This window comes from Typha latifolia, chromosome 1 (assembly GCF_019914945.1).
Source record: "Typha latifolia isolate L0001 chromosome 1, TyphaL0001v2, whole genome shotgun sequence".
In the NCBI taxonomy this organism is placed as follows: domain Eukaryota; kingdom Viridiplantae; phylum Streptophyta; class Magnoliopsida; order Poales; family Typhaceae; genus Typha; species Typha latifolia.
The window spans coordinates 12,376,780-12,448,868 of NC_133086.1; the positions used below are offsets into that span (position 1 = coordinate 12,376,780).

At 38.8% G+C, this 72,089-nt stretch overlaps 2 protein-coding genes across 2 annotated transcripts; one reads left to right on the top strand and one right to left on the bottom strand.

Moving 5' to 3' along the window:
• Positions 1–13,209: 13,209 nt before the first annotated feature.
• LOC140787239 (probable polygalacturonase At1g80170) lies at positions 13,210–18,560 on the top strand. The gene is made up of 9 exons (XM_073136089.1): positions 13,210–13,664; positions 14,072–14,200; positions 14,330–14,500; positions 14,623–14,643; positions 15,571–15,778; positions 16,757–16,838; positions 17,066–17,174; positions 17,333–17,449; positions 17,992–18,560. Exons 1-9 carry the CDS (start codon positions 13,395–13,397, stop codon positions 18,283–18,285), a joined length of 1,401 nt encoding a protein of 466 aa, XP_072992190.1. The 5' UTR covers positions 13,210–13,394; the 3' UTR covers positions 18,286–18,560.
• Positions 18,561–29,037: 10,477 nt separating this feature from the next.
• Positions 29,038–30,553, bottom strand: LOC140797508 (putative pentatricopeptide repeat-containing protein At1g74400). Its single transcript, XM_073150991.1, has one exon. The coding sequence runs from the start codon at positions 30,477–30,479 to the stop codon at positions 29,052–29,054; it is 1,428 nt and encodes a 475-aa protein (XP_073007092.1). The 5' UTR covers positions 30,480–30,553; the 3' UTR covers positions 29,038–29,051.
• Positions 30,554–72,089: the final 41,536 nt, after the last annotated feature.

A 72,089-nucleotide genomic window follows, 5' to 3' on the forward strand; every position in this document is an offset into this window, starting at 1 on the left:
ATCAGTCTCCAACTTCCATGTTGCCTCATCGAATAGCTTGCCAAGCCACTCAACTAGAATCTCCATCTCCAATCTGGTACCACGTCGTCGTCGGTGTCTAGCAAGTACTCTAACTGGCTCTACGATCTCTGTCTCCTCCAATGGCTCTGGTAGAGATGATCCAATGACCTCATGATCTCCAATCCGCTCCCTCAGCAATGAAACATGGAAGACAGGATGCACTCTCGACCTCTCTAGCAGCTCCAAATGATATGCAACCTGACCAATACACTCCAACACTCGAAACAGACCAAAGTAGCGATGAGCTAACTTTTGATTACGCATTGGACGGAAGGTCACCTATCGATACGGCTGTAATCACACAAACACCCAACTACCGATGTCGAACTCCTGCTCCCTATGGCTGCGATCATAAACTTGCTTCATGTGGTCTTGAGCAAGTTTAAGATGAGCATGCAATCTCCTCAATGTGGCATCTTTATCCATCAACGCTAAGTCCACCTCCGTCCGATCTGCCGATGCCACTGGATCAAAAGCGCATAACGTCAGAGCCGTGCGTCCATACACCACCTCAAATGGAGTCATGCCAATGCTGCTATAGTAGGCAGTGTTATAAGACCACTCTGCCCACGGTAAGAACTCCAACCGTCGTCTTGGCATCTCTTTAACAAAGCACCTCAAGTACTGCTTAATGCCTCGATTGACCACCTCGGTTTGGCCATCCGTCTATGGATGGTAGGCCAAACTGAAGTTCAACCGAGTCCCCTGTAATCTAAAAAACTCTATTCAAAAGTCGCTCATAAATACACGATCATGATCCAAGACAATCGTGCGTGGCATGCCATATAACCGAGCAGCATCTCTAACAAAACTTTCAGCCACCATAGTTATGATCTTTTCTTATTGCATTAGGTGTTTATTTTTATTAAAAAAAATATTTTGTAGGTCGCATTCGAACGCAAGTGGAGTCGCGTTCGAATGCCCTTGTGAACGCCCGCGTTCGAATGCCTTGTGAACGCCCGCGTTCGAATGCCTTGTGAACGCCTGTGTCGCGTTCGCAAATCCAGTGAAAGGGCTTTTTTTAGTGTATTCGAACGCGATTGGGCGCGTTCGAACGCAATCGACGGGAATCCTCTAGAATTAGGGTTTCATATTGTTTTAAGACTTATTAGCTAGCCTCTAGAAATATGTGGATGGCAACCAACTTCATTATGCTATTGGATTCTTAATTTCCTGCCTCCTATCTTCTCTCTAGACTCCTCCCTCTTCCATTTTCACCATCTTTCCACCTCTACCATTGGCAAGGTTTCTCCTCGCTTCTAATCTCCCTTGTCTGTCGAGTCACCTCTCTTCTTTGGGATCTCGACCACTTCGTTCTCTTCGTCTACTTCCCTTAATCACTTCCACAATCCACCCTCATCTTCATACCCATCCATAACCCTAACATCCACTTCACCCGTCACCACCACCATCACCCATGTTATTTTGTGTTTTCGTCCTTGCTACAATTCAAATTTTATGATTACTGGAGTTACAGATCCAACTAAATTGGTTTCATAATTTTTTGATTACCAGAGAATATCTGACGAATATTTTCCCACGGTTGCACGGACTGATTCTTACAATAAATTTAGATCTTAAGGAATTGTACCGTAGCCAATCTTTTGGTTCCAGAACCTAACAATATGGTATCAGAGCCTATCAAGTGGTATCAGAGCTTATCAAATTGGTATCAGAGCCTATCAATTGGTATCAAGAATCTTATAATTTGGTATTAGAACAGGCGAACCTCTGACCTCCATTAATGGTTGAAACAAGGAAGATGACATCAATGAGGAGACCTATGGAGAGCACACCGACAAGGGAGGGCTCAATGTACGATGATCCTAACCATGAGGCTGATTCCTTTGGAGCGACCACGGCAGGACTGAGTCAACCAACGTCTATGGGTTCGAATATGGATGAAATTAGGGGCATGTTCCAAACATTGTTGCATAGAGTTGACAACATGCAAAAGGATCACAATGAATTCAAGAAATATGTCGTGAATCGATTGGGTTCGTCATCTCCTTGATGACGAACGAAGTTTCAAGAAGGACCAGCGGTGGTACCCCATAGAACCGATACTGCACAGGTCCAGGTGTGTCAAATGAGTGTCAATGATCCCCTCCTATCTATGCCTTCACATCATCCCCCACCTCCGTTACAAAACCCAAGACCGATGGTGGTGGAACCCGAGAGGCGTGCGGCACCGGTGCGCTTCGCCGATGAGGAGGATTAGCACTTTGAAGATGAGGTTGATCCCTATAGAGATGGTGATGGACATGCTCGAGGATTTAGAGAAGGTGATCAACATGCACAAAGGTTTAGACCTGAACTAAGGATCTTTCGAGAACCTGACAATGCTATTCAAGGGAGAACCGCATATTTGGACTTTCTAAAATTCCTAGGCAGTGATCCAACAGATTGGGTATTTCAAGTTGAATAATATTTTGATTGTCAAGGAATAGCGGAAGATGCAAAAGCCCGGATGGCAAGCTTCCACCTCCAAGGAACGGCATTTCATTGGTATAGATCAGTTATTCGTGGTGGTGGATTTACCGGATGGGCTGATTTTTTTACGAGGATTACACATAGATTTGGGGCGGTGGCATATGAAGATTTTGCTACCACATTAAGCAAGATGGTTTAAAGGACTACCGTATTGGAGTACCAAGCTGCGTTTGAAAGAGATAGTAGTCGTTGTGAGCCACTGTGGCCTGAACGTACATTGATGAGTACATTTATTTTAGGGCTGCGAGAGGAGATACAAGCAGATGTTCATGCTCTATGTTCTACTACTCTTGAGAAGGCTTTTGATAAGGACGTGAGGATGGAACAAAAGCATAGGGCTTTAAGGATGGCAACAAAAAATAATTGGGGCAACTAAGATGGGCGGTTTGCACCTAGAATGCCGACTGAAAATTCTACGGTTTTAAAAATAGAGGCTATGACTACTAGACCACGAACACCTTTGAGACCTTCTTTCGATGTTAGAGGAGGCACAAGACGGGCCGTTCGAACTCTCACACCTGCCCAGGTGGAGGAGCGAAGAGCGAAGGGCCTTTGCTTTCGATGTGATGAGCATTTCACCCCCGGTCATCAATGTTCTAAACCAATTGGGAGTGTGATGCTTATCGATGGTCCTAAGGAGGATGATGAGATTGATGATGATGGAGAGTGTCCAGAGGAGACCCATGAGGAGGCCGTTGTGGAGGGCGTTGAGGAAGATATCCAAGCTAAAATAACGATGCATGCATATTCGGGTACTTCCACGCCGAGGACGTTACGAGTAGACGAACTCGTTAGAAAGCATTATATGCACATCCTCATCGATTTGGGGAGTACACACAATTTTCTAGACGAGAGGCTAGTGAGGAGATTAGGTTTCGATGCTGAACTGACTACGAGATTTGACGTTGTTATTGGAGAAGGCACGAAGCTTAGGGCGAAGAGCTTATGTCGCCGAGTCGGTATACGGGTGCAAGGACACGACATCATTGTGGACTTGTATCCGTTGGCGCTACGAGGAGCGGACATTGTCGTTGGTGCTCAGTGGTTATAGAGTTTGGGACCTGTCACATTTAATTTCCAAAGCATGTGGATGAAATATAAACAAGGAAACAAAGATGTGCGGCTTGATAGTGTTCGGACTTCACTGATTCCTGCGATGCAGCCTATGGTCGGGCTGCTTGGTGCGTATGATTTAGCCTATCTTCTTCAGTTAGGACTAGTAGGAGATGAGCTTCAAACGAGTTCAGATACTATAATTGAATTGACTAATTTATTAAATAACTTTTCTGGACTATTTGAGGAGCTGCAAGAGTTGCCGCGGAGGAGAGCTGCAAGAGTTCCGCACCCACCTCAACAGCCTCCTCGTGGGCCTCCTCTAGACACTCTCCATCATCAACAACCTCATCATCCTCCCCGAGACCATCGATGAGCATCACACTCCCGATCAGTTTGGAACACCGATAACCGAGGGTGAAATGCTCATCACATCGAAAGCAAAAGCCCTTCACTCTTCGCTCCTCCACTTGGGCAAGTGTGAGAGTTCGAACGGGGGGTCTTATGCCTCCTCTAACATCGAAAGAAGGTCTCAAAGATGGTCGTGGTCTAGTGCTCGCAGTCGCTGATTTTGAAATCGTAGAATTTCCAGCCGGCATTCTAGGTATAAACCGCCCATCTCGGTTGCCCTAATTGGTTTTCGCTGCCATCTTTAGAGCCCTATGCTTTTATTCCATCCTCACAGCCTTCTCAAAGGCCTCCGAAAGAGTAGTAGATATAGTCTCGAACATCCGCTTATATCTCATCTCGTAACCTTGAAATAAATGTACTCATCAATGTCTATTCGAGCCAAGGTAGCTCACAACGACTACTAACTCTTTCAAACTAAGCTTGCTACTCTGATACAGCCATCCTCTAAACCATCTTGCTTAATGTGGCAGCAAAATATTCATGTCGCTGTCCCAAATCTGCATGTAATACTCCTACAAAAGTCAGCTCATTCGATAAATCCACTACCACAAAGAACCGATTTATACCAATGCAATGCCGTTCCTTGGAGGTGAAACCTTGCCATTTGGACTTTTGCATCTTTCGCTATACCTTGACAATTAAAATATTGTTCAACTTGAAACACCCAATCCGTTGGATCACTGCCTTTGAATTTTAGGCAATCCAAGTCTGCGGTTTTTCCCCGAATAGCATTGTCGAGTTCGCGAAAGATCCTTGGTTCAGGTCTAAATATTTGTGCAAGTTGATCCCCTTCTCTAAATCTTTGAGCACGTCCATCACAATTTCCAAAGGGATCAACCTCATCCTCAAAGTGCTAATCCTCTTCATCGATGAAGTGCACCGATGACGTACGCCTCTCGGGTTCCACCACCACCGATCTTGGGTTTTGCAACAGAGGTGGAGAATGATGTGTAGGCATAGGTAAGAGAGGATCATTGATACTCATATGACGCACCTAGACTTGTGGGGTATCAGTTCGATGAGGTCCCACTACTGGTCCTTCTTGAAACTCTGATCGTCGTTGAGATGACGAATCAAATCGGTTCATGACAGATTCTTTGAAATCATTGTGATCCTTTTGAATTGAGTCAACTCTATGCATCAATGTATAGAACATGCCCCTAAGTTCATCTATATTTGTACTCATTGACGTTGGTTGACTCGGCCTTGCCGAGATCGCTCCAAAGGAATCGACCTCACGGTTAGGGTCATCGTGGATTGAATTGATACGATTCGGACTTTACCGACGTCGTCTCGAGCATGGATTCACTTTAGGCATGTTTTTATTTCATGTTTTAGTGTTTAATTTCCATTAAAATAAGTTTTCTGTAAGTCGCGTTCGAACGTGGGTGGAGTGAGTTCGAACGCGGTTTGTGAACGGGGTTATGAACGTGGTGAAGAGAATGTACTGTGCGTTCGAACGCACTGTGAACGCCTGCATCGCGTTCGCAAATACCGACAGGCGCATTCGATCACGCGTTCGAATGCCTGCGTCGCGTTCACAAATCCAGAAGAGCTAATTCGGTGCGTTCGAACGTGGTCGGGCGAGTTCGAACGCGGTCGGCGAAAATTGTGTTTTAGGGTTAATGTGAGTTGTTGGTTAGCCTATAAAAGGATGTGTAGGGCAACCAAGATTATTATTGATTATTGAGATTGAGTTTTGCCTTGCCTCCTTCGTCTTCTTCGCTCCCGTTCTCTCAATCCCCGGCGACGCCGCTTCTAACCTCCCTCGTCCGGCTAATCACCCTAGTCCCTTAGGGGTGACCCTCTTCTCCCCCTTCGTCCAATCTATCCAACACTTGCCCTAATCCTTCCATCAACCACAACCCTTCCACCATCACTTTTCACCGGTGCCACCCCATTAACGCCGGTCCTCCACCATCCACCATTACCTAGGATCTCGTGCCTCCATCCACGGATCCAAAACAGAGCATCCTGATGTTCGTCCACTAAACGAATGATATCTCGAGATCCCCAACTCCGATTCGCCTGAAACTTGATTTATTGGAAAGCTCTTTTCCGGGTCTAAAACAAATCAAAATTTCACGTCGATCCGACTTCGAAATATTTCGGGATCTTATTTCAAAGTTCCGTGCAAGATCTAGTCCAGATCTGAGAATTAGAAAAGATCGATCTTTAGCCCTAAAGGAGAGATCGTATCAAGCTGGTATCAGAGCTCCATAGCCAGAGGTGTGATCGTGTCAAGCTGGTATCAGAGCTCCATAGCTAGAGGTGTGATCGTATCAAGCTGGTATCAGAGCCACCGTTCCTCCTATATCTTCAGATATGTGGGGAACCAATGCAGAAGATCATACCATGGAGGAGCTTGAGTCAGAGTTCAAAGATCGCTTCACAAACTTCAAACCTTGAGGACAAGGTTGTGGAAGCGTGGTGGATTGATACGATTCGGACTTCACCGACGTCGTCTCGAGCGTGGATTCACTTTAGGCGTGTTTTTATTTTATGTTTTAGTGTTTAATTTCCATTAAAATAAGTTTTCTGTAAGTCGCGTTCGAACGGGGTTGTGAACGCGGTTTGTGAACGGGGTTGTGAACGTGGTGAAGAGAATGTACTGTGCGTTCAAACGCACTGTGAACGCCTGCATCGCGTTCGCAAATACCGACAGGCGCATTCGATCACGCGTTCGAACGCCTGCATCGCGTTCGCAAATCCAGAAGAGCTAATTCGATGCGTTTGAACGCGGTCGGGCGAGTTCGAATGCGGTCGGCGAAAATTGTGTTTTAGGGTTAATGTGAGTTGTTGGTTAGCCTATAAAAGGATGTGTAGGGCAACCAAGATTATTATTGATTATTGAGATTGAGTTTTGCCTTGCCTCCTTCGTCTTCTTCGCTCCCGTTCTCTCAATCCCCGGCGACGCCGCTTCTAACCTCCCTCGTCTGGCTAATCACCCTAGTCCCTTAGGGGTGGCCCTCTTCTCCCCCTTCGTCCAATCTATCCAACACTTGCCCTAATCCTTCCATCAACCACAACCCTTCCACCATCACTTTTCACCGGTGCCACCCTATTAACGCCGGTCCTCCACCATCCACCATTACCTAGGATCTCGTGCCTCCATCCACGGATCCAAAACAGAGCATCCTGATGTTTGTCTACTAAACGAATGATATCTCGAGATCCCCAACTCCGATTCGCCTAAAACTTGATTTGTTGGAAAGATCTTTTCCGGGCCTAAAATATATTAAAATTTCACGTCGATCTGACGGCGAAATATTTTGAGATCTTATTTCAAAGTTCCGTGCAAGATCTAGTCCAGATCTGAGAATTAGAAAAGATCGATCTTTAGCCCTAAAGGAGAGATCGTATCAAGCTGGTATCAGAGCTCCATAGCCAGAGGTGTGATCGTATCATGAATCTTTCCTTGTCGATGTGCTCTCCATAGGTCTCATTGTTGATGTCATCTTCCTTGTTTCAACATTCCAATAGTATAATGAATTTGGCTACCATCCACATATATATAGAGGCTAGCCAACAAAACCTAAAATAATAAGTAACCCTAATTCTAGAGGATTCCCGTCGATCGCGTTCGAATGCGCTCGATCGCGTTCGAACGCGCTCGATCGCGGTCGAACGCACAAAAGACGTTCTCTGTATGTGAGAACACGATGCAGGCATTCGAATGCGGGCGTTCGAACTCGCCTAACCACATTCGAACACATATGCATTCTCTGTATTTGCGAACCTGTTGCAGGCATTCGCAAGGGCATTCGAACACGACCCCACCTGCGTTCGAACGCGACTTACATAAATTTTATTTTAATAAAAATAAACAACTAATGCAGTAAGAAAAGATCCTAACTAAATGTATCATAATGTTATGTAAAAAAGTGTTTTAAAGGAGATAAAGATAAATATTAATTTTATAGGAATATACACATATATTATAAATTATAGAAGGTTGTATGCATGCACGAAAAAAATTAAAAATAAAATAATGTATTCTTTACATGTGGTACGGATTTGGCAAAAATTACGAAAGTCAAACTAATATCCCTAGCTAAGATAAGTGTTAGTGAAGGTGTTGGCGATGGTATAGGTGATGATGAATTTGATAATTGAGTGGGTGTATCTGGGGTTTAGAGGGAAAGAGGAGGGAAGAGTGGTAGGCCTTACGGGACTAGAGTGGTAGGACAATCGAAGGAGAGAGGATGGCAATGACCTTTGTGAGAACGAGAGACGAGAGATATAAGAAGAAGAAAAGCTAAATATTCATCAATGACCTAAACTTGGCCGCTCTCCATATATTTAGAGGCTAGAAACTCAATAAACATTCAAAATAAGCCTAATTGAAATAGCATAGGCATCATGCATTCGAACAGCCCGGAGAGGCATTCGAACCTATTGATGAGACTTGGTCTTGGTTTTGGGAATTCTAATGCCTCGCCAGGCTTTTTGAATGCACCAAAACATGATGCTCTTGGCCTGCAATGCGTATAAACAGCCCAAAGGGTGTTTGAATGCTCGAGCCCAAGGCAAGGTATTCCTCCAAAAATGGCTATGATAAACAAGTTCAACTTAGGAAACTCAATGTATCTCATGAGGTGATTTGATCATAACCATATCCTAACATCCGCTAAGGGTATCAACATTCATCCAGTCTAGGTATCCATCTAGCTGATAGAACTCACATGAGGATAACTCAACACATACGCTCTAGCGAACAATATGTGTTCAAATATCTGTTGCGCACATAGACCATGGACTTGGGACGTAAGGCCATAGGATTGCATCTCTCGAATATTCTCATACTTTTTATTAACTATTCAATCAATGAGATTTCATATTAAATAATAAATTATTTGTATTTATCTAGTATTATAACGAATCATGCATTTTAGAAATTTATGTGGTAAGAAAGTCAAAGGAAATATAATGTAGTCTCAAATCCCATATCTGTCACATGCTTACTCATACTAAATATTAACTTGACATAAAATATAGACAACATATTCATCTTAAATCATCTCTATATGTTATCTAACAAATAAATGGTAAAAGTATGCTCATCTGCAATTATCTTTTTATATATTGATACGATTCGGACTTCACCGACGTCGTCTCGAGCTTGGATTTACCTTAGGATAAGATTGAGTTTTAGGATAAGATTGAGTTTTAGGATAAGATTGTGTTTTAGGATAAGATTGTATTTTAGGATAAGATTGTGTTTTAGGATAAGATTGAGTTGTTGGTTAGCCTATAAAAGTATGTGTAGGGCAACCAAAATTAGAATTGAATATTGAGAATTGAGTTTGCCTTGCCTCCTTCGTCTTCTTCGCTCCCGTTCCCTCAATCTCCCCGGCGACGCCGCTTCTAATCTCCCTCGACAGGCCAATCACCCTAGTCCCTTAGGAGTGGCCCTCTTCTCCCCCTTCTTCCAATTTATCCATCGCTATCCCTAACCTTTCCATCATCCATAACCCGTCCACCATCACTTTTACACCGGTGCCACCCCATCAACACCGGCCCTCCACAATCCACCATTACCCAGGATTTCGTGCCTTCATCCACGGAATCCAAAAACAGAGTATCCTGACGTTCGTCTACTAAACGAATGATATCTCGAGATCCCCAACTCCGATTCGCCTGAAACTAGATCCGTTGGAAAGCTCTTTTCCGGGCCTACAACATATCAAAATTTCACAGTGATCCAACGGCGGGATATTTCGGGATCTTATCTTAAAGTTCCGTGCAAGATCGTAACAATCTGGTATCAGAGCCATAGCACCAAAAGAGGGTTCGTATCAAGCTGGTATCAGAGCCTATAGCCGAGGAAGGATCGTACCATATATGATCATGTAATCATACTAGAAGCCAAAACAAAATATATACATATAAATATATAATATATTCTAATATAGGAAGCAATCTATGGGGTAAGAGTTCTCACTGTCTAATTAGAAAATATAAATCACATTCTCCTATCCGTTAACGAAATGTCTACTTATTGCTAGCAAGGTCCAAGAGGTCTTAAATAAAGGGTTTGGGATTAATGATGGCAGCCCGACATGGATGATCTGAGATAGTTGGCACTGATAGAGAGAGACGGAGGAGAACACGAGAGAGATGATACACCTTGCTAGAGTCTTTTCTTATTGCATTAGTTATTTATTTTTATTAAATAAATTTTCTATAGGTCGCGTTCTAATGTGAAGGAGGCACGTTCGAACGCCTTTGCGAACGCCTACATCAGTTCGCAAAAATAGATAACACAAAAAATATGTTCGAACGCGATTAGATGCGTTTAAATGCCCGCGTGCGAATGCCTGCATCAGTTTGCATCCATAGAGAACATCTTTTGTGCATTTGAACATGGTTGGGCGTGTTCGAATGTGACCGACAGGAGTCTACTAGAATTATGGTTTTATTATTATTTTGGCTTGTTGGTTACCATCTATAAAGGTGTGGATGGCAGCCAAAATTATTATGCTTAATGAATATTGGTTTCTTCCCTCCTCTATCCTCTCTCTAGTCCCTCTTCCCTAATCTCCCTCCTCCCTCTTCACTATCAGCCACCTCTACCGTTGGCAAGGTCCTATCTATTTTCTAACCTCCCTCGTTTGTCGAGTCCTCCCTCCTTCTTGGGATCTCGACCACTTCTCCTTTGTCTTTACCCCTTAAACTACATCAACCATCCACCCTCATCTCATCATCCATAATCCTAACATCCACTCCACCCGTCACCACCACCTTCTTTCGTACTCTATCATGTTTTCATCTTAGTTTTAGTTCAAATTTGTGAAGGGAGTAAATACAAAAAAATCGTAGATTAGGAAGTTACGGATCGATTAAACTTGGTTTCATAATTTTCTGACTACGGGAGAATATTTGGTAAATATTTTTCTTTGGTTACGGGGACTACTTCCTATAATCAATTCAGATCTTGAAGGGATCGTCCCGTAACCTATCAAAAAATGAGATAGATAGAGAAAGAAAAGGAGAGAAAAGGAAGTCGGTGGGGGACTTGGGTTCTACGGTGGCGGTGGTGGTTGTGAGGCTCGCTTTGCCAAGTTGGCCCAGCTTGGTTGGCCGGGTCGATAGTTAGGGGCTCGTGGTGCCCTTAGTGCATACCACAATATATCTTGGCATGAGGCCACTATGGCCGGCAACATCATGCCTTGCAAATATTTTTTTAAGGTTGGGTTATTATAGGTTCTACGTTTGCAACTAGGGGCGCATGGTGCCTCGTAGCACACGCCACTGCATAGCTTAGTACAAGGTTGGCCACGTCGTGCCATGCAAATTTTTTTTAGGCTAGGTTATTACATATATACTTATCTTCATATGTGTAAAAACACACATACACAAATATATATATATATATATATATATATATACACACACACACACATAATAGTATATCTTTGGTATGAGCGTTAAGTGGCATGCCACTTATCTTGAGTGATTCAGCACATATTCTCTTAGGTATAGTGTGTACAATCCTTAGGGTATGTTTAGTTTGAGTTTAAGTCCTAAATGTGACTAGTTGACCCTATTTCTTGGTCATGATTTATGTACTATGAACTAAGCTAAGAAAATATGGTGTTTAATTGTGAACTAGTCTATAATATATTTACTATTTATGATGTGATGTGAAAATATAAAAATTATGTTAGTTTTAGAGGAATATAGATGATCTATAGAATTAATGGGCCAAAATACATTTTAACTTTGAAATTAAAATTTAAAAATATTATTTTTTATAAATAAAAGAACTTTTAAATTATATATTTGCGGGCTTACAAGCACCATGTAAGCTCGTAAGTGGGCTTACATATTATTATTATTCTTTTCTATAATTTTATTTTTCTAAAATAATAAGATTAATTTTTTTTAATAATAACATAAATTTACTATTTTTATTTTTCTTTTGTTTTTGGTTATAAGCCATTGTGTAAGGGCTATATTATTTTTTTATATTTTTCAAGAAGTTGTTCTTATAGCAAACTTTATTAAAAAAGAAAGTCACTTATTGCAGGCTTAAAAGCTAACAAGTCACTACTTTATAATTTATTATGGATTTAGTAAGTTTTAAAAAATATTGGAGGAAAATATATTTAGTTTGGAGAGAAATTAGAGATTGATGAGAGAAGTTAGATTTGAAATAAAGATGTAATTATTAATTTGGTGTGACATGAAAATATGAAAAATATTTATTTCTTTTACCGAAATTGAGTATGTGATCATACAAATAGTATCAAAATATTATTATTAAATTTATAAAATATAAATGAAAGTCAGTCATTTAAAACTCATTTTAAACCTATTAGTAAATTACGTTAACTAATAAATTTTAGTTTTTTTTACGGTCTGTAAGAATATTCTTTTCAGGTTTTTTTTAATTTCTGTGAGCCATGGTGAAAGAAGCTCTTTATAATAAATAAATAAATAAATAATATATATATATACTTTTTTGAAAGAGAGAGAGGAGAAAGTGCGCCGGGAGACACGAGAGAATATTAAAAGACACTAAATAAGTAGATTTAAGTCATGTCAAAAAAAATTATAATTTATTTCGGGAGTGAAATTAATTAAAAATAAAAAAAAGATTTAGTTACTGAGCCTGAGGGTCCTGATTAAATTCTGGGATCCTGAAGTCAAAACAGGGCAAGGATTTTAGTTAACTCCGGGTGAGCTTGCCCAATTTTCTTATAGGAGCTTGTTCACTAATAAGAAATTTATATAGACCTCATGTATGCCCTTTCACTCCTATGAGTGACACGGATGATCTGTCAGAAAGCTGCCAACATCCACTGGATTATGGTGGGCATACATGGAATGTTCAGTGTGGGGGCGGCGCTCACGTACGGAGACCAGGTCCTATAACCTGTCTGTCAGACTACAAACATATTAATTAATTCTACGAAAAGAGGATGCATTAATTAATTGCAATAATATTGCATGGTAGGACCATCTATATTCTTGGCCTGCGGCTCCCAGTCGTGGAGTTTTAATCTCTCTAGTACGTAAGCTTTAACTCTATTTGGTGGATGAGTAAAGCATAAACAAGCGGCAAAAGAGAAGGCAGCTGTCTCTATTCAATTTCCCTTATACTGCAAGAGTCCGAAAGAGACCACCACCACCACTCTCATACCGATGCCGCATTCTTCTTATTAACCCTTTCAAGCCAAGATACGTATCTGGAGAAACAGCAATCGAGATCATCCCTCCTTCAGTAACCTCCCACTCCTCGCATCCAATTCTCGAAGGTTTGGTTTCTTAATTTATAGCCGGGATCCTTTGCAGAATACCATAAGCCAACAACTTGGACCTCAGATAGACAATACGCAGTGAGTTCTGCAGCCAAAGAGAGGTCTAAAGATATGGAGATGAGCGTAACGTATCTTATCAAGCTTCTAGTGGTCTTGGTTATGTTGGCAAAACCAAAGTCCTATGTTTATGCCAGTGGCGACGATTACATCCGACAATTCTGGGATCAAGATGGAGAACAAGAGAAACAAGTAGCAGAAGAAGAGTGTGGGTGGGAAGAAGAACACCACCTCTCCTTGTGGGGAAGAGATAGGGCGGGAAGGATCCCGGTGAACGTGGATAGCTTCGGTGCAGTGGGTGATGGATTGGCAGACGATACCCATGTAAGCTTCGTTCGGCCCTTTTTTCTCCTTTCTGAGAGTGTGAGAGGAGAATAAGAATAATTAACATTCTGCCATGTCTATTCAAATAGGTATATGCCCGTTCAATTTTATTTTATTTATTTTTAGAGAGTTAGTAAGTACTTATGGTGTCCTAATTAAATTATAAAATCCTTACCGAAAGATAATTAAACTCTAGAACTGGATTGCTTAGTATATTCTTTTTCAAAAAAAAAAAATCCTAATTAATTTTATCAACATGGAGAAAGCTAAGCCAATGCTCATGCAACATGCATGCCAGAAGTAGTAAAAATAATTCACCCGGAAATGAGCAGCAATAAGAGGGCTTTGTTGACCGTTTTAATCTAGGCACACAGCTCAACTCTCCTTGTGCTTATTAATTCTTGTAGGCCTTCATAAGTGCTTGGAACATGGCATGCTCTTCTAAGAATGCAGTTTTCCTGGTGCCTGAAAACCGCCTTTATAAAGTCAATGCCACCAAGTTCAAAGGGCCATGTCAAAGCAGACTAATTATCCAGGTAATACTTGTTACTTTTCTCAGGTATATGATAGCTTTTTCTTTATTAAGGACATTAATTCTTAGAACAATAAATAAATATATATATGTGGGCCTTTTCAACTGAAGAAAGCATATTGGTTTGGAATAGGTGCAAGGAACCATTGTTGCTCCAGATGAGCCCAAAGACTGGGATCCCAAGAGCCCACGGGCATGGCTCACTTTCTCCAAGCTGACCGGGGTTAGAATGCAAGGAGGAGGGGTTATTGATGGTTCTGGAAGTAAATGGTGGGCCTCATCCTGCAAGATCAATAAGACTAATGTAATGCGACCTAATTCATCGACCCTATATCTAACATTCACTTCCTTCTATTTCGATGGATGATTTCATTTAATAGTTTTTAATCCCACCCTTTGTTTTTCCTTCATTTCTGTGATTTGCAGCCATGCAGAGGAGCTCCGACGGTAAATTCCACACGCTGTTATTATTACTTGGAAAGCCATATGGTAGAAAGCTTCATAACTGGCCTGCAATATATTTTATTTTTCTTTCTCTTTAACAGTTAGTTATACACGACTAGTGCCGGGAATGAGCCAAGACACAGACAGTGTTGGGAATGTTTCAAGACATCCCATTAATTATTTACTTAGAGAAATTATAATTTATCCCATGTGGTTTCAACTTACTCTAGGGTACTTCAAACTTAAGCAACTAACTTTGTTTTGATCTAACGGGGACATAAAAAAAATTAATCCTCCCCGTATCAATAGTCTGATTTATATATAGAGAGTTAATTTGATTATATTACTATTCATTCATGTAGGAAAGAAAATATTGGTGTTAATGAAATACCGTTAGTTTTAAAAGGAACAAGCAAAATGAGCTCAAGTAACACCATCAGGGTATCGTGCCTTTGAATCTACGTTAGGTTAGGGCTTTAATTGCGGTTCTAGTAAGCAATGAGTGAAATTTACATGTCATTAGCCTTGTTCAACATTGTGCAACTTCCTCGTCTTGCCTTTTGTGGTAGATGCCACTTACGTATATATGATGTACCTGTGAGTACCGTCAACTTCAATATGGAATCTGAATCTTGTGATCCTCATGGATACCGATACCAGCTTGACTGGCATGCAGCAATCATCGCTTTATTCAGTGGATGGTAAAGTGCAGGTTGCCTTTAGCTTAAGAGAACAGAAACAGTTTCCAATAAAGAAATGATATAGCTGAATGACGGTAGGATTTGAAAATCACTTCACACTTCTAGCCATTTAATTATGCTTCGAAGACATGATAAATTACCAGAAGAATACCTTGAGGCTTTCACTCAGTAGTATGTATATTAATTTATTGCAACACAACAAACAAGTCACCATTGTTCATGGTTGCAGGCACTCACCCTGGATTCATGCTCAGGGGTAAGAGTGAAGGACCTCACTATACAGAGTGCCCAACAGATGCATTTCACCATTTCTAGATCTGATGCCATAAGAGTGTCTGGTGTGCATATACGGTCTCCCAGAGATAGCCCCAACACAGATGGCATTCATATCAGCGACTCCACAAATGTGGCCATCCAGAACTGCCGAATAGGAACAGGTAACTTTTCCTGGAAGAAATTCTTTGTTTTGTTGGATAAAAAGTTGACATGAATTTAGCTAAATCCACTGTGTGTGTTCTCGACATGAAATATTGTTCAGGAGTAATAAGTGGTGACGACTTGTATCTCAGGGGTTGCTTCCAGAGTTTTTGACTATTTTTTCACATGTCTAACTCACCTGGATAATTAAATACGAGAGACTATGTGACTTTTGCCATGCTAACAAAATTGCTGAATGGATAGTGACTTACGTGAAAATTTCTCCTCCCAATACTTAGAAGTTTATTCAACAATTTTTAATTTTCCACATTAAATGGATGAATCAGAAGCAACTTATACTTGGAACTCACTATTAGGTACAACAGTTTTGTAGATGCAGCAAAACACACTAGTTTCGTATTTATGTTTTGAAGTGCTAGAAGCTTAAAAAAGCTTGGGAGGGCTAGTTTGGTGAAAAACTCTTGCTTTACTTTGAGTGTCTACTGATTAGGGTCATAAGTGCTGATAATTTTCACAAGCAAATATACTCTACAAGCCACAGTATTGCATGCAAAAAACATATCTTTGCTCAAATACAAATTTTTGCAAGTGGACTACCCCTTTACTTTCTCTTGCATTTCTTCATCCAAGTTCGGAACTAATAAGAAAACTAGACTGTAGATGATGATTTTAATAAAATGTGCTAGATATGATGTAATAGCAAGCTTGCAGCAAAATAGATTTTTCATCTGCACAATTTTGCTCGAGTGATAAAGCCAACAGAAATAAAATTTCAACTTTTCCGTAATAATTGTCTTATGCTATTAGACAAATACTGCTCTTGTTAGATGAAATTGGTGATCTTTAAACAAATATTGTTCACTTTCTTCTTTTTTAGTATTAATAGCACTAAATTGTTTCTAGATCCTTTACCATTCATGATTTGTTTCATCGATGAAACATGTATTCATTAATGAGTAATATGTCTTATGGAATAGGGGACGATTGTATCTCAATTGTGAATGGCAGCACCAATATCAAGATGAAGCACATTGACTGTGGGCCAGGGCATGGCATCAGGTAACTTTGTCTTGAATGTGCACGAACAAGGAACTAAATCAAGAAGAAAAGAAGTATAGAACCATATCAGCAGATAATTATAAAACCTGAAGGAATGCACCTGCACCCTACACCACTGGAAGTGCTTGTATTGACTCATTGTTTTTTTAGCTAGCATTCCTGAATACTAGCCCACCTCAGATTTCTTTTATTGCAATACAATGTCATTAAATTGAATTTGATTTCAGCATAGGGAGCCTTGGGAAGGACAATACAACTGTTGTAGTTACAGGTATTGTCTTGGATACAGCAACACTCACAGAAACTTCAAATGGTCTAAGAATCAAGACTTGGCAGGTATGCTTGATGCTCTATCCTTCCTAAAGAAAATAGATCTGAAAATAGACATTCCTGGTACCTATATATTGAAAAAGATAAGAAATTGTAAATGATTGACAAGAGATGAATTAAGCAACTTATGGAGGAAGTAAATTATCATCTGAATGTTTGAACAGGGAGGATCAGGCTATGTCAAATCAGTGCGTTTCGAGAACGTAAAGATGAATGATGTTGAGAACCCAATCATCATTGACCAATTTTACTGTGATTCACCAACTACTTGCAAGAACCAGGTATCTGTTTAACCATAAACTGGAAGATGAAAAACAACATCTTGTGGGAAAACATGACAAATACTGCTTGCTAAATACTGCTTGCTGAAAGATGAACATTGTCAAAAAGAAAACCTGCAAAAATTTAATTGAGTGATGTAAAAGAATCCAACCTAGCATGCTCAAAATAATTACATAAAAATTGGTGAAGTTTACAAATTTGGACTTGAAAGTATGAGCCAGCTATGCTTGCACCTAGACAACTTAAACTAACAAATAAGTGGAGCGATCATGGTTTAATGAAGCAAATGAAGGCATTCTTACTATACTTTAGGCAGCCTTACTATGCTTGTTAGATAACAAATAATACTGAAATGTAAGCAGCTTCTACATATCACCAGCTGCTTTGAAAAACTCACAATATCACTTAGTCAATAAAAAGGGTACAAGGAAAAGAATAATTTCAATCAGCTATGTCTCTTTGACTTAGACTAACCTTGCTTGTCAATGTTATGTATGAGTAAGCTAATTCTTGATGTTCATTGTATATGGCAATTCTCCAGACATCAGCAGTGAAGATAAGCCAAGTCATGTACCGGAACATAAGTGGGACCTCAAGAACTCCGAATGCCATGAAATTTGCTTGCAGTGATTCAGTCCCATGCAGCAACATTGTATTAAACAACATTAATCTTGAGAGAGAAAATGGCAATGCAGAAACTTTTTGCAATTGCGCCATGGGATTTGACTACGGATTCGTACAGCCTGCAGCAGATTGCCTGAGAAACAGCGCATGTGATGGGACCAAAAATGCGGGCCAAAAGCAAACTTATGAAATCATCCACACAGAGCTATGATTTTTAGATGTCAAAGTGCACATTTGGCTATCCAACAACAGTTGATTGATAATTGAAGATCATCATATATCAGTGAAGACAGATTCTCTGCATCTGTGAGTTATGGAAGATCTAAAAGGATTCAGTTGAAAGATTCCAAGCTATTTAAAACATTTCATACTAAACTAGCAATTGTTTGTGTCATAATAGATACTGTGTCGTGAATGGGAGTCCATGTAGTAATTAGCGTCAAAGATATTATTTATGATCTTATAAGGATCAACAGTCATTGTTTTCGTGCTTTGAAAGTCCACAATTTGATGACATCCTCAGTTACAGGTAAAAAATTATGTGTACATAAGAATTTATTATTAATACAAAGTAACGCTTGCTTTATAGTTATATGAATTTATGCAACAGTGATTCTTCAGAATTCAGATGTGCTGAAAATAGTTAAATACAGAGTATGAAAAGTATACCGAGCAAGGAAGCATGAAGCTTGGTATGCAACTATTAAGAAAAGGGCCTTATTCTGAAGGGATTTGATCATAGTTTTCAGTTTCGGTCGATCCTGAGTGGGATTGGCCAAAATGGATCGGGATCCAACGTTTCGGCCTCTATAGGTGGCTGCAGCAGACAACTACAGCAACTAGAGAGAGAGGGAAAGAGGAAGAGAGAGAGGGGGGGAATGAAGAGAGAGTAAGGGAAAGGAAAAGATAGAAAAAAGAGAGAGGGAGAGAGAGAGACGGGAAAAAGGAAGAGAGTGACGGAGGGGGAAAGATAAAAAAAAAGGATGAGAGAGAGAGAAAGATAGAAAAAAAAAAGTGTGAAAGAGAATGGATATTTTAGTCACAGTTAGAGGGATAGGAAAGAAGAGAGGGAGGAAAATAGATTTTTACTTTTTAGGCTTTATATGTGAGTAATTATTATTTTTTATTTTTTTATAATTTTTTTTAAACTTTTAGACATTTTTCAAAAATTTTAATAATATTTAGAATTTTATTTAATTAAAATAGTCCGATCCGATACAGTCAGTTGATACGGCCGATACGTATATTTTTTCTGGACAGCCGATCCCGATCCCGATACCGATTTTTGGAACCTTTGGATTTAATCTTCTCCTTTTCACCTTGCAATTTTATTGCAGAATGAAAAGAAATAGATCCAGATTGCAGTCTCAAGCCCGGACTCCTACAAAGAGAGATGGGAATATAAATTAGTCCTTTGAGAAATAACACAATGAGATTGGCATCTTCAATTTCAAAATGAGATTCTCGAGCTTTCTAATAAAAAATTACACTTTAAAGTGACCATATTGCTAGACAAGTTTACCATCCTCTAGTAGGATTTTAGTAGGTTTTTGCTCAACCTCCCGTTATCTTACCATCATTGCCAGCAGTTCCTTGATGTCTATCCATCATTTACTCCTAAGTGCGGCAAAGCTAGCCAAATGAATATATTATTCAGTTTTCTTCGCCTTGAGAAATGTGACCTGCAACTTTCTTGAATCATAATGATGAACATGGCAAAGTGCCTGTTAAAATCACTGTGAAATGACTTGAGACTTCCTCAGGATCCTATCACTCAGCTTTATCTAGTGTCAAGGATTATTTATTATTAGGTCAATTAAAGATCTAAATAATTAATTATACACACAGTTTAGCTACTCTATTTCTTTGCCAACTGTGCTCAATTCTATCCTGACTATTCCCTTTGTGACGAGAGTATAACTAGGCACTATAATTGATGTAGTCAATCCAAGATACTTTCACTCTTCTTTCTGCCTTTTTATAGTTTGGTTCTCCTTGTTAGCGTTTCTATTTGAGCATCTTACAATATGATAAGTTAAAGAACAGCAAAAAGCTGCAACCAAATTACGAAACCCAAGTAACAAAGCTAAAGCCTCACTGTGGGGTGTTCACATCCAGAATTTCGCTCATCCCTATTGGCACTTCAAGCAAGTTATTAGTCTTAATTTCAACATTATTAAGCCCAATAATTTATCACTTATCTATTATCTTTTTCAAATATTTTATTATAATTCATTACTCATTTTTCATCTCTCTCAAACATCTTATTATAATTTATCACTCTTCTCTCTCTACTCTCTCCTCTCTTATCGTATTTTCTTATTTTACACTAAATAAATAAAATTCAACTTAAACAGCATAAATATTAATAATTTAATATTTTATAAAAATAAACACATTTTGAAAAGTATTATTATTATTAAATATTAATTTTGTACACTTAAATATAAATATAATTATTTTAAAATTCTTAATAATATAGTATTTAATTGATATATCATTTTTTATAATTATCTTATTTAAAATAATTTTTATATATACTAATAACATCAAAATATAATATCAATATACTAATATTTTATCGACTTACATATTTACTCATAGATAAAATAATATATTTACTATTCAAACAATTTATTAACCTAATGAAATCTTTCTTTAAATATTAAAAGAAGAAATTTAAGGAAAAATTTAACATAATATTATCAATAATCTCATGTTTAAGCTAAAATAAAACATATGAAAGTGTACATATTTTAATATTATTAATAATCTCAATTTACAAAGATATATAAAATAAATATGTTCCATTTAAACAAATTTTATTATTTTTTGAGTATAAAATATAATAATATTTAAAATATTATAAAATACAATAATATTTAGAATATTTAGAATATTTTAAGAATATTTTATTTTATTTTAAAAAAGAGGTGTTCAAATATATGATTATATGAATTTTGTGTGTATAAATGAAATAAACCATATGATGCTAGAGAATGTGTTAAATATTGTGGAGAAATTACACTAGCACAACACAACTCTTTTTTCCAACTTTTTTTAAATGAATTTGTACGAAATTAAATACCTTTGCATACCTAGAGCATTTCAGCTACAACAAGCATTGTATACATATTACACTAGCACAGCGTATCTAGTGCCCAACCATTGCATACATATAGTTTTATATAAGTTTTGTCCTGCATTGCATGCATAGCGCCTTATATATGCAAAGCAAGTGTCCAAGCATTGCATTTATACAACATTACATAGTTTTACCGAGCATTGCATACATAGAGCTCTGTATATACAATGCAAATGCTCGAGTATTCCATACTCATTTGCCTAGCATTGCATATGTAGGACACCTTCTATGTATTGTATATTACCATCATTACTTGGCAACGATAATGCATTAGCTATCTATTAGCATACAATGGATATGTAGGCAACAACCATAGTAATGTACGCTGGTAGGTGCGTAAAGCATGATAATGTAATGATATTGCTTGGCAACAATATTGCATTACATACCTACCAGCGCACAATGTATATGTAGGCTCCCATCATAGTAATGCGCACTGAGATGGGTAAAGCATGATAATGCAATGTTTCATGCATACATTGCATACCTACAATATGTTGTCTTTTCTCTATCTATCACATCAATCTATTTTAAATCAAATCGAATGGTATTTTAATAATTTTTTCTATTTTTTCATTCACTTTATATTACATCAAAAATAATTATTACACCTTTATTTCAGAATATAAGTAAATATAACAATAGTTATTCATAAATAAAAATTTTATTTTAGTAATAACAAATTAGCTTTTGCTTATTCCTCTTTGTTCCACTATATTCTCGATGCGAACAAGGCCTTAGTGTGTCAGATGAATGGCTTGACTAAAAAGTCCGTAATATGAGAAATAGGAAAATTTTAAATGCCTTAGATGAAGCTAATAAAAAAATCATTAGATTCAAATATACTGATAGGGCTCTGATACCAATTGTTAAGCTCTAATATCAAATAATATCCTCTGATATCACTTTGATAAACTCTGATACCAAATGATAAGCTCTGATACTAAATTGATAGGATCTGAAACTAAAAGATCGGCTACAGAACAATTCTTTAAGATCTAAATTTATTGCAAAAAGCAGTCCACACAACCGTGGAAAAATATTTGTCTGATATTCTCCGGTAGTCAGAAAATTACGAATCCAATTCGGTTGGATCCGTAACTTCCTGATCTACAACTTTTGTATTTATGTCCTTCGCAGATTCGAACTGTAGCATGAACTAAGATACGGAATAACGTGAGTGATGGCGGTGGTGACGGGTGAAGTGGATGTTAGGGTTATGGATAGGTATGGAGATGAGGGTGGATTGTGAAAGTAATTAAGGAGCTATTATTGTACGTACATGTAAAGAACTCAAACGTGAAAATGGTATCATAATACAATATAATGACAATGCTGCAGTTGTCATTGATCAAGAAGGAAATCCAAATGAGTCTTTCGTTGGACGCCTTGCCACAGCCGGATAAATCAACATATTGCTGCTTCGTCATCATGCCCTTAATGATAGATTTTGAAAAATACTTTTTATGTCATTCCCATTTAGGTTTGATTCGGACGAAGGGAACGAAGTGGATTCCCGTCGATCGCATTTGAACGAGCCCGATCACGTTCAAACGCACTCAAAAAGCCTCTTCTCTGGATTTGCGAACGCGACATAGGCGTTCAAATGCGGGCGTTCATAAGGCGTTCACCAAGCGTTCATAAGAGCGTTTGAATGCGACTCCACCTGTGTTTGAACGCGACCTACAGAAATTTTATTTTAATGATAATAAACACCTAATGAAATAAGAAAAGATCATAACTAAGTGTATCATATATCATCAAAAATTGCGGGATCTCACTTTTAGATCACAGTCCCAACTAAAAGTTACTACTCTATCCGAAAACAGATATGAATCATATGATTCTTTTTCTTTATTAAAGATTAATTCACACTTTGTGACCATAAACTTAAACCATGAACCAATTGCAAATAAAACAACTAAAATCACATTCAGGATCTGACCATTAGTCTCCTTGAAAAGACTGGATATTATTCATATCAGAAAAAATAGAACCCAAAAATAAAGTGTTCCATCAGCACATAATCATCAAAAAGATTGTTCACTGGATAGAGAAGATAGGTGACACCTAACTTGCAAGACAGCATCCATATATATAACCAAGTATGAACAGAATAGAGGTAGAAACAGTTTAGCTCAAATCCAACCTTCTTGGAAAACAAATACCTACATATCTTAGAACACAACAAGATGTAATTCAAAGGAAGGGATTCAACTGTCACTGCAGCTCCACATGTCCTTGGCATACTGATTCAAGAATATGGATGATAACATTAGTTGATCAACACAAAGTAAATATTTCTTACAGTTCTTTCTCTACCTAGAGGTGCATCTCAGGTGCATGATGGAGGTTTTCCTTATGCATGATCAATGTAAAACTCCGTATAGGCAACATTACTTGTATGGTCACATGTATTCAGGCAAGCTAGCATTAACTACATTCCAATAAAAGGTCACCTATTTATCAAAGTTACCACCAAAGACTTATCTGTATCCCTCTTAAGAAGGTGATACAAATCAAATCAAATCGGATCACATCAAAAGGAGATTAGGCTCAATGGATTGAGTCTAATTATTTTATTTGATTATTTGGTTTAGTTAGAGTCTTAGTAAGTTAGGATTTTATTTAATTAGCTAAATTCAGCTTTGCACAATTTCAGAAAAATATTAGTATAATATTCTACACATGACTTAAATATTCATGACTTCTCCAGATTTGGAATCTATCTATGACAAAATGAAAGCTTAATCCGAGAGTTAATCGAAGAAGATAAGGAATACTGATTTAGTTGGTTTGTTAGGGTTTCATATTGTTTCAAGACTTGTTGACTAATCTCTATAAATATATGGATGGCAGCCAACTTCATTATGAAATTAGAATATTAATTTCTTGCCTCTCTATCATCTATCTATCCTAATCTCCCTCCTCCCTCTTCACCATTCTTCCACCTCTCTACTGTTGGAAAGGTTTCTCCTAACTTCTAATCTCCCTCGACTATCGAGCCATCCCTCTTCTTTGGGATCTCGACCACTTCATTCCCTTCGTCTACATCCTTTAACCACTTCCACAATCCACATTTATCTCCATACCCATACATAGCCGATTTTTTGGTTCCAGATCCTATTAATTTGGTATCAGAGCCTATCATTTGGTATCAGAGCTTAACAATTAGTATCAAAGCTTTAACAATTTGGTATCAGAGCAAGCTGATACGATCACGCCTCTGGCTATGAAGCTCTGATACCAGCTTGATACGATCTCTCCTTTGGGGCTAAAGATCAATCTCTTCCGATTCTCAGATCTGGACTGATCTTGCACGGAACTTTGAAATAAGATCCCGAAATATGCCGCCATTGGATTGATGTGAAATTTTGATATGTTGTAGCTCTAGAAAAGAGCTTTCCAAAAAATTAAGTTTTAGGCGAATCAGAGTTGTGGATCTCGAGATATCGTCCGTTTAGTGGATAAACATCATGATGCTCTGTTTTGGATTCGTGGATGGAGGCACAAGATCCTAGGTAATGATGGTTGGTGGAGGATGGGCGTTAATGTGGTGGCACCGGTGAAAAGTGATGGTGGAAGGGTTGTGGTTGATGGAAGGATTAGGGCAAGTGTGGGATAGATTGGACAAAGGGGGAGAAGAGGGCCACCCCTAAGGGACTAGGGTGATTAGCCGGACGAGGGAGGTTAGAAGCGGCGTCGCCGGGGATTGAGAGAACGGGAGCGAAGAAGACGAAGGAGGCAAGGCAAAACTCAATCTCAATAATCAATAATCAATTTGGTTGCCTACCACATCCTTTTATAGGCTAACCAACAACTCAAATTAACCCTAAAAACACAATTTTCGTCGATCGCGTTCGAACGCACAGTACATTCTCTTCACCACGTTCACAAACCGCATTCGAACTCACTCCACCCACGTTCGAATGCGACTTACAGAAAACTTATTTTAATGGAAATTAAACACTAAAACATGAAACAAAAACACTCCTAAAGTGAATCCATGCTCGAGACGACGTCAGTGAAGTCCGAATCGTATCACAAGCGAACCTCAGACCTCCATTAAAGGTTGAAACAAGGAAGATGACATCAACAAGGAGAGTTATGGAGAGCACACCGACAAGGGAGGACTCAATGCATGATGATCCTAACCGTGAGGCCGATTCTTTAGGAGCGATCACGGCAGGACCGAGTCAACCAACGTCCATGATTGCAAATATGGATAAACTTAGGGGCATGTTCCATAAATTAATGCATAGAGTTGACTGAATTCAAAAGGATCGCAATGATTTCAAGGAATATGTCAAGAACCGATTTGATTCGTTATCTCCTCGAACACGATCAGAGTTCCAAGAAGGACCAGCGGTGGGACCCCACCGAACTGATACCCCACAGGTCCAGGTGCATCATGCGAGTGTCAATGATCCTCTCTTACCTATGCCCATATATCATTCTCCACCTCCGTTGCAAAACCCAAGACCGGTGGTGGTGGAACCCGAGAGGCGTGCGGCACTGACGTGCTTCGTCGATGAGGAGGATTCGCACTTTGAGGATGAGGTTGATCTTTATGGAGATGGTGATGGATGTGCTCGAGGATTTAGAGAAGGTGATCAACATGCACAAATTTTTAGACCTGAACTAATGATCTTTCGCGAACCCAATAATGCTATTCGGGGGAGAACCGCATGCTTGGACTTTCCAAAATTCTAAGGCAGTGATCCAACAAATTGGGTGTTTCAAGTTGAACAATATTTTGATTGTCAAGATACAACGGAAGATGCAAAAGTCCAAATAGCAAGCTTCCACCTCCAAGGAATGGCATTGCATTGGTATAGATCGGTTATTCATGGTGATGGATTTATCAGATGGGCTAATTTTTGTAGGAGGATTACATGTAGATTTGGAACAGCGGCATATGAAGATTTTGCTGCCACATTAAGCAAGATGGTTCAGAGGACTACCGTATTGGAGTACCAAGCTGAGTTTAAAAGAGTTAGTAGTTGTTGTGAGCCACCGTGGTCCAAACATACATTGATGAGTACATTTATTTTAGGGCTGTGAGAGGAGATACAAGTGGATGGTCGTGCTCTATGTCCTACTACTCTTGAGGAGGCCTTTGAGAAGGCCGTGAGGATGGAACAAAAGCATCGGGCATTAAGGATGGCAACAAAAAATAATTGGGGCAACCGAGATAGGCGGTTTGCACCTATAACGCCGGTTGGAAATTCTGCGGTTTCAATAAAAGCAGCTGCGAGTACCTAGACCACGACCACCTTTGAGACATTCTTTCGATATTAGAGGAGGCACTAGACCCCCCGTTCGAACTCTCACACCTACCCAGGTGGAGGAGCGAAGAGCGAAAGGCCTTTGAGGAGGGTGTTGAGGAAGATATCTAAGCTGAAATATCGATGCATGCATATTTAGGTACTTCCACGGCGAGGACGTTACGGGTAGACAGACTCGTTAGAAAGCATTGTGTGCACATCCTCATCGATTCGGGGAGTACACACAACTTTTAGATGGACGGATGAAGCTACTACATCTTTTGAAAAATTGAAAATAGCAATAACGACGGCACCCATTTTAGCGCTACCGAACTTCTCCAAAGAGTTCATAGTGGAATATGATGCGTCAGGTGTTGGCATAGGAGCTGTACTAATGCAAGAAGGATGTCCCATTGCCTATCTTAGTAAGGCTTTATCACAAAAATCTCAGCAATTATCCACTTATAAGAGAGAGATGTTGGCAATTCTGTATGCAGTGACAAAGTGGAGGACTTATTTGATCGGTAAGCGATTCAATATCCGAACCGATCAAAGGAGCCTTCCATACTTTATGGGACAACATATACACACTCCAGCACATCAGAGATGGGTCACAAAATTGCTGGGATATAATTATGAAATCGAATACAAGAAGAGAACGAAAAATAGAGCGGCAAATGCATTATCATGACAACCCGATACCGCCGAGTTTGCAGCCTATTCATCTCCTACCTTTCCCCTCCTTGATGAGCTAAGGTATGGGTGTACATTTGACCCCGATATTTTGAGATTGTTGCAAGAGGTGGTGGATGATCTGGAGCGCCATCCAGAGTTAGAGAATCGAGGCAGTTTGCTACTGGACCACAGATGCATTCGGATGTTGGAGCGTATTGGTTTGGTTGCATATCATTTGGAGCTGCCGCACGGGTCGAGAGTGCATCTTGTCTTTCATGTTTCATTGTTGGGAGAGCGCATTGGAGATCATGAGATTGTTGGACAAGTTCTACTAGAGCCATTGGAGGAGATAGAGATCGTAGAGCTAGTTCGAGTACTTGATAGACGCCGACGACGACATGGTACCAGATTGGATATAAAGATTTTAGTTTAGTGGCTTGACAAGCCATCCGATGAGGCAATATGGGAGTTGTAGACTGACATTTTGGAGCATTTCCCTGACTTTTTACCTTGAGGGCAAGGTGGGGGAAGCATGGTGGATTGATATGAATCGAATCAAATCGGATCACATCAAAAGGAGATTAGGCTCAATGGATTGAGTCTAATTATCTTATTTGGTTATTTGATTTAGTTAGAGTCTTAGTAGGTTAGGATTTTATTTAATTAGCTAAATTCAGCTCTGCACAGTTTCAGAAAACTATTAGTATAATATTCTACACTTATCCAAATAATATCAAACTAATTGAATAAGGTTGCCAACCTCCGGATCTACAACTTTGATATTCATGACTTCTCCAGATTCGAAATCTATCTATGACAAAACGAAACCTTAATCCGTAAGGTAATCGGAGAAGATAAGGAATACTGGTTTAGTTGGTTTGTTAGGGTTTCATATTATTTTAGGACTTGTTGGCTAGCCTCTATAAATATGTGGATGGTAGCCAACTTCATTATAGAATTGGAATATTGATTTCTTGCCTCTCTATCTTCTATCTACCCTAATCTCCCTCCTCCCTGCAAGGTTTCTCCTAACTTCTAATCTCCTTCGACTGTCGAGCCACCCCTCTTTTTTAAAATCTCGACCACTTCATTCCCTTCGTCTACACCCTTTAACCACTTCCACAATCCACTTTCATCTCCATACCCATACATAACCCTAATATTCACTCCACTTGTCACCACCACCATCACCCTCGTTATTCCGTATTTTCGTCCCTGCTACAGTTAGAATCTGCGAATGGCATAGATAAAAAGTTGTAGATCAGGAAGTTACGGATCTAACCCAATTGACTTTGTAATTTTCTGACTACTGGAGAATATTTGACGAATATTTTCCCACAGTTGCACGGATTGATTCTTACAATAAATTCAGATCTTAAGGAATTATTCCATAGCCGATTTTTTAGTTCCAGATCCTATTAATTTGGTATAAGAGCCTATCATTTGGTATCAAAACTTAACAATTGGTATCAGAGCCTTAATAGAAGGATCAACAAAAAATAGAAAGCATCGTCCAAACAAGGACAATACAGCAAGATGGAAGATTACAAAGTTCCATTAATACGGCATGCTTAACTAGTGTGCCTATGGGCTATTAATCTGCTAACTCACTAAGTACTCTAAAATTTTCTAATTTGCCATAACAAATGAATTTTACAGGAGTCAAACTCAAAATCGCTGCTCTTATACTATGTTAATTCACCATCTACTCTACAAACATAAGTTATTAAGAATGGTAATTTTTATATCTTATATTCTAAATAAATCCAAAAAATGAAATAATATAAAACAAAAAATAATAGCTCAAATAGTGTGAATAATGGATGGGAAGCATCAAGGTTAAGCTAAACAAACCTTTCAAATGATTCAACATATATTCCTTTTCAAGACTCAAGAGTAAATCTCAGCATTATGCAAGTTTGAAATTTCTGAAGAATACATCAAAAACTTGGAATTCTCAGCAATGCTCTCAATAACATCTTGCAACTTCCTTGTTCTGAGATTTCTCCTATCAATAGCGGCAAACTCACTTGTTCTATTCTCAACCTCAATTAAACTGCAGCCAGGGGCTCTACGCCTCTTGCACCTTTTCCTGATGCCTAGCTTCTGATCCCACAGCCCTGCAACTGCACAAGTATTGGACATGGTTACATCATCACCAACGTAGTGGGGCTCCAGCTCAAGTAGCTTGCTTCTGGCCAGAGATCCAATCTTGATGTTATGGTGGAGACTGCATGCACTTAGTAGGTTACGCCATATCATAACATTTGGCAACAATGGCATTCTATTGATAATGGTGTAAGCATCTTCGATAAGCCCGGCTCGGCAAAGAATATCAACCATGCATCCAAAGTGAGTGATTTTTGGCTTAATGCCATAATCCCGTTGCATGCTCACCCAGTGGTGCCACCCTTCATTAACTAGTCCAGCATGACTACATGCCATTAGAACCCCAATAAAGGTGACGCAGTTAGGAGTAATTTTGAGATCATGGGAGCCACCAATTAAGTCTGTCCTCATTTCAGCAAAGAGTCGCAAAGCCTCCTTTGGTTGCCCATGCAGTGCAAGGCCCGTAATCATTGATGTCCATGTTGTAACATCCCTTTGCTTTGCCACATTAAAGAGATGTCGAGCTGCTTGGATGTTCCCACACTTGGCATACATGTTTACTAGAGCATTTTGTAGGATCAAGTCCTCATTAATGCAGTCTTTCCAGTGACGACAAATATAAGAATGGATCCATTTTCCCACATCGAGAGCTCCAAGATCTGAGCAGGCTGAAAGAGCAGCAGTGACTGTGATAGGATCCGGTTCGATCTTTTCCATTTGCATTTTCCGAAAGAGCTCAAGGGCTCTTTTGGGCATCCCATTTTTGACATATGCTGAAATCAAGGACGTCCAGGAGACAGCAGTCCTGAGGGTCATTTCATCGAACACATGCTGTGCATCTGTCAGATACCCTGTCTCAGAATACATCCTGATGAGAGCAGTCTGTAGATATATGTTAGGTTCAAATCCAAGTCTAATGATAAACCCATGCGCCTGAATTCCTCGTATTCTGCAGGATACATTTGTGCTTGTCTTGAGTAAGTCTAGTATAGCAAAGCAGTCGACGAAAGAAGGCCTCTTCTGTAAATGTTGGGACTGTGAGAATTGCTTCTTGCTGTGAAACCACTTGCTTTGCCCATGGAGAACATTTCGCCATACAGTAGAAATACAGAGGAGATACTTCTGTTGGGCAGTTGCTCGCATCCTATTCCACGAAAACGCGGGGAAGTTGGAAAAAAAGAATGGATTATTATTGTGAGACAAAACCATGAATAAATTTACAGTAGAATAAGAACTCTCCTTCAGTTGGTCAATAAGTTGGGCGACAGCTGCCCTGCGGGCGATTCGTTTTGCCCAGCGATCAAAATTTACCAATTAATGACATTAAACCCCTTTACCATCTCTACACAGTAACGTTAATTTATACTTATATAATTAGCAAATTATGTTACAAAATAAAATTTTATTTATATAACTTGTCTAGATTTTGTGATCATATAAAAATTATAAAATGTTATGAGATGTCGGATAAAAAATAAGGATAATTTTTTTTTCACTCCCTGAAATATCACCAATTTCTATAATGACACCCTAAATTTTTTTTTGTAACCGCAGAACTATCAGAAATATTTAGTCATGTACTAGAATACCATTATATGCATGTCACAACTTAAAATAGTCTTTTATAATGATCAAAATACCCTTAGATAGCTAATTAAAACTCTTTTCTTCTCTGTTAGCCGAGCCTGATTCCCACCATTTTTCTTCCAAAGTGCCGCATCTCATCCCCTTCTCCAATCTTTCCAACCCTCCACCTCCTATATCCATTAAAAAGTTTTTCTTTCGTTCTTCAAGCTCTAATCTCCCACCTCCACTCCCTACACCATAAAGCTTCTCTCCCTATCGGTATCATCAATTTCTTACCTTCATGGCATCTTAAAGCTTTCTAGTCGATAGCATTGATAGTCAAAGAAGGTCGCACATGTCAACCGAAGTGGTATGTTACTGTGAAATGATAGCTGCACTTTGAATAAGCTCTACGGAGAATAATCCTGGCACGAGATTCCTTGGATGTGCTCATTTCAAATGTAATTTTAGTTTTATAGTTTGATTTTTTAGGTTAACTTTTCATCTAAATTTTAAATATGTGCAGAGATCAAGTTGTGAATTTTTTTGTTGGATTGATCCCTTATCTGTTTAAAAGGAAAAGAATTTGCAAACTACAAAAGAGAGAAGAAAACATGCTAATTGAGATAATCACAAATTAAGCTAATTAAGGAGACTCAATGAAGATAATCACAAATTATCTTTGAAGATTGTTCACTATCAGAGAAAGGAAAGGAGGATATTTATTATTTTCTTATTTATAGTAACTTTTATTTTCTAGGTATGCAATTTGTAAAGCAAATTCTCATCTTATAATATGTCAAATGTGTAATATAATGTTGGTATTGGACTATGATGTTTACTATAATATGTATCAAATTAATATGATGTTGGTATTGCAATATGTAATTCTCATTTTTATACAAGCCATCAGGTTACATTGTTTAAAAATGATAAAAGCTATCAAATTATTGGTAACAAACAAGGCCAAACAATTACATTCAATCCAAACTACTAACATTCAATCCAAACCAAACTATTCATATAAATCAAACTATTTAGATAAATCACACTAATGAAATCAAAATAAACTATTCAAATTATTGGTAACAAGGCCAAACATTCAATCCAAACAAAATTATTAGAATTACCACTAATTCATTAACTTCAATCCAAACCAATTCATTAACATTCAATCCAAATCTGTTATACAATTAACACTATTGGCCAGTCTGTCATACATCCAAAATATATATCATACATCCAAAGTACCAATAATATACATACAATAGTACATCTAAAATATATCATCCACTATCCAAAGTATATCTAAATTTTACTTCAAAAAAAAAAAAATCCAAAGTATATCTAAATTATATTATGCACCATCTAAAATACATTAATAATATCCAAAATATACATCAAGTATATCATCCAAAATACATCCAACATCACTAATGCGTACCCAAAAATATCATGACTCTAGGATTAGCGCCTACCACAAGCAGACCCCTTTTCTAATAATGTTTGGGGATACCTGCTAGTGTTCAATGCTTGCGGATACTTGCTAGTGTTCATTGCTTGCGGATACTTGTGACTGTTCAATTTTACATATAAAATAAAATTCAGCGTATCAAATAAATTTTGCTAAAGTTAAACAAGTATCCGTCCTTTGTTAGCTATTCTTGGGGTTGAAAACATTGCACTTTCTAATCTTAGGCTCTTTATTGAAGGCTACAAAAAATACAAAATTTAAATTATTTTGTATAAGTGAATACTAAACTGCTAATGTAAACAAGTACTTGTGTTCGGTACAAGTTGCCTTGTTCAATAATTTTCTTTCCTAGTACTACTACTGCTGCTGGTACTGGTACTGCTGTAGCTGCAAGTGAGGATGAAAATGTTGCTGGAACAAAGGCTGTTGCTGCTGCTGTTAATGAAGATACTGCTGGAACTACTACTGCTAATAATGAAGATGTGCTGCTGGAACTAAGGATACTACTACATTGGTTGGTCTTCCACATGTCCTTGCATTATCCCCAACTTGGTTACATTTTCTATACTTAATTATGGTATGGTATCTTCTAATAGTACTTGGATTTTTAGGTTTGTTACTTTCATCGTCCCCTTTTCTCCTCAACTTCTTAGGCTTGCTAGGCGGCCTTTGAATTTTTGGTGGCAATATTTGGTCACAATTGGAATATCCCCACATAGACTGATATGGAATAGGAGTGATTATATGGCTGTAGGTTCTAATAAATGTGTCTTTATGATAGTAAGAATTGACATACTCTTCTGATTGACTTCTATCAAAAAATATAGAAGCTATTGCATGAGAACAAGGAATGCCACTTAAGTCCCATTCTTTACATGTGCACATATGCCCTTGTAGGTCAACAATATAACTCCTATGAGTTGAAATATTTGTGACATCAAATATCTTATTTCCTGGATAAAGCACATGACAATGTCATACAAGTGCCTTCCTTTTTTCTAATTTTTTTTCTAAATTTTATCACACAATTTCCCATTAAACTTTTTCCAACTTCAAGAAGTTGTTGGAATCTTGACATCACTTGTCTTCTTATCATCTCCATCACTATGACAATTGGTTTATTCCTAGCATCATTAATGTAAACATTGAATGATTCGCTACAATTGTTCACATTTCTTGAGCACCTTACTCTTGTGCTAAACATGCTCCTTGCCCAATAGCATGGTTCCTCTTTCATCAACCAATTCCATGTATCATTGTTCCTATTTTTCAACAACTCCATTTGATGTTTAAACTCTTGGACTATGTAAGCTGATGTTGCTCCCTATATTAGGTCCTTATATTCCTTCCCTTTAAAAATTTTACTAAAATTTGCATATATATGACGCACGCAATATCTATGCTCCACATTACGCATGAGGTTCTCAAATGTTTGGACCAAGCCCTATAATATAAACATATAATTAGCTGGTTCATTAACAGTAACAAAAATAGTATATAAAGTAAACATATATAGTAAACTATATACATGTAAAAACTAACATACATATAAAAACTAATATAAACTAACCATATAAACAATAACAGAAATATCGACTCTAAAGTTAACATATAAATAATAACATAAACCTTAAATTCTAAACTTTATGCCTAACAATAACATATAAACATAAACTAACATAAAAATAGAAATAGAAATGGTAAACAGAAAACTAACATAAGCTTAAATAGAAAATAGTAAACAGTAAATGCTAACATAAACTTAAATAGAAAATAAAAATAGTAAATAGTGAATTTATACTTTTTATCTATCACTAATAAAATACCATCCTTTCTCTTCAGGCCTCCCAATTAGTGAAATTAGATTCTCCAAAAACTAAGTCCAGCTATCTCTACACTCTGCATCAATGACTGCAATTGCAATTGGAAACATTTGATTGTTTCCATCTCTACCAACTACATGAATAAGTTGGCTACCATAAGGTTATTTTAAGTGACATGCATCTAAACCTATTATGGGCCTACAACCATCAATAAACCCATTGATTTGTGTAGCACATGATACAAACAACATCTGGAACACTGTGACATTTTCTAAGATAACCCTATCAACCTTCAACATGGCAGCACTTCCTAGATTATTTACTCTTATCATTTCACAATAATCTTTCAATCTCATATATTGCATAGAATAGTCTACTCAATGACTTTAATAGCCTTCTTCTTAGCCCTATATTCTTGTTTAGTAGAAAGATCCAACATTCAATCCCTTAAAACTGTCCTATTAATGGATCCAGCATTCCATTCCGAGTTATCTACTCATTTATCCAAATATTTGTTTGAAAGCGAAGTATTTGTGGCACTATGATTTGTATACACCCTACCACAAGTATGAGAACCTCTCAAACTTTTAATTTGAAGAGTACTTGTGTAACAACCTATCCTAGAAAAAAAGTTTTTGGGCACGACGTGGCCAGCCACACTATGGCCGGCCTCGTGCCCATGCAACTTGCATGAGTAGCTTGCATGGTGAGGTGCCACACGCCCACCATCGCTGTCGCAGCCAACCGGCTGCGGGCAGCTTACAGCAGCGAGCCTCGGCGTTGCCGCTCTTTCCCCTCCACTACCTCTCTCTCCCTCTATATCTCTCTTTCTCTCGCTCTCTTTCTTAGTCTCTCTCTCTCTCTCGCCGAGGCCGGCCTATCGCCGCCACCGCCATCCTTGGATACCACCGCCGCCACCTCCGCATGCATTGGCGAGCTCCTTTCCCTCCCTCCCCCCCCTTTCTCTCTCTCTCTCACACCCGAGCTCGAGCTCGTTGGAGCCGAGTTATCGGCGAGAGGCCGACCGCTGGCTGGCTAGCAGCGGCCGGTGCTCTCCCCGCCGGCCCGGGTTCGCACTTCCCTCCCCTCCTCTTTCTCTCTTCTTCTTCTTCTTCTTCTTCTTCTTCTTCTTTTTCTTCTTCTTCTTCTTTCTTCTTTCTTTTTCTTCTTCTTTCTTCTTCTTCCTCGGCTTCTTCTCCTTCTCTTTCTACACAATACTGGGCTTGGCCCAGCAATAGTGGCAGTGTTTTATTTATTTTATTTTATTTTATTTAGGTATTTCCTTCTTAATTAATGCAAATAGATTATTTAGACATTAATTATTTTAATAATAATATATACTCTTCAATATGATTATTATTAATTATAATTTGTATAATTGATGATTAATTAGGTATAAGTATAGCTAATACTTATACTTATTTATTTATATCTCTATTAGATTAATATATAGATTTGTAAATTATAATTATCAAATTTATATACTAATATTCTTATGAGATACATTTTAAGTGATTCTAATGATTTATTGTACATTATTATTTTGTAACAAATAAAATACTAGGCTTATTTTTATTTATTATTTTATAAAGTATTGACTACATAGTCCCTAATTAATTAAGATTTAATTTAATTATAATTAGTTTTTTAACTATATTTATATTTTTATTTATAATTAAAAATTTAGCTAGTTATAAAGATAAGTAGAAATTCTAAAACCTAATAAATCATCATATGTTACTTGGACGGATTTTAATTAGATGAACGGCTAACTTCATACTACTTAAATATTTTTAGATCTCGAACCCCTTATGTGAAGCCCCATGGACCCTATTAGGACAAGTTGTTGCTCGGTTGCCGAATGTGAGGAATACGTGAGTTGTGTCTTCTGATCAAATGTGAGTAGTCTTATCTTCTAGACGCCTTTTTCAAATTAGATTATATTATATATTATATACATGCATATTTTGACCTCCAGCATGATTATGACTTTATCTAGAGATGATTACAGTCGAACATATTTTATCATGCATATAATTAGGCTGATCTTGGATATGAGTATGATGATGATATATAGAGATGATTAGAGATGACTAGACTATTATAATTTTATGTCTAGTTGATCTATAGCATGAGTATGCATGTTGTAATGATTAGCATGAGTATGCATGTGTCTACGACATGATTAAAGACTACATTGGATTATTTTTCTCTTGATTTCTATTCCACCTAAATTCATGTTATGCATTGACTTATTATCGTACTGGATATATGCATATGATCTGTCATTTAGAAGGAAAGCATAAAATATGATTGATAGGATAGTTGATAGAAAGCGTGAGGATACCCAAGTGGGCGCGATGATTAGGACGCGCTTGGTGGATGATTGATCGCTCAACATAGTCGTGATCCTATTGGCCTTATATCCAAGATCGTTAGTCTGCGTGCGCAACAGACATTCGGACACATGCCGTTCGCCAAGGCATATGTGGCGAGTTATCCTCACAAGATTTCTATCAGCTAGAAGGGTGCCCAATCTGGATGGATGTTGACACCCTTAGCGGATGACAGAGTATGGTTATATTTGAGATACTCCTTGCAGATAGCAGAGTATGCTCTGAGCCTTCAGACATGATATTGAGTCTGGGTACCGAGTGTTGACTATGCACAGTGGTCTAGTATGATGATGACATATAGAGCTGACATTGATGACTGAGATGTTGAGAAATGCATATGATTTCATTATCACCTAATTACGTAATTATCGAGTGGTCAATATACATTATATATAGTTGCATTTGATATCATAGCATCATCATGGTCGGCATACATCATGTGTCATATTTGAGAGAGAGTTATGATAATAGTATGACATGGAGATTTGTTTATTCATTGTCGAGGATTATATAATTTATTAGTTATGACATGTTATCTACTTTTCATTTATGTATTCTTGAGGATACATTCATATATTCATTCATGACATAATGCTATTTCTGATTCATATTATCTAGTACATGATTTACTATTTGTTTGGTATCATTGATTCGGGGTAAGGTCTATTCACTAAGTCTTTTGCTCATGACTCTCTTTATTTCTTTTCTAATCCTTCTTAGATATGTGGTACGTGATAGCGACTTGAGATATCTTGAGGAGATATTTTCGAGCAAGGATGGGGCGAGCTATAGACGTGAGATGGTATAGAAGATAGTTTAACCAGATATTGAGTTGTACCATTATTTAATATTTATACTTTATTGTATCAAACGGTGATTTGTATAATACATGTCAGATTATAGTGTACTCATGTATCAGTTATTTAGTTATATCTTGATGGTTTGTCGTGGCTTGTGTGGGTTCTGCCAGATTATGTAGTGGTCTAGTGTATATTATTGTGGACTTGGATATTCATATATTAACAGGTTTATTTGGTTGATAGTCTGATTTATTTGGTGTTAGATTATGTGAGCTTGGATATGTTAGCAGGTAGTATTTGATAATGTCATGATTTTATGTGCATAGGAGTGTATCTGTGCGTGACGGGCCTCGCCTCGTCTTGTCGCGTGCGCCGCGTGTTCCATGTGGATGAGTGGGCATGCACATGCCCGTGCCGGGCGAGGGCGTTACAACTTGTGTGCCTAATAGGAGATGTATGATATCTAAAATGACAACCCTCTTACATACCACCGTAATTCTACTTGTTTCATTCTTAATAAACTTAAACACATAATATACCTTGATAAGATACTCTGTTAGGAAACTCCTAAACTCGGTGGGTGTGGCAAATTTCATCCCATTTTGAAGTTTGGTCCATAACCCTAACTTCCACTCCACCCGTCACCACCACCATCATCCGCATTATATCGTGTTTTCATCCTAGTTTTAGTCCGAATCTGTGAAGGTCATACATACAGAAAATGGAGATCAGGGAGATGTGGATTGATTCCACTTAGTTTCGTAATTGTATAACTATGGGAGAATATTTGGTGAATATTTTCCCTCGGTTACACGGACTACTTCCTACAATAAATTCAAATTTTGAAGGAATTATTCCGTGACTTATCATTGGTATCAAAGCCAGGCGAACCTCAGACCTCCATTAATGGTGGAAACAAGGAAGATGAAATCAACAATGAGACCAATGGAGAGCACACCAATAAGGGAAGGCTAAATCCACGATAACCCTAACCATGAGGCCGATTTCTTTAGAGCGACCACGGTCAGACCGAGTCAACCAACATCCTTGAGTGTGAACATGGGCTTGGCGGATGAACTTTGGGGCATGTTCCAAACCTTGCTGCATGGAGTTGACGCAATGTAGAATGATCATAATGCTTTAAAGAAATATGTCATGAACCGATCGACTTCAACAACTCTTCAACAAAGATCGATGTCACAAGAATAACCAGCGGTGGGACCATACCGAACCGATACCCCACAAGTCTAGGTGTGACATGTTAGTATTAATGATCCCCTCTTACCTATGCCTACACATCATCCCCCACCTCCGATACAAAACCCAAGACCGGCGGTGGTGGAATCCGAGAGGTGCGTGGCACCGGTGCGCTTCGTCGATGAGGAGGATTGGCACTTTGAGGATGAGGTTGATCCCTTCGGAGATGGTGATGGATGTGCTTGAGGATTTAGAGAAGGAGATCAACATGCACAAAGGTTCAGATCTGAACCAAGGATCTTTCGCGAACTCGACAATCCTATTCGGGGGATAACCGTACGCTTGGACTTTCCAAAATTCTATGGCAGTGATCCAACGGATTGGGTATTTCAAGTTGAACAATATTTTGATTGTCAAGGGACAGCGAAGGAGGCAAAGGTCCAGATGGCAAGCTTTTATCTCCAAGGAATGACATTGCATTGGAATCGATCGGTTATTCGTAATGGAGGATTTACTGGATGGGCTGACTTTTGTAGGAGGATTACATGTAGATTTGGGACAGCAGCATATGAAGATTTTACTGCCACATTAAGCAAGATGGTTCAGAGGATGACCGTTGTTAGGTTTTTAATTATTGGCAATTCTGTACAAAATATTCTAAGTGTATTTTTACATGTATATGAGCTTTATACAAGTCTAGAATATCTCTGGTTTGAAGAATTGCAAAATTATTGGAAAAAGTTGTTGAGTTCACACTGCATTCACAAACGCGTTCGAACGCGGGTATTGCGTTCACACAGACCGAGAGCTGCGTTCACAAACGCGTTCGAACGCGGGTACTTGCGTTCACACAGACCGAGAGCTGTGTTCACAAACGCCTTCGAACGCGGGTACTTGCGTTCACACAAACCGAGAGCAGTATTCACAAATGCGTTCGAATGCGGGTACTGCGTTCACACAGACCGAGAGCGGCGTTCACAAACGCGTTCGAACGCAACCTGAAGAATTCAAGTTGTCGCGTTCGAACGCACTTGGGCCCGTTCGAACGCACCTAAGATCAAGTCATGCCGTTTGAACGCACCCGGGCCACGTTCGAACGCACCAACGAAGTTTGAAAATATTGGACTTTCGTGAGTACGGATAAGACTTGGATTTGGTTCTATCTTGGAGATCATATATAAGGATTATGATGCCCTATCTCTAGTGGTGTTGAAGAAGCATTATTGAAGGAGACTTCTTGATGCTACATTGGTTCTTCAACTATCAAGGTTCCACTCATCTACAAAACTTAATCTTTCGGTTACTGAGGTTGGACTTCAATCACGAGAAGTAGTGAATCGTGGGTTCTAGCAAGCAAGACTGAGAGGAAAAAATCGTTTGGATCGATGGGTTGTTTTGTGAGTCAGTCTTGTAACTGCTACTATTCTAGTGATTGGTTTTGATCCGAGTTTGGATCCGTAGTTTTTTCCCGTTTGGGTTTTTCAATGTTAAAATCTTGGCGTTCATCTATGCTTTCGTTCTTAATACTTCTATGGACTTTTACTTAAGCGAACGAGTGATATTATTGTCTAGTATTTAGATACATACTTGTGCCTAGTATTTAGATATACAGATTCTGATTGGGCAGGTTTATGTGATGATAGAAAAAGTATCTCAGATGGATGTTTTTATATTAGAAACAATCTGGTTGCTTGGCACAATAAGAAACAAAACTCGATATCTTTATCTACTACAGAGGCCGAGTACATTGCAGCGGGAAGTAGTTGTTCTTAGTTACTATGGATGAAACAGATGGTCAAAGATTACAGCATTGAACAAGATACTATGGTGCTTTATTGTGACAACATGAGTGCTATTAATATATCGAAAAATCCTGTTCAACACTCGTGTACAAAACATATGGATATTCGACATTATTTCATACACGAGTTAGTTGAAGACAAAATAATAGCACTAGAACATGTTGAGATGGAGAAACAGTTGGGTGATCTATTTACAAAACCTTTGGATTTATAGAGATTAGAGTATCTTCGTACTTCTTTAGGGATTTGTGCTTTGGATTGATTTTTTTTGTTTTGGTTTACGTGGTTTGGTTTGCGTGTTTCTTTTTTATTATTTCTTTTCGTTTCTTTTTAGGTTTTATTTACTCTGAACTTTTCTTTAGTTTTAGTTTCAGATTTGTCAAGAGTTTTTGTCATAAAAAATTTTTTGATACACTCCTAGATTTAATAATATACTCTTGACATATAAATATGATTTTTCTCTTGATTATGAGTTATTATAGTCAATTTTAACATCTTGCAGTATATTGTATAATTTCTGATTTGTTCACTCTCTTGACTTCTATGATAATTAAACTAAATTTAATGCCCTCATAACGTGTGTATATTCTTGAGTGAGCATGACATTATGAAATTTTTTTAAATAGTTCACTATTGACGTTGATTTGCACAGTTTGACCTCATGCTTACTCATCACAAATGTGTTCATAAATGATCAATGAAAAGGGCTACAATGAGTTAGTGTGAAAGCCATCTTGTTTAGAATCCAGTTTGACTCAGTACATTGCTTGCAAATTAAATAAAATTTTTTGATGTTTGTGAATATCTTCTTGCACATTGTTTGATATGTATTACAAGAAAAGGGCTACCTACTCATATGTGAAAGCCATCATTGCACCTATATGGTTTATGTATAAAAAAAATAATACAGGAAAAATTCCTGTTCGGTTATGGAGAATAAGTCGAAAAGTACAAATTTGAATACTAAGTCAGTTTTACAACTGTGTTGTATCATTGTTTAAATAGGAAAGTTTATTTAAGAAGAATGTTTCATGTTATCTATGCTCACTTTGCATATGCATATTGTTATGATCAATCAAGATTAATTTAATTTTGAGTGATGCATTAGAATTGATTATAATATGCTTTTGATGATTTGATTGATCTGTGTATGACTTATTTCATTCGATTGCCATATTTTATGTCTTGAATCTATTTTGAATTTCTAGAAGTGCATCTCCAAAAAGATTTTTTGATTTTTTCTTAGATTTTTTACTTAAAAAAAGGGGCGTTCGAACGCAAATTTTTGAGTTCGAACGCGGTGACTAGCGTGTTCAAATGCGTGGGCTGGTGCGTTCGAACGCACTCAAGGATTCTTTATATATTCCGTCCGAACCCAAGGATTTTCATCTTCCCTCTTCCAAACCCTAGAAACCCTTCATTTTCTCCCTCTCAAATCTTCAAGATCTTGGTCTTTTTCATCAAATTTCTCACTACAAACCCTTTTAAAGGGTAGTTCTCCTCTGGATCTAGCATCTTTTGGCCGAATTTCCTAGTTTTTCTTCACTTTTGTGAGGTATGATCATCCATCAATTTTCCTATTTTTTATTCAATTACATCTTTTGATCTTGATTGATTTCGTGCGTTTTCGAGTTTTGATCATGTTAAAGTTACTATCTTGATGTTTCTTGGGTGATTGAATGTGATATCTTAGCGTTTTCAAGTGGATGATGGATTTCATTTAGGGCCTTCATGATTTCTTGAATTTTTTTTATTTCTTGCTATCTTTTTGTTTGCTTTGGGCATGTATTGAATCTTACATCTTGTTTCTTTCTCAAGAATGCCTAGAAAAGCTGCAGTTTCCAAGAAACCTAGGCCGCCTTCCTCACCTACTTCGGCTCCCAAGTTTTCTACATCTACGACTGCGGGGCATTACAAACACAATTTTGGCACTCGACCTGTTATTTGTGAACGACCCGTGGTAATTTCTGATTTTTCTGCCTTGGGGATCGAACATATCTTTACTGAGCGAGAATGGTTATTCGTGTGTCGGATGAGCAGGACTGCATATGTGGAAGTGGTTAGGGAGTTTTTCCAGTAATGCCACGGTTTTAGAACGTTGTATATGTTCTACTATCCGTGGGGTTTCGATCTACTTGGACTCCGATGTTATCCGTGCAGAACTCCAACTTCCTGATGGTGAGTTCCACTATCCGTTGTCTGCTCCACTTCCTGATGTCAACGAATTTGCTGGTACTATGTTAATCAAAGGGGAACGTTGGAAGGGCAATTCCTGCGGTGATCTACGATTCCATTCTAATAGCTGCACAGAAAGAAGCGCCCCGTGAAGGGTTGCCGTTTGACATATTTATTACCAATTTGTGCACTCAGAATGGGGTGCGCATGGATGCCTCGAAACCTTCTCTTACTTCGCAAAAACTATTGGATCGGATTACTCTTAAGCAGAGTCAAGATCATGATCAGTCGTCTCCTCTCAAGCCGTCCTCTTCCGCTGCTGGACGTTCCTCACACCTCGATATTTCGATGACCAGTTCGGACGATGACTCATCTCACACTGAGGGGGAGTTACCACAGTTCTCTGACCGTTTTGATCAGCTTAGCACTCAGGTGTAGGACCTCTATTTGGTCGTGAATGATTTACGAGTTGAGCAAGCACGTCAGGGGACCGTTCTCGACTCTGTGTTGTCGATTCTTCATTGTCATTTCCCTCCGAGTTCATAGTCTTTGGCATTTATGTCAAAAAGGGGGAGAGTGAGTGTGAGTTTAGACGTGTGTTTGAGGTTTAGGAGTGTAGCGAGAGTAATGGCGTAGGGGGAGTTTACTAGGTTCTGTTTACTGCTTAAATACCTTTACGTGAATACATGTGAACTTTATTTGCTTGAGTACTTGTGAACTGCTTACTTGATAATTTGTGTTTGGATTGTTATTCATTTCAAGTTATTTTCACTTGATCTTGGTTTGGTATATTTTTATTTGCAGGGATTGATGTGCTAAAAGTACTAGACTTGTTGAATGCTCATTTTGAATTCTTTGTAATATCTTGTAAACTAGATGTTTTGTCACAAATTGCCAAAGGGGAGATTGTTAGGTTTTTAATTATTGGCAATTGTGTACAAAAGATTCTAAGTGTAGTTTTACATGTATATGAGCTTTATACAAGTCTTAAAAATCTCTAGTTTGATGAATTGCAAAATTATTGGAAAAAAGCTGTTGAGTTCACACCGTGTTCACAAACGTGTTCGAACGCGGGTACTTTCATTCACACAGACCGAGAGCTGCATTCACAAACGCGTTCGAACGTGGGTACTTGAGTTCACACAGACCGAGAACTGCATTCACAAACGCGTTCGAACGTGGGTACTACGTTCACACAGACCGAGAGCTGCGTTCACAAACGCGTTCGAACGCAACCTAAAGAATTCAAGTTGTCGCATTCGAACGCACTCGGGCCCGTTCGAACGCACCTGAGATCAAGTCATGCCGTTCGAACGCACCCGGGCCACGTTCGAACGCACCAATGAAGTTTGAAAATATTGGACTTTCGTGAGTACGGATAAGACTTGGATTTGGTTCTATCTTGGAGATCATATATAAGGATTGTGATGCCCTATCAATAGTGGGGTTGAAGAAGCATTATTGAAGGAGACTTCTTGAGGCTACATCGGTTCTTCAACTATCAAGGTTCCACTCATCTACAAAATTTAATCTTTCGTCTTAAGGGCTATCTAGACGAAAGTTCAATCTCGAGGGTTACTGAGGTTGGACTTCAATCACGAGAAGCAGTGAATCATGGGTTCTAGCGAGCAAGACTGAGAGGAACAAAGTCGTTTGGATCGACGGGTTGTTTTGTAAGTCAGTCTTGTAACTGCTACTATTTTAGTGATTGGTTTTGATCCGAGTTTGGATCCGTGATTTTTTCCCGTTTGAGTTTTTTCACGTTAAAATCTTGGCGTTCATCTCTGCTTTCGTTCTTAGTACTTCTACGGACTTTTACTTAAGCGAACGAGTGATATCATTGCCTAGTATTTAGATACATACTTGTGTCTAGAGGTTTTTAAACCGTATTAGAGTACCAAGCTGAATTTGAAAGAGTTAGTAGTCGTTGTTAGCCACCTTGGCCCGAATCGACATTAATGAGCATATTCATTTCAGGGCTACGGGAGGAGATATAGGCAGATATTCGTGCTCTTTGTCCTACCAATCATGAGGAGGCATTTCAGAAGGCCATGAGGATGGAGCAAAAGCATAAGGCTCTCAAGATGGCAGCAATAATAAGTTAGGGCAACTGAGATGGGCGGTTTGCAGCTAAAATGTCGGTTGGAAATTCTACGGGTTCAAAAACAGCGACTGCGAGCACTAGACCATGACCACCTTTGAGACCTTCTTCCGATGTTAGAGGAGGCATAATACCCCCTGTTTGAACTCTCACACCTGCCTAGGTGGAGGAGTGAAGAGCGAAGGGCCTTTGCTTTCGATGCGATGAAGGTCTCACCCCCGGTTATCGGTGTTCCAAATCGATCGGGAGTGTGATGATCTTCGACGGTCTTGAGGAGGATGATAATGTTTTTGATAATGGAGAGCGTTCAAAGGAGGTCCATGAGGAGGCCATTGTGGAGGGCATAGTGGAAGATATCCATATTGAAATATCGATGCATACATATTTGGGTACTTTCACGCCGAGGATATTATAAGTAGATGTACTCATTAGAAAGCATTGTGTGCACATCCTTATCGATTTCGAGAGTGCACACAACTTTCTAGACGAGATGTTCGTGAGGAGATTGCGCTTGGAGGCTGAACTAACCACGGGGTTTGATGTTGCTATTGGATACAATACAAAGCTTAAGGCGAAGAGCTTGTGTCGCCGGGACGGTATACGGGTGCAAGGACACAACATCATTGTGGACATGTATCCGTTGGCACTGCAAGGAGTAGACATTGTCCTTAGCACTCAGTGGTTATAGAGTTTGGGACCCGTCACTTTTGATTTCAGGAGCATGTGGATGAAATTTAAACAAGGAAACAAAGATGTGCGACTTGATGGCGTTCGTTCTCAGCTGATTCTGCGCGATGTAGCCGATGGTGGGGCTGCCTTGTGCGTATGATTTGACCTATCTTCTTCAATTAGGACTAGCAAGAGATGACCCTCAAATGAGTTTAGGTACTTCAAATGAATTGTCTAATTTATTAGATAACTTTTTTGGACTGTTTGAGGAGCTATAGGAGTTGCCATCGAGGCAAACAACGAACCATCGCATAGAGATTGTACCTGGGGCTGCACCAGCAAACGTGAGGCCATATCAGTATCCACATGTGCAAAAAGAAATTTCTAAGATGGTAGCCGAGATGTTGGAGCAAGGCCTCATTCAACCAAGTCATAGCTTATACTCATCCCCTATGCTATTGGTGCGAAAAAAGGATGGGACATGACAGTTTTGTGTCGACTATCAGGCACTAAACGTTATTACCGTCAAGGACCGGTACCCCATTCCGGTTATAGAGGAGCTGCTAGATGAGCTTGCAGGGGCTACTATATTCAGCAAGCAAGCTTGACTTGATGGCCGGGTATCATTAAATTAGAGTTCACCTAGTGGATGTGCACAAAACTACAATTCGAACTTCGGAAGGGCACTACGAGTTCCTTGTGATGCCCTTTGGTCTTACCAATGCTCCAGCTACTTTTGAAGGCCTCATGAATGATATTTTTTGGCCTCTTCTGCGAAGGTATGTCTTGGTATTATTTGACAATTTTTTTGGTATATAGGAGGACTGAATTTGAGCATTGCGGCATTTGGAGGATATGCTTAATTTATTGAAACAAAACTAGTTGAAGATCAAGAAGTTATTGTGAAATGTGATGCGTCGGGAGTTGGAATAGGAGCTGTACTAATGCAACGAGGACGTCCCATAGCTTTTCTTAGCAAAGCTTTATCACAAAAATGCTAGCAATTATCTACCTACGAGAGAGATGTGAGCAATTCTTCATGCGGTGACAAAGTGGAGGCCTTATTTGATTGGTAGGCGATTCATCATCCGAACTAATCAAAGGAGTCTTCCATACTTTATGGGACAATGTATACACACTCTGACATAGTAGAGATGGGTCAGAAAATTGTTGGGGTTATGATTATAAAATCCAATACAAGAAGGGAACAAAAAATAGAGCGACGGATGTATTATCGCGCCAACCCGATACCGTCGAGCTCGCAGCATATTCTTTTCCTACCTTTTCCTTCCTTGATGAGCTGAGGTATGCATGTATATTTGACTTAGATATTTTGAGATTGTTGCAGGAGGTGCTGGATGATTCGGAGCGCCATCTAGAGTTGGAAAGTAGAGGCGGTTTGCTGCTGGACCGCGGATGCATTCAAGTGCCCGCAAATGATGGATTGTGGCAGAAATTATTGGAGCACTTCCACCGAACTCTAGAGGCTGGTCATGAAGGTATCTTGAGGACTTATAGGAGGATATCTCAGAGTTGCATGTGGCTAGCATTGAGGCGGAATGTGAGGAGTTTTGTTCATACTTGCGAAGTCTGTTAGAGAGCTAAGGCAACCACATTGACACTAGCCAGTTTACTACAACCGTTACCTATATCGGACCGTGTTGGGGGAAGACATTTTGATGGATTTCATAGAGGGTCTTTCGCTGATACGTGGTTATTCCGTTATCTTTGTGGTGGTTGACAGATTGAGCAAGTATGCATATTTTTCGACATTGTCACATCCATTTTCAGCCAAGTTAGTGGTTGAAATTTTTGTGAGAGATGTTGCTCGGTTACATGGCATGCCACGCATGATTATCTCAGATCGTGATTGTGTATTTATGAGCAACTTTTGGATAGAGTTTTTCAGATTATAGGAGACTCGATTGATTCAGTTCGGCCTACCATACACAGATGGACAGCCAAACCGAGGTGGTGAATTGAGGCATTGAGCAGTACTTGAGGTGTTTTGTTGGAGAGATGCCGAGGCGATGGTTGGAGTTCTTACCATGGGCGGAGTTCGCCTACTATAGCAGTATTGGCATAACTCTGTTCGTCCTGGTGTATGGGCGCACGACTCCGATATTACGCACTTATGACCAAGTAGCATCTGTAGATTGGACGGAGGTGGACTTTGCTTTGATAGATAGAGACGCCACATTGAGGAGGTTGCGTGCCTATCTTAAACTTGCTCAAAACCGCATGAAGCAAGTTTATGATCGTAGCCATTGAGAGTACGAGTTTGACATCGGCAGTTGAGTGTTTGTGAGGGTACAACGTATCGACAAATGACCTTGCATCTGATGTGAAACCAAAAGTTATCACATCACTACTTTAGTCTATTTTGGGTGTTGGAGCGTATCGGTCCGGTTGCATATCGCTTGGAGCTGCCGGAGGGGTCGAGAGTGCATCCTATCTTCCATGTTTCATTGCTGAGGGAGCAGATTGGTGATCATGAGGTCGTTGGATCTATTCTACCGGAGTCATTAGAGGAGACAAAGATCGCAGAGCCAATTCGAGTACTTGCTTGGCGCCGACAACGACATAGTACTAAATTAGAGATGGAGATTCTACTTGAGTGGCTTAGCAAGCCATCTGATGAGGCTACATGGGAGTTGGAGACAGACATCTTGGAGCGTTTCCCCGACTTCACACCTTGAGGGCAAGGTGGGGGAGCGTGGTGGGTTGATACACCTTGTTAGAGTTTTTTCTTATTGCATTAGTTGTTTATTTTCATTAAAGTAAAATTTCTGTAAGTCGCGTTCGAACATGGAAGGTGTCGTGTTCGAACGCCCTTGCAAATGCCTGCATCAGGTTCGCAAATACAGAGAATGCAAAAGGCACGTTCGAACGCTTGCATCGCGTTCACACATACAGAGAACGCCTTTTGTGCGTTCGAACACGATCAGTGGGATTCCACTAGGATTAGGGTTAGTTATTATTATTGCACTCCTCCCTCTTCACCAACCTACCACCTCTACCGTTGGCAAGGTCTCTCCTAACTTCTAATCTCCCTCGTCTATCGAGTCCTCCCCCTTCTTTGGGATCTTGACCAGTTCTTCCCCTTCGTCTTAATCACTTAAACAACATCACCCATCCACTCTCATCTCCATTATCATCCATAACCCTAACTTCCACTCCACCCGTCACCACCACCATCATCCACATTTTATCATATTTTTATCCTAGTTGAAGTTCGAATCTATGAATATGGGATTGATTCCACTTAGTTTCATAATTTTCTAACTATGGGAGAATATTTGGTGAATATGTTCCCTCGGTTGTGTAGAATGCTACCTACAATAAATTCAGATCTTATTTCGTGACCTATCATTGTACAATTTACTAATTCTATACATGAGGGAGTTAACATTGAGAGACCCAATGAACATAAGTGCACTAAAATATGAGTTAGATGGTCACTTTCACATATTTTTTTGGGCTTTTGGAGCTTGTTTAAGGGTTCCATTTTTTTTTGCTATTGATGGCATATTTCTCACAAGCAAATATACAGGGTCATTGTTTATTACAACTGCAGTGGTTGGTGATAAGCACATGTTTCCTATTGGTTTTGCTATTGTCGAGAGAGAATGAAAACTCTTGTACTTAGTTTCTTACACACCTTCATGATTACATTTCACCAATTCCAAAATTTATAATTGTGTCTGACCGACAAAGGGGTTGATCAATGCAATACAAAAAATCTTCCTAGATGTAGTATATTATTTTTGCATGGTCCATCCGTCAAGTAATCTTCCAAATGCTCCTAAAAATTATGTACCTTATAATCAATTTTGGTTGCTGCTCGTGCTTGTCATATGGATATGTTAAAGGAGTTTTACCCGGAGCATTATAAATATATTGAAAGAATTCCAAAGGAAAGGTGGGAAAATTATTGTTTTCCTAGATCGAAAAATATCATTCATGAGGCCTTAAAAAGTAGCTAGAGCATTAGTAAGACCAAAGGGCATCGCCCAAAACTTATAGTGCCCGTCTGGTGTCCGAAATGTAGTTTTATGCACATCCGCCAGGTGAACTCTAATTTGATGGTACCCAGCCCTCAAGTCAAGCTTGCTGAATATGGTCACCCCTGCAAGCTCGTCCAACAGCTCCTCTATGACCGGAATGGGATACCGATCCTTGACGGTGATAGCGTTTAATGTTCGGTAGTCGACACAAAAATGACATGTCCTGTCCTTCTTTCGCACCAATAGCACATGCGATGAGTAAGAGCTATGACTTGTTTGTATGAGGCCTTGTTCCAACATCTCGGCTACCATCTTAGAGATAATTTTCTTTTGCACATGTAGATACCGATATGGCCTCATGTTTGCCAGTGTAGCCCTGGGCATAATCTCTATGTGATGGTCCACCGTTTGCCTTGGTGGCAACTTATTTGGTTTCTCAAATAGTCCGGCAAATTTATCTAATAAATTAGACTAAATCAATAGTAGTATCTGGACTCATTTTAGGCTCATCTCCTGCTGGTCCTAACTAAAGAAAATAGGCCAAATCACTCGCACAAGGCAGCCCCACCATCGGCTGCATCGTAGTCGCACATCTTTGTTTCCTTATTTAAATTTCATCCACATGCTCCGGAAATCAAATGTGACAAGTCCCAAGCTTTGTAACCACTGAGTGGCCAGGACAATGTCCGCTCCTTGCAGCGCCAACGGATATAAGTCCACAATGATGTCGTGTCCTTAAACCCGTATACTGACCCGGCGACACAAGCTCTCCACCCGAAGCTTCGTGCCGTCTCCAATGGCAACGTTAAACCCTGAAGTCGGTTCAGCGTCCAAGACCAATCTCCTCACTAAGCTCTCATCTAGAAAGTTGTGTGTACTCTCCGAATCGATGATGGTATGCACACAATGCTTTATAACAAGTCCATCTACCCGTAATGTCATCGGCGCGAAAGTACCCGAATATGCATGCATCGATATTTCAACTTTGATATCTTCCTCCGTGCCCTCCTCCACGACCTCCTCATGGACCTCCTCTAAATAGTCTCTATCACCAACAACCTTGTTGTCCTTCTTGAGACCGTCGATGAGCATCACACTCCCAATCGGTTTGGAACACTAATGATCGAGGGTGAAACGTTTATCACATTGAAAGCAAAGGCTCTTCGCTATTCGCTCCTCCATCTGGGTAGGTGTGAGAGTTCAAATGGGGGTCTTTTACCTCCTTTAACATCGGGAAAACGTCTCAAAAGTGGTCGTGGTCTAGTACTAGCAGCCGCTGTCTTTGAACCCGCAGAATTTTCAACCGGCATTCTAGGCGCAAACCGCCTATCTCGGATGCCCCCAACATATTTTTGCTGCCATCTTGAGAGCCTTATACTTTTGCTCCATCCTCACGGCCTTCTCAAAGGCCTCCTCAAGAGTGGTAGGACAAAGAGCATGAACATCCGCCTATATCTCCTCTCGCAATTCTGAAATGAATGTGCTCATCAATGTTAGTTCAGGCCAAGGTGGCTCAAAACGACTAGTAATTCTTTCAATTTCTGCTTGGTACTCCAATACAGTCGTTCTCTGAATATCTTACTTAATGTGGCAGCAAAATCTTCATATGCCACCATCCCAAATCTATGTGTAATCCTCCTATAAAAGTCAACCCAACCGGTAAATCCTCCACTACGAATAGCATTGTCGATACCAATGCAATGTCGTTCCTTGGAGGTGAAAGCTTGCCATTTGGACCTTTGTCTCCTCCGCTGTCCCTCGACAATAAAAGTATTGCTCCACTTGAAACACCCAATCCGTTGGATCACCGCCTTGAAATTTTGGAAAGTCAAAGCGTGCGGTTCTCCCCCGAATAGCATTGTCGGGTTTGTAAAAGATCTTTTATTCAGGTCTGAACCTTTGTGCATGTTGATCTCCTTTTCTAAATCCTTGAGCTCGGCCATCACCATCTTCAAAGGGATCAACGTCATCCTCAAAGTGTCAATCCTCCTTATCGACAAAGCGCACTAGTGCCGCACGCCTCTCGGGTTCCACCACCGCCGGTCTTGGGTTTTATATCGGAGGTGAGGGATGATGTGTAGACATAGGTAAAAGAGGATCATTGACACTCACATGTCGCACTTGCACCTGTCGGGTATCGATTCGGTGTGGTCCCACCGTTGGTCCTTCTTGCAGCACCGATCTTCATCGAGGAGATGATGAAGCCGATCGGTTCATGACATATTCTTTTAAAGCATTATGATTATTCTGCATTGTGTCAACTCTATGTAGTAATATTTGGAATATGCCCCTAAGTTCATCTGCCAGGCCCATGTTCACGCCCATGAACGTTGGTTAACTCGATCCTACCATGGTCTCTCAAAAGGAATCAGCCTCACGGTTAGGGTTATCATGGATTGAGTCATCTCTTGTCGATATGTTATCCATTGATCTCCTTGTTGATGCCATCTTCCTTGTTTCCACCATTAATGGAGGTATGAGGTTCGCTTGGCTCAAATACTAATGATAAGTCATGGAACGATTCCTTTAAGATCTGAATTTATTGTAGGAAGCAATCCATATAACCGAGTAAAATTATTCACCAAATATTCTCCATAGTTAGAAAATAATAAAACTAAGTGGAATCGAGCTGTAACTCCCTAATCTACGTTTTTCATATTTATGCCCTTCACAGATTCAAACTGAAACTAGGACGAAGACAATATATTGCGGATGATGGTGGTGGTGACGGGTGGAGTGGAAGTTAGGGTTATGGATGATAATGGAGATGAGGGTGGATGGTGGATGTTATTTAATGGATAAAGACGAAGGGGAAGAAGTGGTCGAAATCTCAAGGAAGAGTGAGGACTTGATAGAAGAGGGAGATTTAAAGTTAGGAGAGACCTTGCCAATGGTAGAAGTGGTAGTTTGGTGGAGATGGAGGAGGAAGATTAGGGTAGAGAGAAGATAAAGAAGTAAGAAATCAATAATCCAATAGCATAATGATTTTGGCTGCTATCCACACCTTTATAGAGGTTAGCCAACAAGCTCTAATAATAATAATTAACCCTAATCCTAGTGGAATCCCACCGATCGCATTCAAACACGCATTTTGAGTTCTCTATTTTTGTGAACCCGATATAGGAGTTCGCAAAGGCGTTCGAACGCGACCCCTTTCCCATTCGAACGCGACCTATGGGAATTTTATTTTAATGAAAATAATTAACTAATGCAATAAGAAAAGACTCTTGCAAGGTGTTTCACAATAACTTGGCATTTTATTGCTCGATCATTTAACTCAAGGTTCCCTTGGTTTGGCCAAGGATTGTGGAGAAGGTTTGTCCCAAAGCATCAATAGACCTTGATATTTTGATCCATGATGGCAAGTAGGGGAGGCAGTGTTATGTGTACACAGTCCTTTTTCCCTAGGCTACCATGGGTGAGAGTGCAGAGTTCCTCTCTCCCGTATGCGTGGATATCTCCCCTTCTTCTCTCCTTCATGCCACCATAGATCTAGTGCTTGTGTCATTGCAAAGGCATGCCAAGGACGGGTGGCTCCAATATCAACTTGTTGCAACCTGATTCCAATGCAATAATTCACACATGTTTAAAAGAGTAGATAGGTTAGGGTTTGTGGTAGGGAAGTGATCTACTTTTATGGGTAGATCGGTGATTAGAGTGGTTGAAATGGAACAGGAGGCCATTGTGGAGGTTGTGATGGTGGACGCTTGGTTATGTGAAAGGTAAGGTTAATGGAGATTAACCTTAGTTGGCGAAAGGATGGGAATGAATGGCTTAAGGATTGGCTACGGTTGTAGAAGAGGAGGGAGGATGGAGCTACTTATTGGTAGGAAGGTTGTTAGAGTGAGGAGGGAGAAGCGACGAAGGTATAGCCTCTGCTATGGGAGGAAGCTCAGCGTGAATACCAAGGGGAAATGAAGAGAAGGGAGAAGGATGGTTCATGCCTAGATTTAAAATAAATACCCAAAATGTTCATTAATGCTAAAGGGGCTACCGTTTCACACATTTAGAGGGTAGTCATAAGTCCAAAAATAATTATAAACCATAGTACGAAATAACCCAATCGTTAAGCGTTTAAACACCTAAGCTCCTCTTCTGCTTTCGAGCTAGGGCATTCAAACACGGGCTAGGCCGTTTGAACGCCTAAACTGCTTTTCTACTCTCGGGCTAGGAAACTCAAACACAGGCTGGGTCATTCGAAGGCCTAAACTGCTTTCCTTCTCTTAAGCTAGAGCGTTCGAACGCTAGGCTGTGGCTATTCAAATGCCTAAATTGCTCTTATGCTCTCAAGCTATGGCACTCAAATGCAGGGCTAGGACGTTCGAATTCCTAAACCCGAGACTTGAATTCTCTGAGCTTATTCCACCAACAAGCTAACTACTCAACAATCCATAAACTACTATAATCCATAAGCAAGAAACTACATTCTAATCATGAACTACGACAGCTTTACAGAGGATATGTACTCAAAATAAAATGACGTGATTTGAGATGCAAAAAATTGGCTGAAGAGAGCAGTGGATGAAGATTACTTCTTGAAGAGCCGGCTGACCTAGTGAGATTGAATTAGGGATTGAAGCACACACACTGTTTTAGGGATTTTGCTTTCTAAGTAGACCCGGATCTGAATTCGAATCCAAGTCCATTTGACTAATATCTGCCCGATCTAAATTCGCATATGATATTTTCAATGTTTATTGATATTTTCTAAATGTCGGTAATTATTCTAGGTATTTTGGCATTTATAAATGCCGATAAAAGATAGATGCTGTGAGGTTTCACTTTGCAACACCTATTTCCATTTTTACCACTATTTATGAAATGCCAAAAAATTAACAATGACATGTATGACCATCCCTCCCAAATCAAAGAATGGAATTGATCATCGTGTTCTTAATTGTTCTAATGTAAATAAAACTTCTAATCAGTTCGTCTACGAAATGGCAAAAATTGAGATTGATGTTTATAAATGTCAGCATAACTTAGATATTGCAACATTTTATGCCTAATTAGTGGCATTTAGAAAAACATCACTCAAACAATACTTACTCTTGCGCTCGTAAGGAAATGCCGGTGAAACATAGTATTAGTGACATTTTTGTGACTGCCGTAGTAGTAAAAGTCACTGTTTACCAAGTTTTTTATAGTGAACATAGTTTTAAGTTGACAATCTATTACAAGCTTCAAATAGTTGACCACCTAACAAGGATAAAATTCTTATAGAATCATCGAGTCAACTAAAAGCAGGTCACCCTCTCACTCAGATCATTGGTGATGTCAATGCACTACTATAAACTAGACATCAGAGTAGGAATAGGGTATCTCACAATATGCAACACATTATCTTTTGAGCCTAAAAATGCCAGACTTATTAGAGGATAATTCATGGATTAATATAATGAATGAGTAATTAGAAAATTATGGGAGTAATGATGTGTGGACTTTTGTTCCTAAACCTAGTGAGACCAATGTGATAGGTAAAAATAGATTTTCAAAAGGAAAAGATGAATTTGGCACCATTTTTAGGAGGAAAACTCACTTGGTTGCTTAGGGTTGCCCTCAAGTTAAAAGAATTGATTTTGATGAGAGTTTTGTCCCTGTAGTCCATACTCGTACTTTTGGCCCTTACATGTCACCTAAAAATTAGACTGTATTAGATGAATGTTTAAAATATTTTTTGAATAGCATTCTACGTAAAGAAGTCTATGTTGAACAAACAAAAAGGTTTAAGGATCCACATCACTTCGCATATCTATGAACTGAAAATGACATTGTATGGTTCCAAACAAACCCCTATAGCAAAGTACGAAAAGCTGACTAGCTTTCTCTTATAATCCAGCTTTATTAGAGGGGAGCTGATAAGACCTTATTAATTAAAAGAGATAGAAAAGGTACACTTTTTGCTCAGATTTATTTATGTGGATGATATTATTTTTGGTGCAACTAATGAAAAGATGGGTCGTGAATTTTCTAATTTTATGCAAGGTCAATTCAAGATTAGCATGATGGCTAAACTCAAATTCTTCCTTTATTCAAATTTCTCAATCATACAAAGGAATTTTTTTTCTCTCAACCCAAATATGCCAAAATGTAACAGCCCGTACCAAATTAAATAGATAAATAATAAAAAAATAATTTTTGGACATGTGCCCTACTACCCCTTGTTCTCCCCTCCCTCTTCTCTCTCTCTCTCTCTCTAATACGACTCGATCAGATTAGATCCATTCACGAGATATTGGGTTCATAAGGTTGAGCCTATTTATCTAGTTGTTTATTTACATTTTTTTGGCAGATGTCTTGTTAATTGAGCTATGAACTCAAGTATCTACTAAATGTGGACTCAACTTGTTAATTGGATAATTGAGTCTAGTCAAGTCAATTAAATATTTTAGTCGAGTCATGAGTTGTGTTGGGAACTTGAGTTCAACTCAGGCTAGTCGAGTTGTGTTCATTGATCGAGTCCTTATCTAGGGTAGCCTAGGGTTAGCCTCTATAAATATGTAGAGAAAATCTTAATTTGGGGACTATCTTATTATTGGATTGCTTTGTCGCCCCTACCTTTCAATATCTCTATCTCTTGATCGTCGGTCTTATCTCCTCCACCTCCCTTCTTGCCAACCGTGCCACCATTTGTTGGTTTGATCTTTTCTAGCCCGTAACCTCCCTCTTCTCCTTCTCTACTTCTCATTCAACCTATATTCACTAACCCTATTACAAAAGCAAGGCAGATATGCACCAGAATAGCCATTAAGGGCAACAACGTGCAAACTTATCCAAGTAGATACGGTCTCAATTCGTTGGGTTGTATCACCCTTTGAACTTTGTCTACTCTTTCAAAGATATCTTCCACTCTAGCCATCCAATTGGCATAAAATTAGATTCATTAGAAAGCACACTCTAAGGGCAACAATATATCAAAATTTCACAAAGATCTAACGATTAGATTCATCAGAAACTTTCCATAAATTTTGTACAAATTTATGTCCAACATTGACTGACCCTATCGATATCACCATTGGAGTTGGTTTCTTCGCCGGTTCTTTGCTTCGTTGTCTAGCATCTTCATCGACCATGCCTCAACGCCACCACCTTCTCTCCCTCGCCTCCTACCCTCTAGAGCAATACCCCATGTGGGACTTACAATGAAGACCTCATTTGGCATATGAGTTCCTCTTTTCTCTCTCCTTTATATTCTTCTTCACCCATTGTAATTATTTATTCCTTTCATTCTAGTAAGTTTGGTCATCTTCGGCCCAACATACCATGTGGATTTTGGTTCTATTGCAGCTTATTTACATGTGTTAGTAGGTTTTATATGTAATTACTATTATGTCAGTATTATAGTATGGAGTCGACTTAGTAGTTCTTATCTAATTGTTAATTAATATAATTAATACAAAGAACTATGTAGCATTAAGTAAGTTATCCTTTCTTTTAGGGTGTTTAGGTTATCTTAGTTATTTCATTTATACTATTGGTACTATTATTATTAATAATGAATATTACATTAGTGGTAATCTTATTTTCCTTTAAAAAAAGTAAACCATTTAGGTAAAGGAGTTTTTTTTTGTTAAACCGTACATCAATAATTTTTTTCAGTTATTTTGAGTTCTCACTAGATAGATACTATAATTGTTATGGATAAACTTTTTTGTCAATTAGTTCCTTGGTTAGTGTTATTATCCTTAGTTTTTCTTATTTTAAATAATTATAAAGAAATAGATTTCAAATAATAACTTGGGCCCATCAATGAATCGTCAGAGTTTACTTACATAAATATGTGAGGCTAAATATGCTAAAGGTTTCATTTATTATTATTATTATTATTATTATTATTATTTTCTTCTAAATTTATTTTTGCTTACTGTTGATCATTTATTTCTTAGTTGTTTATGAAATTATAAATTAATGTCTTCCTGGAAAGGGGTTTGGGCCAACTTTTTGTCTTATTGAAGCATGAAAACATAAATCATAGATAGATAAATTGACTTGAGAAAAAAACACTTTAGTATTGCCATGTATTTAAATTTAGCAAAATTTGTATATAACACTATGCTTTATAATGTAATTATTATTTACACCCTATATTTTTAGTATTTACAAATAGAGCCATCTGATTTAGCAAATATGTGCAGAAAACACCCTAGGTTAGATTTGAACTAACACTGCTAGAATATTCCGTTAAGTAAATATACAGAATAAATATTTATTCTGTATATATTTTACATAATATACAGAATAAAAACTTAATATTTTCATAAATTAATACGAGCTAAAATAAGTCTAAGATACCACAGGCAGCAACAAACCTCAAAATACATTTTTATACACCTTATTGAAACAAATGTCTGCATAGGGGCTAGAGTATTTTTAACTTATTTACAATAATAAAATAAAATAAATAAATTTTAAGTAGATCTTTGTCGGGTCCTCTACAGACTTGAGGTCTTCTACATATTTGAAAAATATTTCTACTAAAGAGTGTTGAGCATAAAGCCCAGCAAGTACACACCTCTATAATATAAAAATAGTGTAAAGAATGATGACATATAATACATATGTATGCTAACATGATCTTAATAATATGTCTATGCAACATGCCTATAACTATATCTCACATATATTAATTAAAGAACACATAACTATATCAAATCATTTATAACTATATATTAATAAAAGAACACATAACTATATCTCACATATAATTAATAAAAGAACACAACTATATCTCACATATAATTAATAAAAGAACACAACTATATCTCACATGCCTATAACTATAATAAATCATTTATATCAAGCTCACATAGAGCCATATCTATAAATTATCTTTACATGCTTCAAGAGCTATCTACCACATAATAAATACCAACTCACACATCATCTCAAACATCAGAGAGAGGGATAGACAATCTAGTGGTAATGCCACTTTGTGGCCATCAGACTATGGACCGAATCGAAGGCTTATATTGATAGGTTACGAAACGATTCCTTCAAGATCTGAATTTATTGCAGAAAGCAGTCCGTACAACCTAGAGAAAATATTCACCAAATATTGTCGTTAGAAAATTATGAAACCAAGTGGAATTGATCCATAACTCGCTGATCTACGATTTTTATAGTTTTACGCCCTTCATAGATTCAAACAACTGGGACAAAATTATAATTTAGTACGGATGATGGTAGTAGTGATGGGTGGAGTGGATGTTAAGGTTATGGATGTTAATGGAGATGAGGGTGGATTGTCGATGTGGTTTAAGGGATAAAGACGAAGGGGAATAAGTGGTCGAGATCCCAAAGAAGAGAGAGGACTCGACAGACGAGGAAGATTAGAAATTAGGAGAGACCTTGCCAACGGTAAAGATGGTAGGTTGGTGAAGAAGGAGGAAGGAGATTAGGGTAGAGAAGATAGAGAGAAGATAGGAGGCAAGAAATTAATAATCCAATAGCACAATGATTTAGGCTGCCATCCACATCTTTATAGAGACTAGCCAACAAGCCCTAATAACAATAATTAATCCTAATCCTAGTGGAATCTCGTCGATCATGTTCGAACATAGTTGATCGCGTTCAAACGCACAAAAAATGTTCTCTATCAATGCAAACACGATGCAGGTGTTCGAATACGCCCGACCACGTTTGAACATGCATTTCGCGTTCTTTGTTTTTGCGAACCTGATGTAGGAATTCGTAAGGGCGTTCGAATGCGACCCCTTTCGCGTTTGAACGCGACCTACAGGAATTTTATTTTAATAAAAGTAAACCACTAATGCAGTAAAAATAGACTCTAACAAGGTATATCACATATCCTAACATCATCATCATTTTCACCGCTCTAGTATATCATTGCACGTAGTAAAATTATTACTTATAGCTAAATCATCACGCATAATAAAATCATTGCATATAGCGAGAATTAAGAGCACACTATTAATAGATGCACTGACCTTGCGTCATTGGGTACTGCTAGGTCTATAACTCCTACCTCCAAATCATAATTTTAGATCACCTAATTTCTAGTCTTCGTACTCGGCAGAGTTACACATGCTCAAATTGGCCTATGCGGTGCTTGATAGTCCCCCTGACCTTACGATCTCAAGCATTGGTCGATATAGATATAGATAATATATATACACTCTGCCTTCTAACCTTGGGCTGAGCGAGTAAACGAGCATTGTCGAGATAAGACTTAATTATATGGTGATACATGCAAGTGGTGTAGTGATTATCATCATAAATCGTATCTCATGCACATCGAAGATATTCATACTAAAAAATGCACTAATAATCTATGAATAACTATGAAGTAGTAAAATAAATATATTTATGCTGAATAGTAAATAAATATCTACATAAGTATAATATGAATGTAATGAGCTGATAAATTAAAGCATCACTTTAATATTACACTATTCCTAGACTATGGAGGATTTACTTGCCTGATATCGCTACTTTGTTACATAATTCCTCTTATCTCTTGAGATTGTCATTACACAACAGTAAATCTACTAATGAGATGTATGCAATCGCAAAATGAGTAGCAACTTCGTTTAGAGATTAGGAAATAAATTTAATGAAAAGTTGCATATAACACCCTATCTTTTAATAAAATTATAGTTTACACCCTATATTTTTACTATTTACAAATCGAGCCCTATGGTTTAGCGAATATGTGTAGAAAACATCCTGCCGTTAGATCACTTAGTTAAACTTAACCAAATCTCAGAGTTACGTGATATATCAGCAGGTCACGTGAAAAGCATGTAGATTCTACCCACGTGAGGGCATGTGTATTTGGAGACAAGTGTTTCACAAAATTTTGTAAAGAAATTGGTGTGGACTCTACAAAGGATGTGCTACAACTTGAATAGACACAAACATTAGGATCAGGAAGGATGAACATGGAAAATCAATTGATCAGACCATGAATTAGAGCAGGATTAGGAGTCTTCTGTACGTACCTTTGTGTTGGTGTGTGTGGATAAATATTAGTTGGACCCAAAGGAACCACATCTTTATCAGACACTAGTGCAAACATTCTCAATATTCTTGTGCAGATTAGGCAAGCTCATGCAATGATAGAAAAGGTACATCAGGAGGGTGCTTTTATGTTGGAAATAACTTAATAGCGTAGCATTGCAAGAAATAGAATTTGATTTCTCTGTCTACAGCAAAAGCAGAATGTATTGTTGTTGGTAGTTGTTACACACTATTGATCTGGATGAAATAAATACTGAAGGAATACAGCGTAGATCAAGATATTATGATCCTTTATTGAGATAACATGAAAACAATCAACATTTTGGTGCAGCATTCGCGTACCAAATACATAGCTATCCGAATCACTTTATTCGTGAATTGCTCAAATAAAAGGTAATTTTCTTAGATGCTCAAATTTTCAAGTTTTTCTTTGAACTTCTCTAAGGGTTTATGCAAATGAGTAATTTCATGAGGTAAGTTAGGTAGGAGATGTTTATTGACTTTTTTTTTTTTTATCCCTAGCTTCGAGTTTTGGCCAGTTTTTCTTGTCTATCATTTGAGCTTTGATGGATTTCCTTGCTTTATCTTACAATTTTTTTTTCTCGCATTGATCATATCATTTTGTTTTAAGTCCAATATACTTATAGAAGGTATGTATGTAAACAATCGAAGAACATATTCAACATCAAGTTAAATTCAGTAGAATCGGTTTGTATTGATCCTAGTCGGTTTTAACCTTGGAACAAATTTCACTAAACACCTAAAGAACATAAGTCTGATTCTAACAGAATTGAGCCTAGTTTGATACGACCTCCCCTAGATAAAGGTTTGATTTATCCCATTTTCAGATCTAGACAGAATATTGCATGGAACTTTAAAAGAGGACTCCTAGACATAGCCATCGGATCAATATAAAATTTTGATAGGCCATAGCCCCGGAAGAGCACTTTTCAATGAATCTAATTTCAGGTGAATCAGATGGCGGGATTTGGAGATAACTTTGGATAAGTGAAAGAACATCAGGAGTCTATTATTCGGTTTCATGGATGGGGGCACGGGATCCTAGGTATATTATGGAGGTGGTAAGCTGACGGTAATGGGGTGGCACCGGTAAGGAAGATGGTGGTGGAAGGGTTAGGGCGAAAGTAGAGAGTTCTGAAGAACGGGGAAGAGTGGGGACTAGGGTGAGTGGCCGATCGAGGGAGGCTAGAGGCGGCGGAGCCGTGGGATGAGAGAATGAGAGAGAAGAAGAAGAAGAAGATTAGGGCAAAATTCAATTCTTTGATATCCCCTTTTTGGTTGCCATTAACACCTTAAGAGGCTAACCAAATAATTCAAAAATAATAATTATTAACCTTAGAAACAGTGGATTTCCACTGACCGTATTAAAATAGGGTCAACCGCGTTCGAACGCACCAAATGCGTTTTTCGTATTTGTGAATGCCTGCAGGCGTTCGCAAGCGCATTCGAACGCACCCATCCATATTTGAATGCAACCTATAGCAATCTTATTTTCTCTGAATAAAATAATAAAACAATAAGAAAAGACACCCATAAGGTGTATCTATGCTCGAGACGACATCGATGAAATCCAAATTGTATCAACCACACCCTCATCTTCCACTACTCCTTGTTGTTCAACCACACCCTCATCTTCAGCGACAACCTTATCCTCAGCTTCCTCTAATCCATCTATTAGCATCACCGATCCCATCGAATTTGGCTTAGTGATGTCCAAGTACGAACTTCTCATCACAATGAAAGCAAAGACCTATGGCTCTCCGCTCCTCCACTTGAGTAGGTGTGAGTGCTCGACCCGGACCTCTAGGTGTGTACTTCACATCATGGGAGGACCTTAGGGGTGCCCGAGGAGGCACCATTGCACCAACAACTCTTGGTACACCACCTGCACTTCCTACCGCTATGGTAGGCCGAACTGGGTTACGGCTATCATGGCTTATCCAGTTCTATTTGATGTGCATCCTCATTGCTCGATGCTTGTCTTCCATTAGTACCGCATCTTCGAAGGCCTCCTTTAAGGTTCTAGGCCTTAAAGCCCTCACGTTGGCTTGTATGTCTCCCCGCAGCCCCGAGATGAAAGTGTTGTTGATCGGTCCAAGAAGGTTGACAACGGCTACTTATTCTCTCAAATTCTTCTTGGTATGCTCCAACTGTGGTCCTTTATATAGTCTTTGAGAGGAGAGCATAGAACTCTTCATACTCCGATACTCCAAATCGCCGCGTGATATCATTGCAAAAATTGGCCCAACTATCAATCGTATCACGCGCATTAGCTACGCGAAACCAATGAAGTGTCATATCTTCAAGGTGGAAGCTCACAAGCATCACCTTATACTCTTCCGCTGTACCTTGTGTTAGGTTTCTATTTGTTGGCAATTGTGTACAAAATATTCTAAGTGTATTTTTTTCATGTATATGAGCTTTACACAAGTCTAGAATATCTCTGGTTTGAAGAATTGCAAGATTATTAGAGAAAAGCCGTTGAGTTCACACCGCGTTCACAAACGCGTTCGAACGCAAGTATTGCGTTCACACAGACAGAGAGCCGCGTTCATAAACGCGTTTGAACGTGGGTACTGCGTTCACAAACGTGTTCGAACGCGAGTACTGCGTACACATAGACAGAGAGCCGCGTTCACAAACGCGTTCGAACGTGGGTACTGCGTTCACACAGACAGAGAGCCACGTTCACAAACGCGTTCGAACGCAACCTGAAGAATTCAAGTTGTCGCGTTCGAACGCACTTGAGCCCGTTCGAACGCACCTGGGTTCAAGTCATGCCGTTCGAACGCACCCGGGCCGCATTCGAACGCACTAACGAAGTTTGATAAAATTGGACTTTCGTGAGTACGGATAAGACTTGGATTTGGCTCTATCTTGGAGATCATATATAAGGATTGTAATGCCCTATCTTTAGGGAGGTTGAAGAAGCACTATTGAAGGAGACTTCTTGAGGCTACATCGGTTCTTCAACTATCAAGGTTCCACTCATCTACAAAACTTAATCTTTCGTCTTAAGGGCTATTTAGATGAAAGATCAATCTCGAGGGTTACTAAGATTGGACTTCAATCACGAGAAGTAGTGAATCGTGGGTTCTAGCGAGCAAGACTGAGAAGAACAAAGTCGTTTGGATCGACGGGTTGTTTTGTGAGTCAGTCTTGTAACTGCTACTATTCTAGTGATTGGTTTTGATCCGAGTTTGGATCCATGGTTTTTTCCCGTTTGGGTTTTTCCACGTTAAAATCTTGGCGTTCATCTCTGCTTTCGTTCCTAATATTTCTACGGACTTTTACTTAAGCGAACGAGTGATATCATTACCTAGTATTTAGATACATACTTATGTCTAGGGGTTTTTCAAACTATCATCTATACTGTCTCGCATCTATAGCTAACCTCATCATAGTTTTTCAAACTATCATCGATATCATTACCTAGTATTTAGATACATACTTATGTTTGGTATTTAGTTCCTAGACCTAAGAATGTGAACGTCATTAGAACAAAATGGATTTACAAGAATAAAAGTGATGAACATGGCAATATAGTTCGAAATAAAGCTAGACTCGTAGAACAGGGATATACTCAAGTTTTGATGAGACATTTGCTCCTGTTGCTAGATTAGAATCTATTCATATACTGCTTGCTATTGCTTGTCACTTAAAATTTAAATTGTTTCAAATGGATGTGAAAAGTGCTTTCTTGAATGGTACTCTGAATGAAGATGTTCATGTAGAACAACCGAAAGGGTTCGAAGATAAAAAATTTCCTTCTCATGTGTTTAAACTGAAAAAGACCCTCTACGGGCTAAAACAAGCTCTAAGAGCTTGGTATGAGAAGTTGACCACTTTTTTAGTGGATGCGGGGTTCACTCGAGGGGGAGTGGACAAGACATTGTTTATTAGACGGTCAAACAAGAGTTTAGTTGTGGCACAAATTTATGTGGATGACATTGTCTTCGGGGCAACGAGTCGATCATTAGCTAAGGAGTTTGCATATCTTATACATAGTCATTTTGAGATGAGCATGATGGGTGAGTTGAAGTTCTTTTTGGGACTTCAAATTACTCAGTTGGAAAGAGGGATATTTATCACTCAAACCAAGTATGCTAAGGATCTTGTGACTAAATTTGGTTTAGAAAATGGAAAACATGCTAGAACTCCTATGGGTACAACTACCAAACTAGGTAAAGATATTTCACGAAAAAGTGTTGATCAGACACTGTATAGGAGCATGATTGGTAGTCTTTTGTACTTTAACTGCTAGTAGACCTGACATTACATTTAGCGTCGGCGTGTGTGCTAGGTTTCAGTCTGAACCTAAGGAGACACATTTGTATGCTGTGAAACGTATCATAAAATATGTCGGTAGCACAGTTGACTTAGGTATTTGGTTTACTTATTGTAACAACCCAATCCCAAAAAAAAAAAAAAATCATGGGCACGACGCGACCGGCCACACTGTGGCCGGCCTCGTGCCCATGCTAGCTGCCCATGCTAGCTGCTCATGCAGCTTGGTGGGGTGCCACGCGCTTGCGGCCGCTGCCGCAGCCAACCGGCTGCAGCCAGCTGGCCGCGGTGGGCCCCGGCGCCGCCACTACTCCTCCTCCACCGCCTTTTCTCTCTCTTTTTAAATCTCTCTTTCTCTCTCTCTTTCTCTCTCTCGGCCACCCTCACACTCTACTCTCTCTCTCTATACCGGCACCTTCCCTAGAGCCGCCGCCGCCGCCGGTGAGATCTCTCACTCCCCCTCTCTTTCCTTCTCTCTCTCCCTCTCTCTCTCTCTCTCTCTCTCTCTTGCCCGAGGTTGGGATCGTCGGAGCCGAGCCGTCGGCTGGCCAGCAGCGGCCGGTGCCCTCCCCACCGGCCCGGGTCCGCAACCTCCTCCCTCACCTCCTCTCTTTCTTCTCTTCCTCTTCTCTTCTTCTTCTTCTTCTTCTTTCTTTCTTTCTTTCTTTCTTTCTTTTTCTCCTTCTTCCTCAGCTCCTTCTCTTTCCTTTTCACGCACAGTCTTTGGGCTCAACCCACCATGTAGTAGATGATCTTTGGCCGAGCCCAAAGACGATGGCAAATGTAATTAATTTATTAATTAATTAGTTTATTTATGTTATTTATTTAGGTATTTTTCTTCTTAATTAATGCAAATAGATTATTAGACATTAACTATTTTAATAATATTATATATCCTTCAATATAATTTTATTAATGATAATTTTTATAATTAATGATTAATTAGGTATAAATATAGGTAATACTTTTATTTATTTATTTATTTACATATCTATTAGATTAATAGATAGATTTGTAAATTATAATTATTAGATTTATATTCTAATACCCTCATCATATATATTTTAAGTATTTCTATTAATTTTATGATTATTCAGCAACAAATAAAATACTAACTTTATTTATTTATTTATTTATTATTTTATTGAGTAAAGACTGCGTTGTCCCTAATTAATCAAGATAGTGTATGAATTATAAAATTAATTAAAATTAGACCACCTCTATACTTATTTAGCCTTTTATTTTATTTTATAATTATATATTTAGAAATACTCTTATATAAAAGGAAAGAGGCCTCTTCTCCTTATATTATAACTAACATTTTATAATAATAAAGAATTATAATATTTGAATCGTATCTATATTATAGACCTAGTTATGTAATCAAAAATAAAGAAAAGTGATTCTAAATCTAATTAACCTTTATATTTTAACTGAATTAATTCTAATTAGATAAACGGCTAACATCATACTACTTAAATATTTTAGATCCCGAACCCCTTTATTTGAGACCCCGTGGACCTTGCTAGCAATGAGTGTCACTTGGTTACCTGAGAGACGTGAGAGATGCGTGGTTTATATCTTCTGATCAGACAGTGAGTAGTCTTATCCCTTAGACGCCTTTCTCAAATTAGGTTATATTATATATTTGTGTATATGCATGTTTTGGCCTCCAGCATGATTATATGATTTTATCTAAAACTGATTATAGTCGAGTATATTTTATCATGCATTCGACTATGCTGATTTGGAATATGAGTACATTAGTGATATATATAGAGATGATCAGAGATGATTCTACTGTTATGATTGTTTACCGAGTTGATCTGTAGCATGAGTATGCATGTAATAAATTAGCATGAGTATGCATGTGTTGACGATACAGTTGGAGACTACATTGCATCATTTTCTCTTGATTCCTATTCCGCATAAATTCCTGTTATGCATTGACTTATTATCGTACTGGTATATGCATATGATTTGTCATTTAGAAAGAAAGCATGAAATGTGATTGATAGGATAGTTGATAGAAAGTGTGAGGATACCCGAGTGGGCGCGAGGGTTAAGACGTGCTTGGTGGATGATTGATCACTCGACATGGTCGCGATCCTGTTGGCATTACGTCCGAGGTCATTAGTCTATGTGCGCAGCAGACATTCGGATGCCGTTCACTAGGGCATATGTGGCGAGTTATCCTCACGAGATTTCTATCAGCTAGAAGGGTGCCCGGTCTGGATGGATGTTGATACCCTTAGCGGATGGCAGGGTATGGTTATATTTGAGGTACTCCTTGCGGATGGCAGAGTATGCTCTGAGCCTTCGGGCATGATGTTGAGACCGGGTACCGGGTGTTTACTGTGCACAGTGGTCTAGTATGTCGATATTATACTAAGATGTCGGTGATGATTATGATGTTGAGAAATGCATATGATTTCATTATCATTTGATTACCTGATTATCGAGTGGTCAATATTCATCATATATGATTGCATTTGATATCATAACGTGGTCATAGTCGGCATGCATCATGTGTCATATTTGAGAGAGAGTTATGATGATAGTATGATATGGAGATTTGTTTACTAATGGTCGAGGATTATATATACTTTTATCAGTTATGACATGTTATCTACTTTTCATTTATATATTATTGAGGATACATTCATATACTCATTCATGGCATGATACTCTTTCTGATTCATATTATCCAGTATATGATTTACTCTCTGTTTGGCATCACTGATTCGAGATAAGGTCTATTCACTGAGCCTTTTGCACATGACTCTCTTTATTTCTTTTCTAACCCCTCAGATTTGTGGTACGTGATAGCGACCTGAGATATCTTGAGAAGATATTTTAGAGTGATGATGAGGTGAGCTATTGATGCGAGATGGTATAGAAGATAGTTTAACCAGACATTGAGTTGTATTGTTGTTTGTGATATTTGTGCCTTATTGTATCGAATGATGATTTGTATAGTATATATCAGAATTTATAGCACTCGTGTATCAGTTGTTTAGTTGTATCTTGATGGTTTGTTGTGGCCTGTGTGGGTCCTGCCAGATTATGTAGTGGTCTAGTGTATATTATTATGAACTTAGATATTCATATGTTAACAAGTTTATTTGGTTGATAGTATGATGTATTTGGTGATGGATTATGTGATCATGGATAGGTTAACAGGTTTTATTTGATGATGTCATGATTATATGTGCACAGGAGAGTATTTGTGTGGGATGGGCTCTGGCTGACCTATCGCGTGCGCCGCGCGTGCCGTGTGGGTGCGTGGGCGTGCACGTGCCGTGCCGGGCGGGGGCGTTACACTTATGACTCGAGAGCTATCATATCTGGATATACGGAATTTGATTGGGCAGGTTCATGTGATGATAGAAAAAGTACCTCTGGTGGATGTTTTTTTATTCGAAACAATTTGGTTGCTTGGCACAATAAGAAACAAAACTCGATATCTTTATCTACTGCGGAGGCCGAGTACATTGCAGCGGGAAGTTGTTGTTCTCAGTTACTATGGATGAAACAGATGGTCAAAGATTACGACATTGAACAAGCTATTATGGTGCTTTATTGTGACAACATGAGTGCTATTAATATTTCGAAAAATCCTGTTCAACACTCGCGTACAAAGCATATTGATATCCGACATCATTTTATATGCGAGTTAGTTGAAAACAAAACAATAGCACTAGAACATGTTAAGACCGAGAAACAGTTAGGTGATCTATTTACAAAACCTTTGATTTACAGAGATTTGAGTATCTTCGTAGTTCTTTAGGAATTTGTGCTTTGGATTGTTTTTCTTTTTGTTTTGGTTTGCTGGTTTTGGTTTGCATGTTTCATTTTTATTATTTCTTTTCGTTTCTTTTTAGGTTTTCTTTACTCTGAAATTTTCTTGGGTTTTAAGTTTCAGATTTGTCGAGAGTTTTTGTCATATAAAAAAAAATTTGATGCACTCCTAGATTCAATAATATACTCTTGACATATAAATATGATTTTTCTCTTGATTATGAGTTATTATAGTCAATTTTGTCATCTTGTAGTATATTGTATCATTTCTGATTTATTCACTCTCTCGACTTCTATGATAATTATACTGAAATTAATGCACTCATAACGTGTGTATATTCTTGAGTAAGCATGACATCGTGAAATTTTTTTAAATAGCTCACTATTGACGTTGATTTACACAGTTTGACCTCATGCTTAGTCATCACAAATGTGTTCATAAAAGATCAATGAAAAGGGCTACAATGAGTTTGTGTGAAAGCCATCTTGTTTAGAGTCCAGTTTAACTCAGTACATTGCTTGCAAATTAAATAAAATTCTTTGATGTTTGTGAATATCTTCTTGCACCTTGGTTGATATGTACTACAAGAAAAGGGCTACCTACTCATGTGTGAAAGCCATCATTGTACCTATATTGTTTATATATATAAAAAAATAATAATACAGGAAAAATTCCTGTTCGGTTATGGAGAATATGTCGAAAAGTGCAAATTTAAATACTAAGTCGGTTTGACTACTGTGTTGTATCATTGTTTAAATAGGAAAGTTTATTTAAGAAAAATGTTTCATGTTATCTATGCTCACCTTGCATGCGTATATTCTCATGATTAATCAAGATTAATTTAATTTTAAGTAATGTATTAGAATTGATTATAATATGCTTTTGATGTTTTGATTGATATGTGTATGACTTATTTCATTCGATTGTCATATTCTATGTCTTGAATCTATTTTGAATTTTTAGAGGTGCATCTCCAAAAATATTTTTTTTTATTTTTTCTTAGATTTTTTACTTAAAAAAAAGGGGGCATTCGGACGCAAATTTTTGAGTTCGAACGCGGTGACTAGAGCATTCGAACGCGCAGACTGGTGCGTTCGAACGCACTCGAGGATTCTTTAAATATTGCGTCCGAACCCAAGGGTTTTCATCTTCTATCTTCCAAACCCTAGAAACCCTTCATTTTCTCCCTTTCAAATCTTCAAGATCCTGGTATTTTTCATCAAATTTCTCACTACAAACCCTTTTAGAGGGTAGTTCTCCTCCGGATCTAGCGTCTTTCGGCCGAATTTCTGAGTTTTTCTTCACTTTTTCGAGGTATGATCATCCATCAATTTTCCTATTTTTTATTCAATTAAGTCTCTTGATCTTGCTTGATTTCGTGCGTTTTCGAGTTTTGATCACGTTAAAGTTACTATCTTGATGTTTCTTGTGTGATTGAACGTTATATCTTAGAATTTTCAAGTGAAAGATGGATTTCATTTAGGGCCTTCATGGTTTCTTGAATTTTTTTTGATTTCTTGCTATCTTTTTGGTTGCTTTGGGCATGTATTGAATCTTGCATCTTGTGTTTTTCTCAAGAATGCCTAGAAAAGCTGTAGTTTCCAAGAAACCTAGGCCGCCTTCCTCACCTACTTCGAATGCGGGTACTGCGTTCACATAGACAGAGAGTCGCGTTCACAAACGCGTTCGAACGCGGGTACTTCGTTCACACAAACAAAGAGCCGCGTTCACAAACGCGTTCGAACGCAGGTACTGCGTTCACACAGACAGAGAGCCGCGTTCACAAACGCGTTTGAACGCGGATATTGCGTTCACATAGACAGAGAGCCACATTCACAAACACATTCAAATGCGGGTACTGCGTTCACACAGACCGAGAGCCGCGTTCACAAACGCGTTCGAACGCAACCTGAAGAATTCAAGTTGTCGCGTTCGAACGCACTCGGGGCCGTTCGAACGCACCTGATTTCAAGTCATGCCGTTCGAACGCACCCGGGCCGCGTTCGAACGCACTAACGAAGTTTGATAAAATTGGACTTTCGTGAGTACGGATAAGACTTGGATTTGGCTCTATCTTGGAGATCATATATAAGGATTGTGATGCTCTATCTTTAGGGAGGTTGAAGAAGCACTATTGAAGGAGACTTCTTGAGGCTACATCGGTTCTTCAACTATCAAGGTTCCACTCATCTACAAAACTTAATCTTTCGTCTTAAGGGCTATCTAGACGAAAGATCAATCTCGAAGGTTACTGAGATTGGACTTCAATCACGAGAAGTAGTGAATCGTGGGTTCTAGCGAGCAAGACTGAGAAGAACAAAGTTGTTTGGATCGACAGGTTGTTTTGTGAGTCAGTCTTGTAACTACTACTATTCTAGTGATTGGTTTTGTCCGAGTTTGGATCCGTGGTTTTTTCCCGTTTGAGTTTTTCCACGTTAAAATCTTGGCGTTCATCTCTGCTTTCGTTCCTAATATTTCTATGGACTTTTACTTAAGCGAACGAGTGATATCATTGCCTAGTATTTAGATACATACTTGTATCTAGGGGTTTTTCACCTTGGTATGCAAAAAAGTATTTCTCCTTATACAACCAATCGACCAGGTCGCTACCTTTGAACTTCCAAAAACCACGGATACCATTTGTCTCAGTCTTGACCATATCTGAGCCCTTGTCTAACCTAAGGAGGATGCATCATGAATGGTGGATGATCCCTCATTTGGTTTATGTTAACCCGATGCGGTTCCAATCCGTCTTTCTCTGCCAAAGGTTCTAGACCTCGAAGATGATCTCTGTTTAGGTTTGCTCGATGGACGAGCTCACCCGCAACTTGTACCAGAGGAACCATCCATGTTGGTCTCTGCCCATAGTGTTGTGGCAACAGGGGTTCATGCTGGTGAAGGTTCTGAACCGGTGGCGGCGGATTCATGGTGGTAGACTCACGTCGGGGACTCGTCGGTGCATTTTTGATCGCCATAGCTTCTCTTGTCGTCCAAATTTCCTACATCATCTCTATCATCATTTGATTATTGATGGCTATCTGTTCGGAAAGATATCCAATCATGGCTTGAACGCTAGGCTCTTCCGTATTCAGATTCAGTCGGGCAGTTCCACAGGTCGAAGTTCCTACAGCCATTTTCCCCTTCTCCATTGGGGGGATCTTGTCCTCCTTGTGATACAATTAAGACTTCACCGATGTCGTCTCGAGCATGGATTCACGTTAGGAGTGTCTTTGTTTCTTGTTTTAATATTTAATTTCCAAGAAAATAAGTTTTCTGTAAGTCACGTTTGAACACGGGTAGAGTGAGTTTGAATGCGGTTGTGAACGCGGTTGTGAGAGTGTGCATTGTGTGTTCGAACGCCCCGTTCGAACGCACTGTGAACGCCTGGATCATTTTTGGCAAATCCAGAGAAGTGGGAAACAGGCGCATTCGAAAGTCAGCATTGCGTTTGCAAATCCCTAGACCCTTAGGGGCGGCCCTCTCCTCCCCCTTCTTCCAATCTTATCTAACACTTGCCCTAACCCTTCCATCAACCATAACCCTTCCACCACCACTTTTCACCGGTACCACCCCATTAACGCCGGTCCACCTCCAACCACTATCATCCTAGGATCTCGTGCCTCCATCCACTGATCCTAATCAAACCCCTAATGTTCGTCCACTAATCAGACGATATCTCAAGATCCCAACATCCGATCCGCCTGAAACTTAATTTTTTC

Excerpts from the sequence above, each read along its gene's own strand:
- LOC140797508 (XM_073150991.1), bottom strand. The coding sequence starts at position 30,479 with ATGGTTTTGTCTCACAATAATAATCCATTCTTTTTTTCCAACTTCCCC.
- LOC140787239 (XM_073136089.1), top strand. The coding sequence starts at position 13,395 with ATGGAGATGAGCGTAACGTATCTTATCAAGCTTCTAGTGGTCTTGGTT. Across the intron at positions 14,501-14,622 it reads GCAAGATCAATAAGACTAAT|CCATGCAGAGGAGCTCCGAC; the intron begins GTAATGCGACCT and ends TGTGATTTGCAG. Across the intron at positions 16,839-17,065 it reads GGGCCAGGGCATGGCATCAG|CATAGGGAGCCTTGGGAAGG; the intron begins GTAACTTTGTCT and ends ATTTGATTTCAG.